Genomic DNA, 72,089 nt, shown 5'->3' with positions numbered 1-72,089 from the left:
CCAAAACCAGGCAAAGATAGAGCAAATAAGAAAATTACAGACCAATCTCCCTCATGAACATAGATGCAAAAATTCTCAACAAAATATTGACAAACAGAATACAAGAGTATATCAAAAAGATCATTCACCCTGAGCAAGTAGGCTTTATCCCAGAGATGCAGGGATGGTTCAATATACACAAGTCTATAAATGTAATACATTATATAAACGGTTTGAAGGACAAAAATCACATGATCAACTCATTGGACACAGAGAAAGCATTTGACAAAATCCAACATCCCTTCATGATAAAAGTCCTACAGAGACTGGGAATTGAAGGAACATATCTCAATATAATAAAAGCTAATTATGACAAGCCTACAGCCAACATATTGCTAAATGGGGAAAAACTGGAAGCTTTTCCACTAAAATCAGGAAGAAGACAAGGGTGTCCACTGTCCCCACTTTCATTTAATATAGTTCTGGAAGTCGTAGCCATAGCAATAAGGCAAGAGGCACATGTAAAAGGGATACAAATTGGAAAGGAAGAGATCAAGTTATCATTATTTGCAGATGACATGATTCTATACATAAAGGACCCTAAAAACTCTACTAGCAAACTGTTAGAGCTGATCAAAACCTACAGCCGTGTAGCAGGATACAAAATAAATAAACAGAAATCAGTAGCCTTCATATATGCTAACAACAAACACACAGAGGATGAAATCAGAGAATCACTCCCATTCACAATTGCATCAAGAAAAAAATAAGGTACCTTGGAATAAACCTAACCAAGAAAGTAAAGAATCTCTACAATGAGAACTTTAAAACACTCAAGCGAGAAATTGCAGAAGACACTAGAAAGTGGAGAAACATCCCTTGTTCCTGGATTGGAAGAATCAATATTGTGAAAATGGCAATCTTACCAGAAGCAATCTACACATTTAATGCCATTTCTGCAAAATTCAAAAAGCATTCTTCATGGAAATAGAAAAAAACAATCCAAACATTCATTTGGAATCACAAAAAACCTCGAATATCTAAAATAATACTGAGCAACAAAAATGAGGCTGGTGGTATCACCATATCTGATTTTAAGCTATACTACAGAGCCATAGTAACAAAAACAGCATGGTACTGGCACAAAAACAGACATGTAGATCAGTGAAACAGAATAGAGGACCCAGATGTAAGCCCAAGTAGCTATAGCCACCTGAAATTTGATAAAAATGCCAAAAATACTCATTGGAGAAAAGACAGCCTCTTCATCAAATGGTGTTGGGAAAACTGGATATATATCTGTAGAAGGAGGAAAACAGATTCTTCTCTCTCTCCATGCACAAGAATTAAGTCCAAATGGATTAAAGACCTTAACATCAGACCTGAAACCCTGAAACTGCTAGAAGAAAAAGTAGGGAAAACCCTTCAACGTGTTGGTCTTGGCAAAGACTTTCTGAATACAACCGCAATCGCTAAGGCAATAAAACCACAGATTAATCACTGGGACCTCATGAAATTACAAAGATTTTTCTCTGCAAAGGACACAGTGAGAAAAGCAAAGAGGCAACCTGTAGGATGGGAAAAAATCTTCGCCAGGTATATATCTGATAGAGGATTAATATCTAGGATATGCAAAGAACTCAAAAAGTTAAATAATAAGGAATCAAACAAGCCAATCATAAAATGGGCTATGGAACTAAATAGAGCATTCTCAAAAGAAGAAATACGAATGGTATATAAGCATCTAAAAACATGTTCCACGTCACTAGCCATCAGGTAAATGCAGGTTAAAACTACATTGAGATTCCATCTCATTCCTGTCAGATTGGCCACCCTCATGAAAATATATGATCATACATGTTTGTGGGGATGTGGAAAAAGAGGAACCCTTCTACACTGCTGGTGGGAATGCAATCTGGTCCAGCCATTGTGGAAAACAGTGTGGAGGTTCCTAAAACAGCTAAACATTGATCTACCATATGACCCAGCTATAGCACTCCTAGGCATATATCCAAAGGACTCATCTCATTTCCTTAGAAATACATGCTCAACCATGTTTATTGCTGTTCAATTTATAATAGCTGTGAAATGGAACCAGCCTAGATGTTCCTCAGCTCATGAGTGGATAATGAAGATGTGGCACATTTATACAATGGAGTTCTACTCAGCGGTAAAGAAAAATGAAGTTATGAAATTTGCAGAAAAATGGATGGACCTGGAAAGGATTATACTAAGTGAGGTAACCCAGGCCCAGAAAGCCAAGCGCCACATGTTCTCTCTCATATGTGGATTCTAGCTACAGATGATTGGGCTTCTGCGTGAGAATGAAAATACTTAGTAGCAGAGGCCAGTAAGTTAAAAAAGAGACCTAAAGTGAAGAGAAAGGAAGGGAAGAGGGTACATAATAGGTTGATATTGTATATACGTAAGTACAATGATTGTGATGGGGAGGTAATATGATGGAGAATGGAATTTCAAAGGGGAAAGTGTGGGTGGTGGGGAGGGAGGGAATTACCATAGGATTTTTTTTTATAATCATGGAAAATGCTAATAAAAATTTAAAAATTTAAAAATAAATAAATAATAAAAAAAGTTCAAAGCCTAAGAATAAGTAAGGGGGTGTTAATTGAATTTTATCAGGAGCTATCTGAAGACCAGCTCTGATAAGGGCCCTAGAAAGCTCTTGAGAGCAAGTAAGGAGTTCTGTGGGATCAGGTCCGGCCAAGAGAATGTCATCCATATAATGAGTGATATACAAGGAAGGCCATCTGTGTCTAAATGGATCTATAACTTGGGCCACAAATTTTTGACACAGCATAGGGCTGTTGGCCATCCCTTGGGGCAAGACTTTGCATTGGAATCTTGGCATATGGCCTCTAAAATTTACCACAGGTTAACTACATGCAAAATGCTGATGATCCTCAGGGTGTAAGGGATTTGTAAAAAAGTAATCCTTTAGGTCAATAATGATATTACAATATCCTGAAGGAATTGCCACTGGAGTGGGGAGGTCTGGTTTTAGGGCTCCCATATGTACCATGGCCTTATTAATTTCTCTAAGGTCCTGGAAACATCTCCATTTTCCAGACTTTTTCTTTATCACAAAGATAGGAGTATTCCAAGGACAGGTGGTAGGTTCAATATGGCCTGCAGCAAGTTGTTCCTGCACTAACATCGTGGCTGCAGCTAATTTTTCAGAATTTAAGGGCCATTGATCAACCCACACAGGTTTTGTTGTGTTTGAAGATATCTTATCTGCATGGGGTACAGGCATGTCAACAGCTATTAGGATAAATTTTCTCAGCCTATTCCAGCATGATCAGTCTTTATAGTAACTGGGATTGGCTCCTTTGCTCCCTGAGAATGTTTGCCCAATCCTTGTTCTGGGAAGAAGCCTTGATTAAGTATTTGGTGAGCTACCAACTCATTAGGGCTGCACATAATGAGTTTCATTTGAGAGAGAATGTCTTGGCCCCAGAGATCAATGGGCAGGCCTGTGACCACATAAGGTTGAACGGTGTCTTGATTACCCTCCTCATCCTCCCATTGAGTAACTTCAGAACTTTGTAAGGGGTTAGAGACCTGTCCAATTCCTTTGAGATGGGTCATGGAAGCAGCAAGAGGCAAGATGCAAGCAATTTTTACTGGAAATAATTGTGGCATCTGCACCAGTGTCTATAAGACCTTCAAAGATTTTTCCATTTAATTTTAATTTAAGAATGGGTCTTGTTTGACTGACCTCTTATGCCCAATAAATATCTAATGATCCAAACCCATGGGTGCCTCTCTTTTGTTTCTAGCAGGGAGCCTTATTATTGAGGGGCAATAGTATTAACTGAGCAATCCGTTAGACAGGAAGAATGGTACTAGGCCCCTGAAGGGCAGTAGCCATTAATTTAATTTCCCCAGTATACTCATTGTCAATGACTCCTGGAGAAATGGTGAGGCCCTGAATGGTTGAACTGGCATATCCCAAGATAAGGCCAACAGTGTGCTGAGGTATGAGGCCAAAGACTCCTGTAGAGAGGATTTGAGTTCCCATCTCTGGGGCTAATATTGATTGGGAGGTGGAAGAGTTCCAGTCCTGCACTACCAGCGGTTGCCCAGGAAAGGGCAGTGATGTCACATTTTGGTCCAATTGAGGGACGAACCTGACAACCCCAGGATTCTGTCCGGTATGGATCTTGGGGCCCTGGGGTGGGCCCTGAAAGAAGTTTCCCTGCCTCTGGGGTAGAGGTTTACCCTGTATATCTGTTTTTGAGTGGCATTCAGAGTCCCAATGCTTGCCTCACTTGCATAGCACATACAGAGAGGATGGGAGCGGCCGCTCAGCCTTAGGGGCCATGCTATCTCTGGAAAAATGACCTGGTTGTTTGCAATTAAAACAAGTTCTGAGCTTGTACCCCTGAGTAAAATATTTCAGTGTTGCTCATATGGCTAACCCAATGCTATCGGACATAGGGTCTACATCAGCACAGAGTTTAATAAAGTCAGAAATATTTTTGCCATGGCGATGGGGGCGTATAGCCGCTTGGCAGGCGGAGTTAGCATTCTCAAAGGCAAGATGTCTGACAAATTCATTGTCTGTTTCCTCCTTTCCCATGAGGCGTTCAGTGGCCTCTGTAAGGCGGCCCATCAACTCTAATGTAAGATTTTTTTTTTCTTTTTGTACTCAGTGAATACAGTCAAGTTGGTACCATTGTTAGCCTCCTCCCTGTCCTCTCCCCTCCACAGGGACCCTCCTTATTGGGGCATGAGGGTTGTGCATTGTGGGTTTAGCCATCAATATTGAGTAGGAGGAAATGTTTCTGCATATCATGACCCAACTTGTGGCTCTGACATTCTTTCTGGTCCCTCTTCTGCAAATTTCCCTGAGCCATTTTGGGTTTCTTTTAGGTCTGCTTCAGTGTTGAGATCTTGGAAGCCTCTGTGTCTCTGGATATTTGGTTTGGTAGCAGTTGGTTGTTCTCTGTGTCTATTTCCTTCACCATTGTGCTGGTACCTGTTTCACCAAGAAAACAGTACTCTGGCATGTTTTCCCAATTATTCTTAGTTTCAGCTGGGGCCCTTTTGAGGTATGACAGCGTGGTTCTCTCCTTAGGATTTGCATCTACCTGAAAAGAGAAGCAGATTCTCTGATGGAGAGTAAAGTTAGCATCAGATAAATGTGATAACCCTTCTTTTCTTTTCTTTTTTTGTTTTAGAGAGTTTAATAGGTGTAGGCCCACTTGTAGCCCACGATTGGTAGGAGCTTGATAATGAAGAGCAGGATCAATTTTATGGTTCTGACTTGTTTCCCAGCCCCAGCTATGGGTTCTATTCCACTGAGCAGATCAGTTAGCCAAATCAAGAGCACTTGATTTCCCACCATGGCTGTGTGCCACTATTGCACTTGTGTGAGCATCACATCAAGTTGTTTGGTGCTAAGCAGATTAGACCATGAGTTGCTTGGACAGGTATTGGTCATTTTCCTCCAGTCACCCATATAGCACCTTCTGGCACTAGACACATGACTGTTTAAGGACTGACTCTCTGCCAGCTTCCAGCCATGTCATTCCATTTTACGTGTCAACTGCATATTGTGTCTTCAGCAGTAGGGTCTTACCACTAACCTTTGGTGGGTCAACAAGCACCATGACAGAAATCTGTCTTCTTTTGGGAGACCTTGTAGATCTCTGTGATCAAAAGCTCTTTGTTGATGACATCTACCTGCTGGTATTGGGTACAGGTCAGTGCCCAAGAAGAACAGAAGAAAGTGAAAGTGTAAAGGTGCAAATAATTCAAAAGAAAGACAAGAATAACAAATTTATAATGTAGTCTAAGCCAGGAGTGGTGGCATAAGCCTTTAATCTTAGCACTCAAGAGTCAGAGGTAAGAGGGCTGCCATGAGTTCAAGGCCACCCATAGACTACATAGTGAATTCCAGGTCAGCCCAGGTTAAAGCTAGGCCCTACCTAGAGACAAAACAAAAAGTAGCCTAATTGGCTCAAGGAAGTAATTTGTACTTGAAGCCAAATTTATTGGGAATGACTTAAAAGGAAAACTCCTTTCAGAAATTAGCCAGCATTATTATTCCCAACCAAACTGTATGTCTTATTTTTTAACGTTTTGACTTCCATTTCATTTTAAAGTATAAAATAATTTGTGACTGATGTAAGTTTTAATTGATAGAAGAACATAAAAAGAATTTAACATTCTTACCTACCCTCATGTGACACACTTTCGTGGTTACCAGTTTATAATAAGATCACACTATAGATAAAAGAGATAGAGAGATGAGAGAGAAGAGGGGAAGAGAGAGAGAGAGAGAAATAAACAGAAACAGGAGGAAATCAAGGTCACAACCACTTTGGAAAGCAATATGGAGACTCCTAAAAAAGCTTACTATAAAGTTAACAACAGACCCAGTTTCTCCCTTACTGGGCAAGTACCCTAAAATCTCCATGCCTCAGTTCAGAGATATTTGCTCAACCATGTTTATAGCTGCTCAATTCATAATAGCTAAGAGCTGGAATCAACCCAGATGTCCATCATTAGATGAATGGATAACTAGGATGTGGTATATCTACATGGTGGAATTCTACACAGCAGTAAGGAAAAATGACACAATGAAATTTGAAAAAAAGGGTCAAACCTGGAACAGATCATTTTCAGTGAACTCACCCAATCACAGAAAGATAATTGCCGCATAGTCTCACTCATCTACAGCTCCGAACCTGAATCTACCCAAATTGCCTACACACCTAGCAAGCATATTGAGAGCAGGACTTTAGGGAGGGTGAGGAGGGAGGGTAGAGTTAGGGAGGCAGTGAAGTACACAAAACTGGACCCAAATAGCAATGGTACCATAAAACTCTACATCCTAAAAGACAGACCAAATGGTTGAACATTCATTATGCCCTTAGAGGAACACCTGTTTCACAATGTCCTGGACAGGGCATGATAATGTAAAATTTTTATCAAGGCTATGATACATGTAAAATCATAGATGTTTATTCTTGTCAAAAATCTGTATGTTAAATTTTCTTCTCACAAGAAACTTTACAGGAGCTACAATCCCAACAAAAAGCAACATCCAAAAACTAGAGGAGCTTATTCTGTTACACAATAAAAATGGCTGTGTTACTAAATTTCAATAATAATAATAATAATAACTCACATGTTAAGGTATATTTTAGCTTGTAGTTATGACATTTTTTGGTGTGCATGTGTCTGTACATGTTCATGTGTGTGAGTACAGGTTCATGTGTGCCAAGGACACATGTGGAAGGCAGAGGGCAATCTTTGAGTGTCAGTCCCCACTACCAAAAATGGGAAGAGCATTAATATATGGATATAAAAATTGAGAGAAGTGCTTACTGGGCAGTTTGATAAGCATAGTATATACATTTAGCAAGACAGCAGCCGATGTTACACCACTAGGGCTCATGGCTACTTTTGTTGTAGGTTTTCAGTGTCATGGATGTATTCCCTCCCATGTAGGAGGCCTTCAGTTCTGTCAGGAGCCATAAAGCAAAAGCTTCTCCATTTTGCCTGGGCCTGTTCTTAAGTTGACTCATTTATCAGAAAGCTGGTCCATCCAGCTTTCTGTTAGGTACTTCTGGAATGTCGGTTAGCAGAATGCTTACAGAATCTTATCTTTTGCAAAAGGCCAGTTTATGGTCAGACTGTGAAGCCTAGCACAGTCAGGATGTTAAGCTGTTGAGGCAAGATTAGATAAACACCTGATTGCATTTCCTCTAGGTTTCCTAACAATTCCAAGACCCTAAATCACGTCAGCCAGCTTATTCCTCTCCTTTTCTTCCCTTATATAACCACTGTGTAAAAAATAAAAATTGGAAGACCTTGATCAGACTCCAGATTTGGTCTCCTTCTTTGTGTCTCTTGTCTCTCACCCAGGTTAATTTCTCCTCGGGTCCTTGTTCAACTCCCCGCTGGCTGGGGCAAGTGGCTCCCGAACATGGAGCTTGAGGTACGAAGTGTGACCTGGACGACGCTTGAGTGGACAGCCATCCCCCCCCCTTTGGATCGCCACCTCACTGGTGAGTGAAGATCCTCATGCAGATCACTGCAGGAGTGCCCACCTGTGATACAGATCTGAAGAGGTAAGAAAAGTAACGCAATTATGGGACAAGCATTCAATAAGCATGAATTCTTGAAGGGCTTAAAACTTCTCTCAAGACACAAGGAACACAGGTTAAGAAAAAAGATTTAGCAAAGAGTAAAAAGGAGCTAATTGCCATAGTAAAAGATATTTTCAAAGCACAAGGAATTGAGATTGCTTCAGATTTAAGCAGAATTTTTTTCATTTTATCAGGAGGATTTGTTCTTTTTATGTGTGTGTAGTGTATGTGTTTATGTGTGCTTATTGTGCTTGCTAGTCGTGTCATGTTTGTAACTAAAGAGATGAGATGGATGCAGGTGACACCCCTTTCTCTTCTAGAGAACATTTCAAGGAAATCAAAGACCTGAGCATAGAAATTTAAAAGGAAAAGTTAAATGTCTTTTGCAGGAGTGAATTTGTCAGATATTTGTTCTGGGTCAACTTCACCTTACATACAGGATTATTAAAACAACAGAACTCCCTCTGAAGAGGTAACTTATAACCTGTCAGATATTTAAAAAAAAAAAATATTGTAATGTCCTGTTACTTAAAAGGAGGAGAGAACTGATCTGACTTCTAAGCCAGCCCGCCTCAAGATAACAACACAATTTGCCTTAGTTACTTCTAATAAAATCATTTCCAAGTGTGTTATTGGTACTAATGACATAAAATTGTCTTTAGACTACTTTTTTTGTAGTAATAGGATTAATCAATTTGGTGTAATTTTTTAATAGCCTTCTAAGAAAGATGATTAATGATGGGGTGAGATAAATTGATTGAAGGAACTGAGAAGGAATTTTTTAATGTTGGGACATAGAGTGCTTATTAAAAATGCCTTTTGAGTGGTACTTAGATCAAAATGTTAAAATATGTAAATAAAGGTGTGCAGATGTAAAAAAGAAAGAAATTTTTAGGCTAAAATATGTTGGGATAGCTTGCTAAAGCTTTATCAAATTTAAGTCATGGGTAAAACACAAAATTGTTTTATGTTAATAAAAATTTCTGTGGTACAGCCCAAAAGAGGGGGAGGGAGAATCTGAAACAGGGGAACCTGCTGGGACAGAAAGCTCTGAGAATGAGGAAGGGGATGAAACTTTACCTACTAAAACCCAGCGATATTGCCATATTAAGTTTAAATATATAAAAGAGTTTAAAAATGCAGTATTTTTGTATGATCCTATTGCTACTTTCACTGTCTTGCTGTTAGAATCTCTAAGTGCAGACTCACTTACTGTTAATGATTGGGTTATGTTAACTAAAGCTACTTTAACTAGGGGCGATTTTCTTCTATGGAAAGCTGATTACACTGAGAGGTGCCAGGATGCTGTCCATTGTAACTTGGCCGCTGGTGGCTCTTTCAAATCCTGGACACTAGATAAAATTTTGGGCAACCGTCCCTATGATAAGAATGAAAAACAAACCAAATTTCCTCCAGGATTATTTACACAAATTCAACATGCGTCTCTCAAAGCCTGGAAGACCCTTCTCTCTAGAGGGTCAGCTGTCACCTCTCTTGCTAAACTCAGACAGGGTCCACAAGAGCCTTATAGTGATTTTTATCAACAGCCTTACAGAGGCTGCTGAACGCCTCATGGGAAAAGAGGAAACAGACAATGAATGAAGAACATAATCTTCATCTCCATAGGATTTGGATCTGGTTCCCAATTCCAGATATGGGTTCCTTTACACTGAGTGAATCTCTTAGACAATCAGAAAGCTATTGCTTACCTACCAATGCTGTGTGCCACTATTGCACTGATGTGGACATCATGTAAGCTATTTGGTTCTGAGTAGCTTAGAACTCTGGTTGCTCAAATCATTGTGGTCCACTTTTTCCCAGTAGCTTATGCTGTGTTTCCCAGCACTAGGCAGGCTAAGTGGGATTGGCTCTCTTCTGGATGCTGCTAGGTCTCTGTGTGCTCTGTGTCAGCAGCATATGATGTCTTCTGCAGTAGGGTCAGGCAGGTAATCAAGTGCTTTGACAAAGGGCTGTCTTGATTTGGGGAACTCATAGGTCTCTCTGATCAATAGCGCAATGTGGGACTTAAAGGCCAGAGACAGAAAAAACATAAAGTCTTTTAAGCTAAGGCTTCATCCCATCCTTTCCAGGGCCCTGCTTTGCAGGTGCATCCCTCTTATACTTTTTGAAGTTTGTACCTACCAGGATAACTCCAAGGAAACCAGTTTTTATGGTACCAGCTCATTTTGGATTTAGTTTTGCATCTGTTTTTACCCCTCCCCCAAACCCTTCCATCCTTTTTGTCTGGGCCTTGAGTTGCCTATCAGGTATGTCAGTAACTCCAGTGGCTCCAGGTAAGGAGCCACAGATATGTGACACCATGCAGCATTTGTCTTTCTGTGATTGTTGACACTGTTTTAATTCTCTGAACAATACTGTGGGGCTAGAAAAAATTAAGCTAATCTTTCTGATGATGGTAAAAGTGTATCAAGTTGAACCACGTTTTTGCCAAGTACCAATGGTACATATTTCTGATTAAGTGGAATATTATCTTTCTAGATCACCTCTGAGTTCACAGTCTGGAGAAGGTTCCCAGGGTTGGAGCTCTTGGTGGGCTGCTCTAACAATCATCACCACAATGGGGAGTAAAAGTCATTAAGACAAGACTCTCTTTACCAAATAAAAATGAATTTATCTCTACAAGGCAAAAAATATGCTCACTATAAGGTCTCACTGAGACTAGTAGGTTTCACAAGACTGATGAGGATCTCATTTTTACATACCAATGTAAGGGAGCATTTCCATGCTAGTTTGGGGAGGACTTTCATAGGTCTTGTACCTGGAGCATGTGTGATGTAGTATCGATCCATCGACATAAACCCCAGAGGGTTGAAGTTAAGAGTATCAGGCTTATGATTTCCAACAAAAGACCCAGTGGCCTTTTCTAGAAAAATCCTTCTGTACTATGGCTTGAGTGTCCAGTTAAGCATATTAGTAAAATGTACAACTCCATTTAACCTGTCTTTTTTCCTATAATTTGTTCAATTTTGAACATTTTCTCCAGAATAAGAGTAATGGGAATTTTAGAACTACATCAAACTTGTCAGGAAACAAATGAAAATCCTCTTTCTGCCCCTAATTCTGATGAAAAAACAATGTATTTTGCAACATTTCCATCTAATATTATTTCACTATATAGGCACAAATTATTTTTAATAAGTACAATCACAGTTGACATATATTTCTTGTTCTGAATTTTGCACTTAGCATATTACTGTAAGATTTTCCCCACTCAAATCACAAGAGCTACGATTGGACTCAAAATTCAGTCACCAGGAAAACTGAAATCTGCTGCCTGGGCATGTTTTCAAAACTTTGGCCATGCATTTCTCAATGGCTCTCATTCTAAAACGTTTGTGTGGAGAACTAATAACTTAGCATAGTTAGGGACTCCTTTCATCCCAAAGAGAAGAAATTTTGCTGCCTAACTTGTCTTTTCCTTCCACTTGTAGTATCTGAACCTCTAAATTCTTCTTGGCCCTGCCTCAAGTCCTCTTCTAGGCCCAGAGGCAATAACACTCTCCCCTCTGGCACTGGCTCTGATCCAAAGCCTTATCATTCCTCACATCTCTTCCATAGACCAAATACTGCAGGACATACTATTCTGTTCTGCTTTCCTCCTGCCCAGAGTTAGCTGCTTCACACATCTCCCACGGCTACCGTGGGAGGGGCAGAAGGTGTATTTGATTTTAGGCTCCATTATGTTTACTTTGTTCCTCTGGGAGAAGGAGAAACTAAACTAGGAACAAAACCTCCAAAATAAACCTGAAGAGTATAACCATCAGGCTCCAATATTCAGAGAGAAGGCTGCATGTCAGGGCTCCATTAGAGCTCCTCACAGTCAGCACAAAGAGTGTCCTATCAGGCTTCTTCTCCAAGACTTCTAACCTGCCTTACTGCAGGGAAAATGGAACCTGGTCAATGAGAACACATATTTCTGCTCAGAATCAAACTTCTGTGGTACCCCGAAATCACCCTAAAATATTGTCAGATTTGCATGGATCCTATCAATGAGTCCTTGTTCCTCCATCTCCTCATGCATACCCATGCAAGCCAGCCTCCTTCCTACCCATGTCCCAGTGGCCCTCCTCCCAATTACTCTCCAAACTTTCCAAATCATCCACTTTTGGGTAATCCCAAAGTTTCCATGAATGGTACTATTTTGCTATATGTATAAAATAAGGGGAGTTAAGCCTAGAAGCCATAGAGCTCAGTGTCCATTTTACACATGAGAAATGTCACTATGATGTGAAGGCAGATGCAGACCCTGAACCATGTCCTCTCAATTATCACAGCAGAGATCACATCAGCAAGATGAGAGAAGTACTGAATACAAATGTGACTTCAGATATAAATTTTTGAGTTGCCTCCGTTCATAGGTCATCTCCTACCATATTTCCAGCACAGTATCTTCTTTTACTGACCTTGCCTAAGAGAAGTTGTGGGTCTCCCAAACATCAAAAGCTGCCTTTCTCAGGTCTCTGAAGGGTTCCTCCATGGCCCCATCCTATGGCATCGCCTTGACTCAGTCACAAAGATCTCACTGTACAAAAGTAAGAGGCTTTGCCCTAAGTGTATTATCTGTCTTGACGCATGGCCTCCTACTTAAAAGGCTCTGCAACTGACTGTAGTCACCACATTTGGAAAATATACATACAAATATGGGCTGCTCCTCCAAGCTGAACCCAAAGAATAGCATTCCAGCTACAGTCACAGCAAATGTTCCTTGCATGCCTTCTCACAGTGGGATGGACAGGACAGGCCAAAGAAGAAAGAGTAAATTTTACAACTCCCTATTATGACTGCTGCCTCCCTTTCCAGGCTGGGAAATCTTTACATAATACTCATAAAAAATGATAATGTGGCAACTGGAGAGAAGACTCAGCATTTAAGGTGCTTGTCTGCAAAGCATAAGGACCATAATTTGATTCCCGAATGCCCATGTAACGCCAGAAGGAAAAAGTGGTGCATGCATCTGGAGTTCTTTTGCAGTGGCTGGAGGCCCTAGAACACTCATTCTTTCTCTGTGCCTCTCTTCTTTCTCTGTCTGTTTGCAAATAAATAAATAAATAATTATAAAAAAATAAAAATGGCAATGTAGACCTGCCATGTACACAGATTTGTTATAGAGTTGACCTGGGGAACAGGAGTGTGTACTGTCATGCATCATCATTTTATAGGACACATTCCCCTTGCAAAAGTGACCCCACGGCTGTGTCATCCACACTCTCCCATGCCAGAGCACAAAGGAATAGGTGAAGTGAGACGAGAGAAGACTTGCCATTTGGGATTCTTGGTTGTCTGTGCAAAGTCCCTAAACATAGGAGGTCTCTGATGCTTCATTCAGCAGTACCCACTTTCAAAGGTCACATGTCCAGGAAAGGCAACAGGCCAGGGCCTACAGGTGATGCTCTGACATACAATGAGAAATACCTTGGGGTGGTCAGCTGCCAGCCAGCCTTATTTGGCTGCAATGCTTGGGAGAACTAGAGTAGTTTCTTCCTGAAGTGAGAGATAACGTTCAGAACAAACTGAATTCTCTAAGATGAATGAGAAGCCATAATTAGCTGAGCCCTGGATCTCTGGGAGAAGCTGGAAGCTGGAACTCCACAACCCAGAGTAACCAAAGTCATACTCAGAGCTTGGTGCATCCATCAAGGAAGGACCTCCACGGATTTCTTGTGATGTTCTTCTTGTCCCTTTCTGGCAGGGTTTTCTTCTCTTGGGAATCTTCTAAGAGTCACTGAGTGTGTTTCCTCATAGATGCAAATCCATGGGAAGTAGCCATTTTTATTCTAAAATACCTGTAGTTTTGGTCCAGGTGGTAAAGAAGAATTGTATCCCAGACCAACCCAAGTCAGGCACAATTTGCACAATGAAGAATTCTAAGTCCTGTCAATCCCTGTGTGCCTGCCTTCCCAGAGGCTTGACCCCTCAGTATGCCCATGTGTCTCTGTCTAGAGAAAGAAACGTTCATCTCAATTCTTTCCACAGCAAGGGTTTGGAAGAAGATATCTAAGTAAGAGAATGAGCAGGGTGTGGTGACATGTACATTTAATCCCAGTACTTGGGAGGTCAAGGTAGGAGGATTGCTGAGTTCGAGGCCAGCCTGAGACTACATAGTGAATCCCAGTTGAGCCTGGGTTATAGACCATACCACCTCCCAAAGAAAAAGAGCTTTGGTGGAGCTAAGAATACTATGGACCTCAGCAATAGTGTTCAACTGATTTCCTCCAGCCATCCCAATCACATGTATAAAAATAACACACTATTGTATTTACATTCTTGTCACTAGGATATAACATCAGGCCAGGAGCAGCTGATGGCAGGAGAGGATTCATTTCAGTTTATAGTTTTGAGGGGAAGTTTCATCTTGGCAGGAAATGCATGACAAACTTGAGCAAGAAGCCAGGGTCACATCTCCACATCCACATGAAGGAAGTAGTCTGAGTAAGCTGAACTGAACAAATAAATGTCAACACTTGCCCTCAGTGTCACACCTTCTCCAACAAGGCCCCTCCTTCCAAAGGCTCCCCCATGTTCCCAAACTTTCAGTGGCTGTGGACCACATATTCAAAACATAGGAGGTTATGAGGGACACTTAATTCAAATTACTATACATACCCTTTCGTAAATCAATGGTATGTGTTCCATTCACCAAGGAGAAGGAAAAGGCTGCCCTTTACCACATGAGCTCATAACCTCCAGATGATTAAACCAGAGTGATGCTTGAACCAACTGTTCAACAAATCCATGGAACAAACAGAAATTGCAAGGTAGGGGAGGTGTCACCCATAATCTGAGAACCTGTAGCTGGGAAGATTAAGTTAGCTCTAAGTAGACATAAATGTCTCAGACAGAATAAAACAAATCAAAGCCAGAAGCAAGTGAAAGTGTAAAGGTACAAATAATTCAAAAGAAAGACAAGAACAACAAATTCAAAATGTAGTCTAAGCCAGGAGTGGCAGTGCACGCCTTTAATCCCAGCACTCAGTAGGGAGAGGTAAGAGGACTGCCATGAGTTCAAAGCTACCCATAGACTACATAGTAAATTCCAGTCAGCCCAAGTTAAAGCTAGGCCCTACCTAGAGACAAAACAAAACAAAACAAAACATAGCCTAATTGGCTCAAGGAAGTAATTTGTACTTGAAGCCAAATTTATTGGGAATGACTTAAAAGGAAAACTACTTTCAGAAATTATCCAGCATTATTATTCCCAACCAAATTGTATGTCTTATTCATTTTAAACATTTTGACTTCCATTTTATTTTAAATTATAAAATAATGTGTGACTGATGTAAATTTTAACTGATACAAGAACATAAGAAGAAGTTAACATTCTTACCCATCCACCCTCATATAACACACTTTCATGGTTACCAGTTTATAATAAGATCACACTACAGAACAATGGCTGGAGTTCAGGTCTTAAGCAAACAACTATCCCAAGAACCCTTCTCCAGCAGAGTGGAGGAAGTCTGCAGCAAGCCTACCTCTGAAATGCTTTCTCTTGCACCCTCTGCTGGACCAGACTTGGATTACCATAGGGTGGGCCTGCTGTTCTTGTGGTTCATTTTAGCAGACTGGGAAAAGAATGAAAAGAACAGAATACCCAAGAACTATGGTTCCTAATTACTAAATTTGTGTACTGGTTTATGTGTACTAATTACTAAAATTATGCGTAATGGGCTTGCCATAAAGAAGGAAAGGAGACAGAGGGATACAAGACCTAAAATTTTCCACAATTATTCATAGATACCAACCTACATATCATATTGTTCATTTTAGCACAAATTATATCCTACATATATTGTTCAAAACAATATCAACTCAGTATACTCAATTATTAATACATATGCAACTATCATATCTCAAACATACATATGTATAAGAGAAAATGAACAACAGCCGTAATACAAAGGGAGAAGAGGGAGAAATAGGTTTATTTTATTGTTACAGGGTACATCATCGCTACCAGTGTCTCAATCTGGAAGGAGTTGTGACACCACTGTCCTGAGGTCCACTATCTACAAACTGTTTGCACAATTCCTTGCACTTTTCCATCTGCCTTACATAGTATATCTTCCACATCAATTCTCATGGAAAATTTACTAATATACTTAAGTACTCCACTAAAGCTATGATGTTCTTTTTATTATCTGTTGCTTTTCTCGTTCTAGAATAGCATAACAGAGAAAAAGTTGGGAATTTTTGCAAGGCATTTCGGTCTACATTACTTCCCATAATCAAAAATATATTAAAATGTTTAGTTTTGTAAAATTGGATTTAAAGCCATCTAAAGAAAAAATATAAGTATCTAGAGTCCTGAGATTCTAAGTAACTATAAAATCCATTGTCCAATAATTCAAGTAAGGTGCTCAGCTGAATTAATTGGGTTTTCATTCCTTGCATGTGTTCTTCAAAACTCTGATGAAATTGGTCCATGTAAGAGAGTGAGCACCAAAAGGCAACCACTGAACTTTCCGTCTTATAAAAGAGAGGAAAGTAAGTCACTCTCCCATTCTTTACACAGATCCTTAATCAAAATCACACCTACAGTTTGTCAACAGAATGTCATGAAACAAAATTAGTTCTGGATTATCTTGCCCTTCATAAAATGTGTTTGTTGGATCTGTTATGTCTTTTCTTTTCTCTTTTTTGATTTTTCAAAGTAGGGTTTCACTCTAATCTACCCTGATCTGGAATTCACTATGTAGTATCAGGGTGGTCATTGTGATCCTCCTACCTTTGTCTCCTGAGTGCTGGGTCTAGCTGTTATATCTTTTGATAAGGCTTCTATAATCTATTTACCTTGAATTTCTTTTTCTTTTTCTTCCTCACTGACATATTTCCAATGTAGTTTCATCCTGGAGGATTCATCAGTCTTTTGTTTTTGTTATTGAGTTCTTTCCTATTTGCTACTATCCCAAGGAAGAAATTTTCATGCTTGTTTTCTTAATGAATGTCTAAGGCCCTCTCTAATCATCTGCTTCATATTATCTACATTTAAAATTCTTCCTTCATATGCTAAAGGGATGGCTAAGCAGATAAGGCACTTATCTTCAGAACATAAGGACCCAGGTTCAGTTACCCACTACCCACGTAAGCCAGATGTACAAGGTGGTTCATGCATCTGGAGTTCAGTTAAAGTGGCTAGAAGCCCTAGCACACCCATTCTCTCTGTCTCCCTTGTGTGTGTGTTGTTGTTGTTGTTTCCTTTGTTTGATCTATTTTGTTTTCGTGGTAGTGTTTTACTTTTGCCCAGGCTGACCTGGAATTCACTATGTGACCTCAAATTCATGATTGTTCTTTTACCTCTGCCTCCCAAGTGCTAGGATTAAAGCTGGGCACCACAACGTCTGGCTCCATCTCTCTTTCTGTATCTCTCTCTCTCTCTCTCTCTCTCTCTCATTCTCTCTCTCTCTCATTCTCTCTCTTTATCTCTCCCCCTCTCTGTCTGTCTCAAATAAATAAATAAATTGTTAAAATATTCAATCAAATTTGGGTGTGGTGGCACATGCCTTTAATTCCAACACTTGGGGGCTGGAGAGATGGCATAGCAGTTATGGTGTTTGCCTACTGTGGTGGTTTGAATCAGGTGTCCCCCATAAACTTAGGTGTTCTGAATGCTAGCTCCCCAGCTGATGGGTATTTGGGAATTAATGCCTCCTGGAGAGAGTGTATTGTTGGGGGTGGGCTTATGGGTATTAAAGCCAGTTTCCCCTTGCCAGTGTTTGGCACACCCTCCTGTTGCTGTGGTCCACCTTCTGTTGGCCAGGGGGTGATGTCCACCCTCTGCTCATGCCATTGTTTTCCCCTGCCATCGTGGAGCTTCCCCTCAAGCCTGTAAGCCAAATAAACCTCTTTTTCCCAGAAGCTGCTCTTGGTTGGGTGATTTCTACCAGCAATGCGAACCGGACTGCAACACCTGCAAAGCCAAAGGACCCAGGTTCGATTCCAAAGGACTCACATTAGCCAGATGCACAAGATGACGCATGTGTCTGGAGTTCATTTGCAGTGTCTAGAGGCCCTGGTGTGCCCATTTTCTCTCTCTCTCTCTCTCTCTCTCTCTCTCTCTCTCTCTCTCTCTCCTCTCTTTCTCTATGTGAAATAAATAAATAAAAATAAAAAAGAAATAAAATTCTAGGCCTTGGGAGGCAGAAGTAGGAGGATCACTGTGAGTTTGAGGCCACTCTAAGACTACATAGTGACTTTCAGGTCATCTTGAGCTAGAGTGAGACCCTACCTCAAAAACCTAATCATCATCATCATCATCATCCTGAAACAAAAAAATGTTGTAACTTCTTAAATAAAAAGATAAGATTTATTTATAAATCTATTTGTACTGGTAACTATATATTTTTCTCTTCCCCCTCTTTCTATTCCTCTTCCTTCTCATGTTCCTCCTCTTCCTCTTTTTCCTCCTCCTTCTATCTTCCTCCTCCTTCTTTTTCTTCTTCTTTGGCATAGTGTCATTTTATCCCAGGCTGACCTGGAACTCACCCTGTGACCCAGCTAGTCTTGAACCTTAGCCTTGCCAGTGCTGGGATTAAAGATGTGAGCTACCATGCCCAGATCATTATTTTTTCTTCTTTTGGCACTATTGGTTCTCAATGATTACAACCTCATACTGTCTTCCTTTTAACTTATTTTACCATTCAATTTCCTACCAAAAATCTTTTGTATTTGGCTACATTCTCAATACATAGCCATCAGTAGGTTTTGCTAACATTCCATGAGACCATACCTCCATGAGCAAGTTACACAATGATGACCCTACTGGGAGAAACGTGGCCATGGCTCTCCTGACTCTAGCCCTTTCTGGGGCCATTGGTCACTCTTGCTTAGACCTTGTTTTTTTTTTTTTTTGTTTTTTTTTTTTTGTTTTTTTTAAGTATCTAACTCACATTTATTAAAAATTGAATACAGACAGAATGAGTAAGACCGCCTTCATTAAACAAGCTTAATTACTCTACCTTTGAGTAATAAGTGAAAATATTCACTACCACAAAAGAAATTTGAGAATAACTCTACGTCAACCAGTGAAATTAAAAACAAAAGGCTCTATTGCCATGGCCCTTGGTTTCCCACAAGGAATTGATGGTAAAACCCTATTCCTGAAGACTTCACATACTTGGGCTGCAAGGCCACTGAGAAATCCTGCTGGAACTGAGCTGATAACCTCCTCCATGTAGACCAGCTGACAGAAAGCTGGCAGAAGAATTCTACATGTAGTTCAATGGGAGAAAGAGATACCACCAGTGAAAATACTCAACAATGGACACTGCAAGCCTTATAGTTGGCCAGCCAGGCCAAATGAGCCAACGGGTGAAATAGTGGCATGTCTGTCATGGTGGAAACCAACTGCCCTCCAATTGGACTGGAGGCCCTCTCCAGGGGAGGGAATACATCTCTGACACTGAAAACTTAAAACAAGGGTAGTCATGAGCCCTAGGGGTGTAACATCTGCTGATGGGTGGATAAGTGTATATACCATGCTTATCAAACTGCCCAGTAAGCACTTCTCTTAATATTCATACCCTTATATTAATGCTACTCTCACTTTGTGTAGAGAATCTTCTCTTTTCAGATGGCAGTGACCTTGGGACGACGCAGAAGGTATCATGGTGCTGGAAAGAAGTGAATAGAGTACCGAGTAACATCTCGATCACACCTTCCAACGCTCAGGGTCTAAGGCAGAAGAAGTGGCTGAAAAAATGTAAGAGCCAAAGGAAGGGTAGGACTCCTTGCAACATGCTCCCTCCAGACACAAAATGGCCTGGATATCCATGACCTCATAGTGCCTGACACTACCTATGCAAGACTATCATAAGAGGAGAGAAAGATCACAACATCAAAATAAAAGAGATGGGGCGGGGATATGGTGGAGAATGGAATTTCAAAGGGAAAAGGCGGGGAGGGAGGATGTTACCATGGGATATTTTTTATAATCATGGAAAATGTTTTAAAAATTGAGAAAAAACAAAATTAGATTAAAAAATTTTTTTGTAATTTTTTTTAAAGTATCTAAGACATTTTCCAAAGGAGAAAGCAACCATAGACCTCCCTCTAGTGGCAAGAGATAATGTGGCCAAAAACTGAACTACTCCTGCCTCTATACAAGACTGCAGCAATGTAATAGGGAAATATTCATTTTTACCAACAAAAATTCAACCTAAAAATAAAATTTGGCCTAATTTTCACTTACTGTGAACAATTAATCTCCTTAGAAATTTGATCTCTTAGAAATGCTTTACCAGTGAATTTTGGGAGATGGGTTCTCACAAAACATGAACCACACTGTGAGGAGAAAAAAAAAGTTTGTTAATAAATGGTCCAGGCTAGAACCTGAAAGGCACTGGTTCAGAAGGTAGTAAGCAGCAGAAGGATTTATAAAAAAGAAATGAAAACAATGATTACAACAGTTCTTAGTAACCAAAATGACTCTTTTCATTCGGATATTCAGTTCAAAACCTAGGTATGCCACACAGTCAGTTTCCCATACTCATTGAGACATAACTACTAAAATTCATTCAAGTACCAGAAGGAACTCAAAATGGAGATGACTTGTGTTACAACTATTGTTAGTTATTCCCTCACACAGATTCAGGAGAAACAAGCAGCTTTATATACATGGTAGTAAGTACCGAATGTACAGAAGACAGTCATATATACAAAAGTGCATTGATAAAGTAATACATTTAGCAGGAATTCAGGAAAAAATCCTGGTTAACAATCTGATACATTACAGTATTTAAGACTACTTGAAGATTCTCCTAACCAGTCAACTTCCTACTTGCTTTGGTTATGATATTGATACTACACAACTAATTTTCAAAGTTAAAAAAAAGACAAAAAAAAACCCACAGTTTAAAAGTTTTAACCATCTGCAAAATGTTTTACATGTATTTGTGTTTATTGTTAATATCTTTTTTTAATAAAATAGTTTTGTACTCAGTAAATACTGTCAAGTTGGTACCATTGTTAGGCTTGTCCGTGTTCTACCCCTTCCCCCTGGCCCGTCAGACCTTGTATTTCTAATCTTGTCTTCTAATCTGTCTTCCAGGGTATGATAGTTTCAAAAGAAACTCCTTATAATGCCGAGATTCCATCCAGCTCTATCACAGGGAGTCCAAAGCCTCCTCTCCCACCAATGAACAAAGCAGGGAGAGTCTGGTGATCCCCTTAGGCAGGGACTGTGTCCTTCACCAGCACACAAGATGTTACAGAGGAGAGAACGACCATCATCCTTCATCTTCAAAAAGACTTCTGAAGCCACAGCTCTCAAGAAGGAGTTGTCACAGGGGAGTAGAATCATGGAAAAAAAGACATTAACATCAAGATTAACATATGACAGAATCTAGTTTTCAGGAAAAGACTAGAAACACTTTCTCCTTTTCCACCTGTGATATATGCCACAATCAGAATTCAGGACAAAAACAGCCTGAGATATACAAATGAAAGAGAAGGCAGGCACTTTATAAATGACCTATCAACTCATGCAATTCATGGTCCAGTGCTTTTGCATGTATACTTTTCTTACTAGCTCACTTCCATTGTCAGGGCCTTTCTTTCTTTCTTTCTTTTTTTTTTTTTTTTTTTTTTTTTTTTTGGTTTTTTGAGGTAGGGTCTCACTCTGTCTAAGGCTGATGTGGACTTAACTGTGTAGTCTTAGGGTGGCCTCGAACTCACGGCAATACTCCTACCTCTGCCTCCCGAGTGCTGGGAATAAAGGCGTGCGCCGCCACGCCCATGCCTTTCTCCTTTCTTAACAAACTTTAAATTTCTATTACACACAAAAAAAACCCTGAAATGCTACCCTATATTTTAAACATCTATTCACACACAGTGGGTAATAAGTAACTACCTAATCTCTTTCAGAGCTGAAGTATAACCCAGATTCTTATTTTGGACTAACTGTGCCTTCAGAACTCTTCCAGAAGCATTCATCATAAAAAAAAAAAAAAGAGCCTTGCAACTTTAAGTAAGGGTTGCCACTATAGGGGAAAGAGGTGCCTTAAGATATTTTTTGGCATGGGTCTGAAATTTATGACCTAAGAATTATGTTAAAGTTATTAAGAATTCTTTCTTATCCCTAAAGTTGATAAGAAAAAGAGAAGTAGAGAAAAGGAACAGAGTAGAAGACAGTAAGAAAATCAAGTATCAAGGCTACCAAGACAGAGTATGATATAGAGATTTTAGGAGGAAATCAAGTAAACAAAATGGAATTCAGAAATAAGCAAGGGAGAAAAGTACCAGTGCAGATGGGAGAACAAAGTTTCTGCTCTGTGGGAAGTTATGTAACAGTAGAACAGGTGAGTAATTAGACAAGGGCAGCATTTATGGAAGGAGAGGGCAAGAGAAGGTTCTCTGCTTTCTCAAGGACTGCCATCAGACATGAAATTCCTAGAAGGAGAAGAGAGAACAACAAGTAGAAGAAAATAATGTAAATATGTAAGAGAAGGCTATATTTTAAAGCAGTAAGGGAAGAAAAGGGAGATCTCTTTCAATGAATATGAGAAGTCCAGAAATGCTGTACTTTATGTGAATATGCATGTGCATGTGTGTGTTCTCATGTTCAGAGTTTGAGGGTGGTAGTCACACCTCGGTAAACATTTACCTAGTATAAATCTCTCTTTCTCTTGTTTGGAGATATCAACTAGCTCTTTTGCATGAAATTGGATCCAAAATGTCCTTCTGTACATCTGGTTTAGACCATACTCACTTTGCTGTAGAGCACATTGTGCCCTATTGCCACTGGTTTCCTTCCAGGGACTCCTTCTCTCCCTTATGCTGCTCTGCCCTAAGCCTGGGAGCAAGACCCTCCCTAAGTACTCTGCAATGACACAGATGAGACTGCGCTTTCACTACCATTTGCTGAGGAAAACTAGAATGAGCTTCTATGTAATATTCTTCTTTAAGTCTACATGCTCTGTGTCTTTAAACAGGAGACTAAATTCAGCTACCCTCCTGCCTAATCCTACATGACATCAAGTGAGAGGGGCAAGCTTATTCCCTTCTAGAAGGTTTAAACCTCTCTCCTAACTAAAGTCTAAATTTCAATCACCAGGACTGGAAAGTTTTTCTCTTCTCATCTTTCCTTTTCTACCTCACATTCTGATTCCTCCCAAGATGATTGGCAGTGGGAAACTTCACTGGCCTCCTACAAGTTCTCTGACAGAACCTCAGAGCATAACCTCTCCACTTCACTCTTCTCATTCCCTAGAAGCATGTATTTAATAAGACTCTGAGTTCATCATTCCTTTTGCCTTGCTTAATTCTAATCATGTGTGCTTATAGTTTCTCAGCTTTAGTGGGCCCCTTGGCATAGATCATTCCAAAGCCTTCTCATCCTGAGTTATCCCATGTCCTTCCACAGTGGCATACTGGAAAGGCCACAGAACTTGGCATAAAAAAAGCCCTCATGGCAAGACTATAATAAATCAGGTCCAGGACTTACCTAGCCAGTCTACCCCCACCCCCAAAGTTTCCAAGTAGAAGAATTAGAGTTACTGATTTCCCTAGGAACACACTATGCCTTTCGATGACTTCCACAGTGTCCCCACCCCTAACTCTTCCCAAGGAAGCCCAGCCTTACAAGAGTATAAAAAGGACTTTAAAGCTTCCTGCCCTAATCTGAAACCCTCTGCTTCCACCATGGGAAAGTCCCTCCTGATGTCTCTCATCATCCTGTCCTGCTACTTGACAGGTGAGTCTTGAAAGTTGGCAGTTGATGGGCTGAGTCTGGGATCCACAGATGGGCCAGAATTCCTGTGATGGAGACCCTCGGTGGCAACCCCCCTACATCCTGCCTTCTACCTACGGTGTTTCAGGTGTCTGGGACCTTAACCAAATCCCTGTAGCTTTCCCTTAGGAACAAGTAAGTGAGTTGCTATGAAATTGACAGGATTTTTCCCTAGAATCTGTGAGATGGGGGCTGGAAAATGAGGTGTATAGAAAGCATGACTTTTTTTTTTTCAACAGTACTATCTGGCTCATTTTCACACAGAACTCAAGAAGGTGAGTAGAAATGTGTGACAGAAATCCAAATAAAAGGGAGAATGGGGAATGAGTGGGACAGGATGGGCATTGGGAGCTAAAAGGAAACCAGAAATCAAGGCTGTATGTTAACTCTAAACACCTTCTTGTAGCAGGATGCAGCTTAGGTGGAAGCTGACTTTAAGACTAATAAAATAATGTGAGCAGTAACTGATAGGGCTAAGAGTGTCATGAAGGTCAAGTAAAGGGGACAAGAGGAGTGGGATGTAGACATCACACATAGCAGCTGGCCAGATCTAGCGTGGCAACTTCATGAATTCCAGATGTGAGACTTCACCATCATACTCCAGGTGAGACCACCACACAGGTTCAATTGAAAAGAAGAAAATGAGGCAAAAAAAAAAAAAAAAAAAAACAACCATGAACATTTATTCTCTTCCTTCTGGTCTTGGCTTCACCCACTAAGAATGGAGAAGGGTTTTTGAGAGACCTTAAGAGGTAAAGAATACTAGGAGAAAAGAAGTGCAAGATCTAAGTAAGTAGGTAAGCTTTAGAGATACAGAAAGAGCCTGGCAGGTTGCAGGTAAGAAGCAGAATGATTCCTGAGGAGGGTTGGGGACAATCTCAAACAAAACTAGAGGTTTGCTCTCTGTTTCTGCCAGCACAGGCCTCCAGGTAGCTATCGATGGACATGACTCTGGTGAGTATGAAGAGCTCCAATCTCAGTTTCTTTCTCTCACTCTCTCTCCCCCACTCCCTCTCTGGGCTTAGCCCATTTGACACCATTTTCCCCTCTTATTATGAAGGTCTTGCATAGGTAATGTCAGGCACTGTGAGGTCATGAATATCAAGGCCATTTTTTGTCTGGAAAACAGTATTGTAAGTAGCCCCCTCCCCAATCCATTGAATTCCTTCTTTCCAATTGTCTCCCTTCTATTTTGATGTCATTTTTCCATACTATTATGAAGAGCGGCTTAGCCCATATGAATAGGCAAAAGTCTAAGCTTCAGGGGACTTTTACAAAGCTGTCCTACTCTGAGCAGACTTAAGATTTGAAAGGGGAGATGGATGTTTACATGATAGTCTTATCTTCCTCTCACTTTTCTGTTCAAGTTATGGACATTGTCCAATGTAGGACATGTCACCTCCAGTTCCCTGGAGAAAAGTGCCATCTAGGAAGAGGTGTATGCACTGCATCACAAGATGAGGCCTGCGTGGTTGGAAGGATTTTCAAAAGTAAGTTGTGTTTAAGTGGAAAAATTGGGAAAGAGAGGAAACAGGACATACAAGCTGATGACGGGCAAGGAGACCTCAGTTTATGACAGGTAGCTCGCTCCTGCATTGGCTGATACCCATCACCCCAATACAGCATAATGAAAGAGATGGGCACTAGCTCACAGGTGTAGGCTGAGGCAGCAGAGGTCTTCAGAAGCCTGAAGAAAATAGAGGAGATCAAATGGAGACTAATGGTCAGGTACAATACACCCTTTGAAGAACAAGGGGTTGGTTGAGTAAGGCCAGTAGCTCTCTGCCTGCCTCACTGGACTTCCTCATGATCAACCCCAAGCTGGAAACAGAGGGGCCATTATCACTAATAAAGCACTGGAGTAAAACTAGACGTGGTGATTTCTCCAAGTTCCAACCCTGTGTGCTACACAATCCTTGGGATTTTCAGTGGAAACTTTTAGCTATTGCAATCTCCAAATTGCTGCTCTCATGAGTGCCTCACCTCCAGTACATATTTAAAACTGCTCCACCATTGCTGTTCTTAAAGGAAGTCTCCAATTTTCAACATGTTTCAGCCCTTCACATTTGAATAACAGAGCCCAAACTTTACAAAGTTATGTTTAGATACTGGTGTGAGTTGGAGAGAAATTTCTTTGCAAAATTCTGATGGTCAGGTGTGCTGGTTTGTTCCATCTTTTTTTTTTTTTTCTTGCAGGGGACGGCACCCCATGGTTAATGTTCATGGACTGCCTGAGGAATTGTGCTAATGTGATGAAAGTGAGGTGGGGTGTCTACTTAGTGAACTTCATCTGCTGTCGGGGTTCTGACCTGTGCAATGAAAAAATGATGTAGTCCTTCTGTGGCTCTAACATCTGAGTGGTGGTTTTGCCTCAACCTCTCCATGGTGACTTTCTAAAGACCACACTGCAGCACAGGATGGCAAACATAAGGCTGTACATGTGGAGGATAAAGCTCTCTTCTACAATTTTTATTTCACTACAAAAAAATAAAAAACCAAAACACCTTATAAGCAAGATAAATATATCCTTTACGTTGTTACTGTACCTCAGGCTTTCATTGTGAAACTAAGTGCTTTTCCATAATTATGAACAATGAACCATGGTAATTCCCCATCCACTTTCCCTTTAAAACTCCACTCTCCATCATACCTCTTACCCCTCTCAATCAGTCTCTCTTATTTTGATGTCATCATCTTTTAGTTTTATTATGATGTTCTTGTATAGATAGTGTCAGGCACTGAAAGGTCATGGATATCCAGGCCATTTGTGTCTGGAAGAATACATTGTAAGGAGTCCTACCCTTCCTTTGGCTCTTACATTCTTTCCACCAAGTCTTCTGCAATGGACCCTGAGCCTTGGAAGGTGTGATAGAGAGGTTTCAATGTTGAGCACTCCTCTGTTACTTCTTCTCAGCACTATGGTGCCTACAGAAGCCTCCCAAGGTCACCACCATCTGAAAAGGGAAATTTCTCTAACCCAAAGTGAGAGTAGCATTAATATATGGGTATGAATATTAAGAGAAGTGCTTACTGGGAAGTTTGGTGAGCCTAGTATATACATTTAGCCAGACAGCAGCAAGCATTATACCCCTAGTGCTCATGACTTCCCCTGTCATAGGTTTTCAGTAACAGACATGTATTTCATCCCATGGAGTGGGCCTGCAGTCCAATTAGAGAATAGTTGGTTTTCACCATAACAGACATGCCACTATGGAACACATTGGCTCATTTAGCCTGGCTGGTCAAATTTAAGGCTTGCAGTGTCCACTATTGAGTATTTCCACTGGTGATTTCTCTCTCTCCTATTGAACTGCTTCAGCATAGCTTTTTCCAACTTTTGTCAGCTGGCATACACAGAGGTGGTTTTCAGCTCAGCTCCAGCAGGTTTTCTCAGTGAGCTTGCGGCCCAACTATGTAGAGTCTTCAGCAATAGGGTCTTACCATCTATTCTTGGTGGGAAGCCAAGGGCTTCAGGAATGGCCTGTAATGTTTTGGAGGCATCAGGGACCTCCCTGGCCAACAACTCACTGGGAGGTATATAACCTCTGGCACTGAAAATTTTCCAGTAACAATCTAGGGTTTCTGAGTGTGCCATTGTCCAAAATGTAGGTTTCCATATGAGTTGGTCATACCTCTAAGATTTTGATTAACCCTCACCCTACCTTTCCTTTACTCAATCTCTTCCCCTGATCTCACTTAGGCCTTTAAACCCTCCAGTATCTGTTCTTCTGCTTACATATATACAATACCATTCTCTTAAGTCCCCACCCCTCCTCATCCCTTTCTATTCCCTTTATATCCCCATTCTAGCTTATTGGCCTTGGCTACTGAGTTTTATTCCAACTCACACAGAAGTCCAATCATTTGCAGTTAGAATCCACATATGAGAAAGAACATGCAATGTTTGGCTTTCCAGACCAGGTTACCTCACTAAGTATAATCCTTTCCAGATCCATCCATTTCCCTGCAAATTTCATTTCATTTTTCCTTACTGCTGAGTATAACTCCGTTGTATAAATGTACCACATTTTCATTATTCACACAACAGTTGATGGACATTTAGAGTGGTTCTATTTCCTACCTATTGTGAACAGAGCAGCAATAAACATGGTTGAGCAAGTATCTGTTAGGTAGTTTGAAGAGTCCTTAGGATATATGCCTAGGAATGATATAGCTGGGCCATATGGTAAATATATTTTTAGCTGTCTCAAGAACATGACATTGATTTCCACAATAGCTGGACCAGACTGCATTCCCACCAACAGTGTAGAAGGAGTCCTCATTTTCTGCATCCTCACCAGATTTATTGTCATTTGTTTTCTATTCTGACAGGCATGAGATGGAATCTCATAGTTTTAAATTGTATTTCTCTGATGGGTAATGATGTAGAACATTTTTTAGATGGTTCTATGCCACTTGCACTTCTTTTGAGAATTCTCTATTGAGTTCCAGCACCCATTTTTAATTGGGTTGTTAGATTTCTTATTATTCTGTTCTTGATTTCTTTGTATATTCTGGATATTAATCCTCTGTCAGATGTATAGCTGGCAAAGATTTTCTCCCTTTCTATATGTTGTCTCTTTGTTCTATTCACAGTGTCCTTTGCTGTTCAAAAAATTTGTAATTTCATGAGATCCCAGTGGTTTATTAGTGGTTTTAGTTCATGAGCAACTGGGGTTATAATCAGTAAGTCTTTGCCAAGACCAATATGTTAAAGGATTTCACCTACTTTTTCTTCTAGCAGTTTCAGAGTTTCAGGTCTGATATTAAGGTTCCTGATCCAAATGGACTTGATTCTTGTGCATGGAGAGAGACAAGGATCTAATTTCATCCTGTGACATATAGATATCCAGTTTTCCCAGCACCACTTGTTGAAGAGGATGTATTTTGTCCAATGGGTATTTGGGGCATTTTTGTTGAAGATCAGGTGGCTGTAGCTACCTGGACTTACACATGGGCTCTCTGTTCTATAGATCTACGTGTCTGTTTTTGTGCCAGTAACATGCTGTTTTTGTTACTATGGCTCTGTAATATAGGCTAAAATCAGCTGTGATGATACTACCAGCCTTTTGTTGTTGTTGTTACTAAAAAATTGTTTTAGATATTCAAAGAGTTTGTGCTTCCAAATAAATTTTAGGATTTTTTTTCTATTTCCATGAAGAATGCCATTGGAATTTTGATGAGATTGCTTTTGTAATATTTCCATTTTCACAATATTGATTCTTCCTATCCCAGACATGGGATGTCTTGCCATTTCCTAGTATCTTCTGCAATTTATATCATGAGTGTTTTAAAGTTTTCATTGTAGAGATCCTTCACATTGTTGGCTAGGTTTATGCCTATGTACTTTTTTTATTTTTTGACACAATTGTGAATGGGAGTGAATCTCTGATTTTATTCTCAGAGAGTTTGTTGTTAATATGTAGGAAAGCTACTGATTTCTTTGTATTTATTTTGCATCCTGCTCTGTTGCTAAAAGTGTTTTTATCAGCTCTAACAGTTTGTTGGTAGAGTCTTTATGGTCCTTTATGTATATCATCTGCAAATAAGAATAATTTTATCTCATCTTTTTCCATTTGTATCCCCCTTTTATGTGTGTCTCTTTCCTTATTGCTATGGCTAAGACTTCCAGCACTATCTTAAATTAATGTGGGGATAGTGGGCACCCTTTTCTTGTTCCTGAATTTAGTGGAAAAGCTTCAAGTTTTTCCAACTTAGTATTATGTTGGCTATAGGTCTGTCATATATAGCCTTTATTATGTTGACATATGTTCATTCTATTTCCAGTTTCTGTATGACTTTTACCATGAAGGGATGTTGGATTTTTGTCAGATGACTTTTCTGCATTTATTGAGATGATCATGTGATTTTTATCCTTCAGTCCATTTATATAATATATCACATTTATTGAATTGAATTTTCATATGTTGTACCATCCCTGCATCTTGGGATAAAGCCTACTTGGTCAAAGTGAATGATCTTTCTGATTCATTCCTGTAATCTGTTTGCCAATATTTTTTGAGAACTTTTGCATCTCTGTTCATGAGGGAGATTGGTCTATCATTTTCTTCTTTTTGTTCTATCTTTGTCTGGTTTTTGTGTCAGGGTGATGTTGACTTCTTAGAAGGAGTTCCATAGGATTCCTTCCTTTTCTATTTATGGAAAAGTTTGAGAAGCATTGGTGTTAGTTCTTCCGTGAAAAAATTAACCAGTGAATCTATCTGGGCCTGGACTTTTTTAGATGGGAGATTTCTTATAATTTCTTGGATCTCCATCCTCATTATAGGTCTATATAAGTGATTAATGTAACATTTCTTTAATTTTAGTAGGTCATATGTATCAAAGAAATAATCCATTTCTTTCAGATTTTTGAACTTAGTGGAGTATATGTTCTTAAAGTATGTTCCTATGATTTTCTGAATTTCTCTTGTATCTAGTTGCTGTACTCGTGCCTTTTTCATCTTTAATTTTATTAATTTGTGTCTCTTCTCTCTGTATTTTGGTCAGATTTGCTAAGGGTCCTGTTTATCCTTTCAAAGAACTAACTCTGCTCCACTGGTTCTTTGTTTTTTGTTTTTTCTTTTCTTTCTTTTTTTTTTTTTTTTTTTTGTTTCCATTGCATTAATTTCTGCCCAAAACTTTATTATTTCTTCTCATCTACTGATCTGTAATTTTCCTTGTTCTACTTTTTCTAAGGCCTTAAGGTGAAGCACTACATTGTTTACTTGCAACATTTCCACTTTCATAATAAATCCACTTAAAGCTATAAATTTCCCTCTTAAGACTGCCTTCAGTGTGTTCCAAAGGTTTTGGTATGTTGTCTTCTCATTTGATTCTATACATTTATTTTTATTTCCTTCTTGATTTCTTCATTGACCCAGTCATCGTTTAGTAGTGTATTGTTTAGTTTCCATGATTTTGTGTATGCTCTATAGCTTTTCTTGTTGTTGATTTGTAGTTTAATCCCATTGTGATCAGATAGCTTAAAAGGAATTATTTCAAGTTCCCTGTATTTGTGAAGATTTGCTTTGTGTCTTAATATATGGTCTATTTTATAGAATGTTCCATGTGTTGCTGAAAAGAATGTGTATTCAGCATTTGGATGAAATGTTCTATAGATGTCTGTTAGGTCTATTTGCTCTGACATTGTTTAATCCAGATGTAACTTTGTCTGTATTTTTTGCTGGGATGACCTGTCAATTGATGAGAGTGGGGTATTGAAGTCACCCACTGTGTTTGGTGCTATCTGTGACCTTAGTTCTAATACTGTTTGTTTGATGAAATTTGGAACCCCCATATTAAGTACATATATGTTTGGGATTGTAATGGCCTCCTGTTGGAGTGTTCCTTTAGTCAATATGAAGTGACTGTCCTTATGTTTAATAACTAATGTTGGTCTGAAGTCTACCCTGTTGGATATTAAGATAGCAACGCCTTCTGGTTTTCTAGGCCTATTTGCTTGAAACACCATTTTCCAAACTCTCACCCTAAGATAGTGCCCATCTTTTGTGGAAAGGTGAGCTTCTTGGAGGTAACAAATTGAAGGATCCCGCTTTTTAACCCATTCTAAAAACCTCTGTCTTTTGAGTGAGGCATTAAGGCTATTGGTGTTAAGAGTTATTATTGAAAGGTGTGTATTTTTGCCATTTTTCTTATTTTGTAGTTCTTCTAGTTTTACCTTTGCTCTCTTGTATTAACTAGTATTTGAGTATGGTTTATTTTTTCTAGGGTACTTACGTGTGGATTTTTCTTTCTCTTCCACATGGAGGATCCTTACAAGTATTTTCTGTTGAGCTGGTTTAGTGTTCACATATTCCTTTAGCCTATTTTTGTTGTGGAATGTCCTTATTTCTCTATCTATTTGGATGGAAAGCTTTGCAGGATAAAGTAATCTTGGTTGACAGTTGTTACCTTTTAGAACTTGGAATACATCATTCCAAGCCCTTCTGGGCTTTAAAGATTGTATTGACTAATCTCCTGTGATCCTGATGGACTTGCCTTTGCATGTGACTTGATTGTTCCCTCTGACAGCTTTCAATGTATTTTCTTTGTTTTGTGAATTTTGTAGTTTAATTATAATATGACAGTAATAGATTTTTTCCTGATTTTGTCTGTTTGGCATGCTATAGACTTTCTGTATTGGCATCACTTTCCCTACTTGGGGGGAGTTTTCTTCTCTGATTTTTAAAAAAATACCTGTTATACATTTGGAGTGAAATTCTTCTCCTTCTACTATGCCCTGAATTTTTAGTTTGATCTCTTTATAGTGTCCCAAATGTCTTGAAATTCCCATTCACGCCTTCCTATTACTTTGTTTTTCTATTTGTTGGACTGTATTAGATCTGCCACCTGGTATTCTATTTTAGATATTCTGTCCTCTTCTGGTGAGACTTTCTACAGAGTTTTCTATTTGTTGTATTACTTCATTTCTCATATTGCTGATTGGTATTTTTTCAATATTTCTATATCCTTACTCACATGTTGTATTGACCTCCTTAGTTCATTAATTTGGTTTCCTCTGTCCTCCTTCAGAAGTTTGTTTTCTTCTTTGATTCCTTTGTGTGTATATATATATATATATATATATATATATATATATATATATATATATATGATTTTTTAAATTTCTTCAGGCATTTCATCTAAACCAGTCTCACTGGAGGTAATTTCTGATGGATTTATATTATTGGAGTGATTGTATTGTCTTGATTTTTGTGTTTCTTATCTTATAATGTAGAGAGTTTTGCATCTTGAATTAAGTTAATGCTTGGGTTTTCTAATTATCTGGAGTGTTCTTAGCCATGTAAATACAAATTTATATATCTTCAGTGTATGAGTTTATAGTGCCAGGTATAGCTCTTATCCTCCAAGAGAAAGAGCATAAGTACCATATGTGTTGAGTTTGCCTGCTATTCAAGTATTATAGTAGAATGGATGAAGCACATTCCTGGAAAATTCTAAAATTCAACTGAACAATATACACATTCAATTAAAACTAGTACATCATACTTATACAAGCATGAGAGTTTAATCTGAGCAGATAATCTAGTAATGCCAAAGTCCCTAAGGGTGTGTGTTTCCCCACATCCTTAATCTTGTCAACTAGGAGGTTGCGATTTTGGGTCTGAAATGGGTTCCAAGTCAACATGGGGCCAGTCAGTACAGAAGAAAATGACAAAGGCCCTGAAAATCAGGAAACATAAAAGGCAACAATAGTCAACACAAAAATACAGCTTAATTGAGTAGGGTAAAGTCAACAAGGAATACATCATAAAATGTAATACATAACCTTTCCTGACATGGAAAGGGAGATTAGCACTTCCAGTGCAGACTTATGTATCTGATTTATATATAAGTATAAGTAGGCCCTGTTACCTTTTGGAATGGCTTCCAGTCCCACCAATGCTAAGTGCCCATCTTGATCCCTCTTGATGCTATGTGGCTGGTAATGAATGAGTTTCTGTATGTTCATGGCTCTGATAGTTGGGGTATGGGAGACTATGCAGAGTGACTTTAGTTGTACCAGAGATCCTCAGCTGGACCCTGCTGTCTTCTCCTTCAGGTTTCTTGCCTTTGCAAGGAGGCTGATATAAGTGGAAAATTCCTTAACCCTGTTCCTGTTTGTGCAGCTTTGTGCTGCCAGGGCAAGTGAGTGTGCACGTGGATGGGGGTGACTTGTGCCTCAGCAGGATTCTGGTCAGTTTCTTCCTTTATGGAAGATCTTGGTCTCTTCTGTTTCTATGTCATGGTTGATAATGAGTTCTATACCTTCACTTCATGGTAGAAGAATGTATTATGCTGTGTTTCTGTTGATTTCCCTCCCCAGGCTGCTTTGGTATGGCTAAAATGGTGCCATCTTACTCAGAAGTCTCCTTCTTGGCTGTTTTAAAACAGTTGTCTTCATGAATATGTTCAACCTACATGTAGACTCAAAATTTGGAATTTCTTAAAAAGAATTACTTTCTCAGACACAAGATAAAGATAGAATGTACACTCAACTCCTTTGATAAAGGAGCAGTTTGTTCATCTAAGAATGTCACTTGGCATAGTAGAAGAGAAAAAGCTCATGAACTATGAGATCAGAAATGGTAGTGGGCTTCCTAACAAGGCCAACTTGTTTTTAACTTGTGTCCATCTTGGCTGCAGGTGTGCTGCTCTCACATCACTGCTACACAATTTCTCTTTGGCATTTCTTTTTTTATTCAGTGTCTGCTTCTGTTCTCACCACTATTACATTCTGATACCTTACAGCCCCTTCTTACAACTTCGTTGTACATAGGACATACTATTATCCAAGTGCTACTCCCTGCTACCCTATGTACTCTGCTACCTTCAACTACCAGTGAAGACCATTTTTATTTTTCCTTATTCCCATGAGAAGAAAGTGAAAAGTCAACGTTGGACAAGGCCTCCACATTGCCACCCCACCCACCACAATACAATCACCTAGATCAAACCAGAGCATTAATAATTCAAACCAATTCCACATACACCAAACTCATTCATTATAATTTCCACAAACAGAAGGCACTTAAATTTTTTTCTTTGTGTTTCATTCTTGTATTTGTTCAGACTTTGCTGACATAAGATCACCTCAAAGAAAAACTTAAGTCAGATTGCTTGTCTTTGCTCTATTCTTACTCCAGAGTCCATGGCAAAAGTACTGTATCAAGAAGTCTCTGGAGTGATTCAAAGAGAATCCCAACCCAGAAGACTGATGGATAGCAGAATAGAGTATGGGCACAGAATTAATTCTAAGCACAAAATTTGAATTATTTTGGTCCAAGAATTTGTGTTTTAATGTAGAAGATAATAAGTAACCAAATATGGGCATATTAGTGACAACAGCATGGTTAAAACTCCAAAATTCTCTGTCAGATATGAGAAGAGGGATTTCCAGTGATTTCTCAGCAATGAGATGAGGCTTCCTACTCTGTTCTCCTATGACTGCATCTTTCTTTTCATTTTATACTGACTTTCTCACTTACTATCATTAGTTATACAAAGAAAGAAAATGCAAACTTCGGGGAAAATATAAAGGGGTAGTGAATTGTCAAATGACCTCAAATCCAGAAGAGGTGTGGAACTAGAGTCCCACCGGGAGGTTGCAATAGTTTCTATGATTGCAACAGAGAAGCTCTGTCCTCTTTTCAAAACCCAAGAAGTTGATGGCCTCACAGTTGGTCATACATGACAGTCTTGAATAATGATACATGCTCTGTCCTAAGAAGGGAAGAGGGAGAGGAAAGAGAGAGAGAAAGAGAGAGAGAGCAAGAACAGCATTAATGATTTCATTTCCTCCTTCCATATTCCAAAGAACAACCTAGCGTCATAACCTCACTGACCTTTCTCTAGGACCAAATCAGTTACAGGGCTGAGTCTATTAACTGCTGACCCAAACTGAGTCTATTAATTGCTGCCCCAAGGAAGGAAAGTTTTATTCCATAACTAACCAGGGATTTCAGAACTTCTGTCACCCAGTATTACCTGGTGGGGGGAGCCCATCTTGCCATCCTTGTACAAGATCATTTAGATCATTTATACTTACCCAGCCCACTAATTCATTCAGCCTGATAGCAAAAGAACACCACTGCTTCCGAGAGACATGGTTACCTTCCTATCACTCTGTCCCTCACATTACCTTTCTTTGTGAGTATATAAAAGTTCTCAACAGCACAGAGTTGTTTATACTTCAGTGTGCAGGATGTCATGACTTCATAGCATGATCCAAGATGATAAATATTACATTTATAGCACAATGTTCCAATAGCTGCCAGATAAAGAAAGAGATGCACAGAGAACACAGTTTGGTGAACGTTCTCTTGGCACTGAGAAATACGCAGCAAGATTACTGAGCAGTTCCCAGCCTACCTGGATTAGGACTTCTTGATAATCCTCTGGGAGAGAAATTTACAAATATAACCCAAATAGTGTATATCATTTGAAGATAACAGAGTTCCTTAAAATTTTATCTATAGGCCTCAAGTAATAAATCCCTTGACTAGACTGTTTTTACCAGTAATGGTTAAAAAAAAAAAAGAGAGAGATTTTAGCCACCTTACTCCCAGAAATGGAGTAATTTTCTTTAAGACTGAGCTCTGAGGATACTTTGAGAATGGATGATAGCCTTCACTGAGGTTGGAAGGAGTTCATTCCTAAACATGTCACAAATGACCTATTTTCCAAGGACTGTAAATTATCCATAGTCATACCTTCTTTGGGGATATGAAGCTCACCTGTTAAGAAAAGAAAAAAAAAAATCTTTTCGTAACCTCACAGACCTTGACTACAGCACCAAGAGTCAGGTTTGGAAGCTTCTCCTTCCCTAGCATTTGATCCCCTCCTAACTAACCATTGATCACCTCATAACTAACCATTTCCTCGTTATCTCTAGGACTTACCCGGATATGGGCAGAACAGAGAGACTGTCACCAGCCAAAAAAGAACAAACATCCTGGAAGCTTTGTTTGTGTAGCTTCTCCTGAAAGGTTGTGGATGTTTTTCTCCCACAGAGGAGAGGTTGATTTGTCTTCAGGCTATTCATCTAAATTACATAATCACAAACTTTCCAGGACAGACAGTACCTCTATGTTCCCAGGACCAAGTCACCATATCTGATTTCCTCACAATAGTCTAAATAGAATTCTGACTCTGATTTTGCACAAATCCTCAAATGAAAGTAAAATTTTCATCTTTCTAATTTACCAAAAACCTGAGAGGTGTTCTCATTGCCCCTTTGTTACAGAGGAATCCGACAAGAAATCTGACCCACTCTATACTAACTTCTCACTTGGGTTCATTTTCATCTCCACTTCCATTACCATAATCTAAACCATAATTACGGCTTACCTGAACCAAACAATATCTTTTTTTTTCTACTCTTGCCCCTTCACAACAATGTCTTCACGAAGAATCCAAAAACCCCTTTGGGTGTCACAGACACTACAGTGCTATTCAAAATCCTCTGGTGACTCCTCATGACATTTTAAGAGAAAATTCAAACCTCTTAGAACCTACAAACCTTTTCCTATCTGAGCAATGGCCACCATTGCAATCTCCTTTCCTGTCACAGTCACCTGGCTCCTTTAAGTCTGCACAGGATGCTACTCTCAGAGACTACAGCATTACTTCATCAGTCTCTAGAGAATTACCTCTGGTCCCTACCATTTCCCTGTTTGTGGGGTTAGTTTGTAAAAGTAAATTTAATGACAACTTTCTCTCTCTCTCTCTCTCTCTCTCTCTCTCTCTCTATATATATATATATATATATATATATATATATATATATATATATACACATGTACACACACAATGTACTTTGATCATATTACCCTCCCACCACCTTACTTTGGTGTTACATATATTTAGAATTCCATACTTACTTAAACTGAACTTACTTCATATGTTTCTTTTCTTGTTTATGTGGCAGAATAATTGACAAAAGCAACTTTAAGGGTTTATTTTGGCTTATACTCTACAGGGGGAAGGGTGGCAGAAAGAGGACCCTGGTGGCAGGCATGTGCAGCTGGGATTTCTACTGTTTTATATTTTTATGACAACCTCACTACCTGACATTGCATAACTATTTGCTCTGTTCTTGACTCCTCCACTGGGAGCTTATGCTTTATTTCCCAGAGCTCACCCAGCAGTTTGAGGCTCTGAACAAAGAAGACATGCAGGAGGCATTTGTGAGATGAATCTGTGATCATCTTCCCACATCACTCCTATGTTCACCCAGCCCATTCTCCACTGAGCAGCCAGGCTTATCAGATTGTTGTTTTTTTTTTTAATTGTAATAAGAATGTGAAAATATAGTTCTTTCTACATTTTAGCTAGGATCCAAACAATGGTAAATAGCAAATATTTTTACATTTCAAAATGAAATGTGCTACTTATACAGATGTACAAAGAACATAGATGAAAACCACCTCAATATACTAGGACCACCTGAATTGTTTAAGCAGTTAATTGTAAGAAATAAAATAGATGCTCATGCAAAAAGTGATGAACTGCCTTTCAATATATGGCTTAAAATATAGAACCATGAAAAAAAAGTTTATGTGTCTGGTTGCCTTTAAAACTTTTCCATATGGCAGAAGGCGAGGTCCCCAGCAATCCATAAGCAAAGTCCAAAAAAATCAAGTGAAAAAAATATTTTCAACTTTTATATAGATATTTAGCTAATCTCTCTATTACAGAAAGAAATTCCCAAGTATGGGTGTACACACCTGAATCTCCACACTCAGAGCAAATATGTGTTTTGTTTGCCTGTTGCTATCATGTTTCTCCACCATAAGAGAGGAACTAAATGAACTTGGGTACATTATCCATTTCTCTTCTCCTATACATGGAACAGTGTCTGGCATGTAGAAGCTCTCAATAAATATTTGTTGAATATATGAATAAAATCACAAAATGGGTGCTCAAGACATGGCTTAATGGTTAAGGTGCTTGCCTGCAAACCCTAAAGACCCAAGTTTGACTCTCCAGATCCCACTTAAGCCAGACATACAAATGTGAGGCAAGCACAAGATTGCACATGCCCAATAGGTGGCACAAGCATCTGAAGTTCAATTGCAGTGGCTGAGGCCCTGGCATGCCAATTATTTCTCTCTCTCAAATAATTTTTTTTTGTTTTTGTTTTTGTTTTTGTTTTTCGAGGTAGGGTCTCACTCCAGCCCAGGCTGACCTGGAATTCACTATGGTGTCTCAGGGTGGCCTCGAACTCATGCGATCCTCCTACCTCTGCCTCCCAAGTGCTGGGATTAAAAGTGTGCACCACCACGCCCGGCTTCAAATTTTTTTTTTTTAAATCACAAAGCAGCATTGAATCATCGTGGTGAAAAATGTGGGTTCTAGAATTAGGTATTCTCACTACAAGTACTGGCACTGCCATGCACCAGATATGTCATTGTATGTAGGTACAATGCTAGCCTTCACTAAGCCTGATTTCCCTCTGGGAAATTAGGGTAAGAATGATAATATCTTAACAGAAATAATAATACCATCTGCCCTTCATAGCCATAGGTTCCATATCCAAACTCAGATCAAAACTATTAAGAAAAAAAAAATTAATTGTGTCTGTACTGAACATGTATATATATATATATATATATATATATATATATATATATGGCATTTAAACTATATTACTCAACTGTAATATAGGCACTATATTACTAGTTACTATAATTAACTGAGAGAAGATTTAAGCTAGGAAGGACAATGTATAGTAAGTTATATGAAAATGCTACACCATTTTATATATCCACCATCATGAATTTTTGCATTCATTAAGAATCCTAAAGCCAATTTTCTTTCAATACTAAAGGACAATTGTAATTCATATGATGGCAAAGATTATATTTTAAACAGGAGTTAACTCAGTCAAACCTCAACATGTATTAGTTATCATTGATATCTGCTCTAAGGAAGACAGCCAATGAACTTGAGCTCCCAGAAGAAACAGTGTGGCTTCCCCCACCCCCAGGCATGAATAATCAATCACTACACTTGTAGCCCTTGCTTTCTTTTCCTCTGCACAAGACATTTCCAGGTCAGAATGAGCAAATTCTTGACAATCTTCTCCATCTGTTGCATCATCATAGGTAAGTTTCAGACCTGAGGACTAACTCCTGGTGGTGGGATCAAGGGAGCCCCAGTGATTCTTCACACACATGACTGTGTCCATATGGTCTAGGTTGAGTTTTCACCACATTTATGAGGGAGGAGAGGCAGCCTTCAGAATGCTCTGCATTCCCTGCCATCTTTTCTGTCCTTTGCAGCATCATGACATCCCCTCTGGGTATGTGGAACTTTATATCGCTACCCTTTTGCTGCTGCCACTCCCCACAACCCAAATCCCCTGGCCAGATTTCTTTTTAGAACAGCCTTTCTATTCATAAATTTTGTCCATTTGCCAAGTGAGCTGGTTAGTCAATATAACCTTGTAGTTTCCTTAGCCCTAGACATCCCCTTCTGATACCCATTTCAGGAACTTTTATTACATGTATATTGAGGAGACAAAATTCTGAATTTCCTTAGACAAATTTTCAAAAGTGGTTCAGTCACTGTCCTAAATTCTCTACCATGTAGAGACAAACCTGCTTTGTGACTATTAAATAACATATACTTTGAGATAACATTACCTGCAGAGTAAATCTTTCCTCAAAGCTATGCACATTGAAAAGACTGCAATTCTCATTTGAACATTTTCTTTTCATCAATATGGGATGAAACATTGATAAAAAGGTTCAATGGTTCACTGCCTAAACACTCTACATTGACTCTTTGCCCACGCACCCTCCCCTACTCTCCCAGGTCTGACATTGCCAGCTGCTTGGCAGTGTCTTCCCTCACACAGGCTCTGTACTCTCTCCAGGGGCAGCATCACTGATGTGTGTAACATGCCACCTCCGCATGCTGTCTGACCACTGCAGAAGAGGCTTTGGTGTCTGTGTTGCTCAGAAGCATGAGACCTGCATGACTCTAAAGATCTACCAAAGTAAGTTGGAGAGTCAGGTGAGGTACTGTGAGAACCTCAGAAATCTTAGGACAAGCCATTAGCATTTTTACATCTGAGACAGAAAGCTTCTGACCACAGCCCTTATGCATGCAGAGAGATCTGGGCAAATAAAACAGGATAAAAATGAATGACAAGGTTTTTTAGTTTAAAAACAGAAGAGCTGTTTTCTCATCTCCTGGCAGGAAAAGAATGAAGTAGGTGTACTGAGCTAAGATGTCATAGGCCACAGGCAAATAAACCAACCTTGTAGCTAACTAGGGATTTTTACATACAACTTATACTTGGGAAGTCTAAGTTGGGAAGTCATTCCTTTGCCTGACTGATTGGAGCCAGATGTGGCCCACCTTAGAGAACAGAGATCACTGCTTTTTTCTACGGCTCTTTCCTACTGCAGGTAATACTCTCCAGCTATCATACATGGGATGCCAGAGGTTCTGCAACAACTTGTCGTTCAACTTCAACAATCGGACTTACGTACATAAGTGCTGCAGCTACGACCACTGTAACTTTATAGCTTAAGATATTCTTCATGAATGCTAGAAAGTCGCAGATGTGTCTCACCTGTCACACTCTGTTCTGGCTTTCCTAATCTCTTCTGAACTCTGTCATTCTTCTTGGTTCCTTCCACTTGGCTCCCCACTTGGCCATGGAACAATGATTGTGAACAATAGAGACCTTAAGAAGCCCTGTACAGTAAAAATTAAAAGAGGACTGTTTTAGAACTTCTTTATTGGCTTAGTTGATGTCTGCCAGAAAGTTTTCATCTAAAAATTCACAATTTTTAACCAAACAACTCATGTATCACTACAATGATTAAGCAGAAATAGCAATAAGTGGGTAGTGGGCACTGACAATTTTCCTGTGTAGACACCAACTTATTTCCTCCAGCAGGTAGTGCCTATTTAAGACTCAGTCATTTGTATTTTCTTGACATTTAAAGTCCACCCTCACATTTGTTAGTTACAGTTAACGAGGAACTTTCCTGGCCTCTGTGAAATTTCTAGCTTAGACACAACCATTACTATTTCTTTTGAGATGTACATTGATGGCACATCACAGTTTGTTTCTTTCCCTTCCTTTTCTAAACTATCCCTTTCCTTTGCCCTGGTCACATCTCCATCTCCACATTGCTACATGAAGTCTTGTACTAAAACTAGAATGTCCTTCAAATCCATGTGCGACATTTCCCATAGCCGCTAGAGTTCTTCAGTGGTGATATAAAACAATCACGCTCCAGGCTGTCTCCATCATTCCTGGGCAGCTTTTTTGAATATAGCTCAAGACATAAAACTCACAGTAGATCAAAGACTTCTGTCCCATCCTACCTATCTGTAAAGAATAAATGCACTTTACATAACTTTAGTGTATGAATGTATTCTGTCTTGATATGCCCCACAGGTAACAAATACATGGTAGATCTAAACAGCAGCCTGGGATGCAGTGGGTGGCAGAAGTACACGGACTCCTGTTTCTTGTGCTTGGGATAATGAAGATCTTTGCTATTCTTCATAAGTAAAAGTCTTTGACAAACCTCTGTATGTTAAGTCCTACATCTAGCATCTAGTATGAATTTGCTAAGAACCTTACAAGTACAGATATTTCTTTAGCTTTCCAGACTAAATGCCAGTTGCCATGCGCTTAGTGAATATTCATAGGGTACACTTGTAAGCAGGAAAACAATAACTAAATTTTGAGATGATTACATCCCAAACTATCATATCTTACCAACACACTGACAAACACCACACTGGAGCTGGGCCTGGTGGCGCACACCTTTAATCCCAGCACTTGGAAGGTAGAGGCAGGAGGATTGCTATGAGTTAGAGGCCACCCTGAGACTCCACAGTGAATTCCAGCTCAGCCTGGGCTAGAGTGAGACACTACCTTGAAAAAAAAAAAAAAAAAACTACACTGGTTCTCCCATTTAGCCTGTCCATAGCAAGCCTATGCTTCAATCCTCTGTGAAAAGCCCTTGCAGTTGTTTCAAGTAAAAAGGTTGCTATTGGTCTCTTGACCCAGAATGGGTTTAAACTTTTCTGGAGTGAATTTCTTTTGCTTTGAATTGATAAATATCTGATATCACTTAAAATATTTGAGTTCTTATTGTTTTATCAGTTTTCCCAGTTATTGAATCATGATGCATCTTTTTACTATAATTCTACCTCATAATCAAAATCCAGTAGAACAGAATTCATATGGTGAATGATTTTTACAAGCCTTTTTGAAATTTCTTATGAATTTTTCTAGCCATTTCAACTCTGAGTTTGTCTATATTTTGTTTTAAAATTTTTATTTAATAGAATCAAACTTTAGTATAAGTTATATAAACTGATCTTAGTTCTTTGAAGCCATATTGCTTTAAATACTACAAAGAACATTTTTTTATGAACCACTTGAGAGTAAATTGATAACCAATGCCTCAGAAGCTCTAAACTCTCCAGTGTATTTCCTGTTTTTAAATATTTTATTTGTTTAGTTAGTTAGTTAGTAAGTTAGTTGGTTTGTTCGTTCGTTTGCTAGTTAGTTAACACAGAGAAAAAGGCAGAGAGAGAAGAGAAAGAGAGAGAGGAGGGAACAGAATGGGCATGCCAGGCCTCCAGCCACCGCAAATAAACTCCAGACACATATGCCACCTGGTGCATCTGGCTTATGTGGGTCTTGGGGAATGGAACCTTTGTCCTTTGGCTTAGCTGGCAAGCACCTTAACTACTAAGCCATCCTCTAACCTTACTGTGTTTCTTAAAAGCAAAAATGTATTTCTCCATAGTCATAATATGCTCATCACAATCACAAAATTAGTATTGAAATATTGTTGTCACATAATGCACAGACCCCATCAAAATTTGAAGTTTCCCAATAACATTTTATAGCAAAATTCAATTCAATCCATCATAATACAGCATTTATTTCAAACTCTTCTTATCTCCTCTAATCTTGATATTTTAAGAATTTTGTGATTCTTAAAGATTGGCCTGTCCAGTGTCTTCATGATTACATTCAGGTTGTAGATCTAGGCCAGGACCATCACAGAAATGATATTTCATGGTCCCAATATCTCCTTCAAGGGCATGCCTCTAATGCCATAACTCCTCTCCACTAGTCCTACTTCCTGTAAGTTCTACTGCTTCCCAATTGCATCGTAGTTTATTCTTCTTTTATTTTTTTCTCCTAGGGCTCATGGCTTTCCCCATGATAGGTTTTCAGTATCAAGTATATATTCCCTCCTGTGGAGCAGGCCTCCAGGCCAAATACAAAGTGGTAGGTTTCCCCCATAATAGAGATGCCACTATTGCACGCATTGGCTCGTTTGGTCTGGCTGGCCCAATTTAAGACTTGCAGTGTCCACTGTTGTTTATCTCCACTTTCTCTGCCATAGAGCTGCATACAGCATAGCTTTTCCAGCTTTCTGACAATTGGTCTATACAGAGGAGGTTTTCAGCTCAGATCCAGTTCTCAGTGACCTTGTAGCCCAACCACAACATCATGTGTTGATGATCAATTCTTTCACATATTGGTTTGAGAGGATGTGTGTCATGGGAAACTTTTTCCCTAGGACAACTTGAACACATGTCTAGCCACCCCAGCTAGGGCTCAGATGACATGCCAAAGTATGGTTGCACCAAACTATTTTGGTTTTCAGACTAAATTCTCAAGAAGATATGAAGGAAATGGCCACTTCTTATTTTGATTGATTTTTGACTTCTAATAGTTCCTATAATTCCATGGGTCTCTTTTTATTCATTTTGAAATATCATATTCAGTTTCCATGTCTCTGGAAGTACATTTTTATATTCTTTTATTTTCTGAAAGTCATATTCAGTTAACTTTCCTCACAACATTTTTATTTCACATGTGGCTAAATGAAATGAGGTTTTCCACTACTTCAAGACAGATCTGTGCTGGGAACAGGGATGAGGCAGGAAAGCTTCCTAGCTTAATCTCTGTGAGATGAAATGGAAGTATAATTATTTGTCAACTCTGTATAGAAGCCTGTCTAGTGATTTCCAATATTTGCTACACTTTGTTTTCTCCCTTTCCAATTTCTGTATTGTCAAAGCTTGTAACCTGATCAGCTTTGTTTTCTGTTATAATTCTTTTCTTCCATTGGATGGCATTCTATTTTTCTGATAGAATCCTAATATTCTCTATATTTCTGTGTTTGGTGTATGGAACTTTGCTTTTGGCATCCCAATTGACCTGTGTTTTCACTAAAGGATTTCTAGAGTTCTGCAAACTGTACTGCTGCCTTCAAAGTGTCCAAGCCAAAAGTTCACAGTATTGCCTGAACAGTCCCAAGCAAAGCTTTAAAGACAGCCCCTAAACTCTAATGCAGACAGATACCTGCAACATCATCCCAGCTGTCACTCACTTGTCCATCCTTCTCCAGGAGACTGTTTTTTCCCAATGAACAGATTACCTTGGTCCAGCAAATCTGCACTAAACTCTCAGCTAAACATATACCCCTGTGGCTAAAGTGTACAAGTAATTTTTGCTTTTCAAGTTTTTCTTCATATACATGACAGCACCTAACCAGACTCCCAGAATACATTCTGAAGTTTCCAGCAGGTATTTTAGTATCAAGACTGGAGAATACATAAGGTGAGATTTTATGATCCTTGAATTACTCAATGTCACTATATGACAATTATATAATTGGCTTCCTGAAATTTCGATCTAACCATGAGTTGTGCAAAATTTAAAATCAAAAGTTCTGAGATATAGTTTTCAGATAGTTTGTCAATAAATGAACATACCTGTAGTTTATACATGTTTACACAAATGAATTTGTGTTCTTCCTAATGTTTCTATTATATTTTTGTGGTATTCAGCTTAACATGAATACAGTCACATTGAGTTGTTACTACCATGATGCCTCCAGTAATTGGTTTGCCCCAGATAATCAGTTCCTAGCATATTACATCAATAAATCCATTGGTGTGGTAACATGAAGCTTGATGATCCTAGTGTCATCAGTGCCAGAAGTGTGCCTACAATATTTATAAACCATGTGCATTCTGATTAGATGAAGTCACTTTTTTATTAACTAGTTTTGTGCTCAGCAAATACAGTTAATTTGGTACCATTGTTAAGCTCATCCATGTCCTATCCCTTTCCCCTGACCCCTCCTTGTTGAGGCATATGTGTCATGCATTCTGTAGTTAGCCCACACTTATGGGTAGGATAAATGTCTCTGCATATCATGACCAAACGTGTGGCTCTGACATTCTTTCCAACCCCTCTTCCACAAAATTTCCCTGAGCCATGTTGATTTCATTTTTGGTCTGCTTCAATGATAAGGTGTTGGGGGCCTCTGGGTCTCTGGAAATCTGATTTGGTAGGAGTTGATTTTTCTCTGTGTTGATCTCCTTCACCCTTGTGTTTGTACCCGGTTCACAAAGAAAACAGCACCCTTGCTTGTTTTGCCAATTGTTCTTAGTTTCATCCAGGGCCCTTTTGAGGTATGATGTGGTGGCTCTCTCCTTAGGATCTATGTCTATCTGAAAAAGAGAAGCAGATTCTCCAACAGAGATTAAAGTTAGTGCCTGACAAATGAGATAGCCCTTACTTTTTTATAGAGAATTTAATAGGTATAGGCCCTCTTATAACCCACAATTGGTTGTAGCTTGATAATGGAGAGCAGCTTATGTTTGGATATGGTCCTGACTTGTTTTCCAGTTCCAGGTATGGGTCCCATACCACTAGGAGGATCAGTTAGCCAAATCAAGAGCAATTGGTTTCCCACCATGGCTGTGTGCCACTATTGCACTTGTGTGAGCATCATGACAGATGAATTCACTTTTGTCCTGTTAACTATTGCATGCCCCTTCTTTCTTGCTCAAATCTTAGAGCTCTACTGGCCTCCTAGTATTTATAATCTTGATTCTGTCAGTAAGTCTCCAATAAATTGCATTCTGTGTAATCCTGGGTCTGCCTTTCCTCTAATCGTTCTGTCTAATGCTTTCTTGAAGGAAATTCCTATAAACTGATATCCAGTTGCTATGGAACAATTACAAAGCTGTAAGTCTGTCTTATCTTCATCAGCTTTACCATTGCAGATCCACAACCAAGCAAGAGATATTTGGCAAGATACCCACAAAAGGCATTTTAAAACTTAATCCAGAACTAGAACATTCACTCAGGGTCTGACCTTCTTGACCATTAACTCAACTTCCTATGCTTTTTAAAAATTTGTTTACTTATCTGTCAGCTGTTAAAGACAGATTTATTGCTGCTGGACCAAAAACATTTGTGGTGGGAGAGGAAGCCACATGGAAGTCAAGATCTCATATAAATCCAAGACAGGGCCACAGTTCAGGAAAGCAAGATCTGGAGGCCCACTGTGGGTGTGATTCATCATGGGGACTTTGCCATAGGCCTAGTAAAAAGCTTTAGTTTGAGTTTAGCTACTGCATGGCCATCCATTCTTATGGCTGTATCACTTACCGTGGTAACTTGAATGTCTGTCCCCCATAGAGTCAGGGACTTTATTAAACTTGTAACTTGGATCTCCAACCAAACAGACCTGTCTGGAGGAGGTGTCACTGGAGGGTGGATCCTGGCTCGAAGGTGTTCCCGGGGACAGATCTGAATTCCAGCCCAAAGGTGTAAGACAGTAGTGTGAGTTGGGGGTGGGGCTGATGCTTGCTCCTGGGTTTGTTTGCTGTTTTGGCATTTGCTGGCTGGTGATGTTTTCTCTCTTGTTGGATGTATGGAAGCATCAATTTCTACCACTGATGCAACTTCTCCCTGACTCGGTAAGCTTGAAATAAACCTCTTCTTCCTCTAAATTGTGTGGTTTGGATGTTCATCCCAGCAAATGCAAATGGCTACAATACTCAAGATTTACCTATTATTCTCTTTTAACTTTATTTATTTTTGACAATTATATTCTTTTTTTTTTTTTTTTTTTTTTTTTTTTTTTTTTTTTTTTTGGTTTTTCGAGGTAGGATCTCACTCTGGTCCAGGCTGACCTGGAATTAACTCTGTAGTCTCAGGGTGGCCTTGAACTCATGGCAATCCTCCTACCTCTGCCTCCCGAGCACTGGGATTAAAGGTGTGCGCCACCACGCCCGGCTTTATATTCTTTTATACAATGAATTTTGATCATATTTATCTCCAATTTTCCTCTCTTATACCCTCTCACTCTTCCTGATACCCTCTTCTTCCCAACTTGTCCCCTTCTTACTTCCACATTTTTTCCTAATCTGTTCAGGTTAATTAGGGTTGCTTACATGGGCATGAGTGGGGTTTACTTACTGGACATTGACAACTTACCAGTGGTGATAGTACTGAAGAAAATGACACCCCTCCCCTAGTAACCATTAACGTCCAATAAATCCTCAGGAAATGAATAGGGTCTCATGAGCCCTTCTTCCACCCATGATAGAATGTTGATACCCCCAATATTGGGCAGGTTTTGCACAAGTGACAACAGCAGCCATGAATTCATGACAATAATGCCATGTTATGCCCATGTCCACTGATGTCATCTCTTGTGCCCTCTACTTTGTATTTGTCTTCTTCAACTTGCATTTAGTTTGTGTTTTAACAGATTTTCTACTTGCTTAGGGTTACTCTCAGTATTCTGGGTATAAACAACAATTTCCCCAGGAATAATTTCATCTTGAGAATGGACTGTCAGTAACTCCATTCTGTCCATGTAAACTAACAAACAAGCTGGTGTTGAATGAAAAAATCTTATATAGTTTTCACTTTGGAAGAGATTAAATTATCATTTTCATCTTACCACTACACAATAATATAAAATATGAGTAAATTCCAATATATTTATGTTGCAAGTATTTAAAAAAAAATCTTAGACCTAAATATTTACTCTAAATACAAAATGGTAGAAACAAATAGACTGTAATCCTGAATGTAAAGAGGTAATATATTATAAATGAATAAGTGATAATATAGTTAAAATAAATGCCTAGGGCTTCTGAAACATAGGAAGGCCAACATGGTTAAAAAATGGACACCAAGGACTTCTGGCCAGGATATAAATGCCTAGGGCTTCTGCAACATAGGAAGGCCAACATGGTTAAAATATGGACACCAAGGACTTCTGGCCAGGATGGCGACCACCTAACTGTGCCACACATCCCTGGGAAAGAAAGGCAAGGCATTAAGGATTCACTGGGACTTTTAGGGGATTGCAATCTCCAATAGATTGCCAGTGGGAGGGCACAGAAGGGAAAAAACAGGGAATTGCTGATTCTCTCGTGTGCAAATAGCCCACCCTTTTCCCCAAGCAGCCATCATACCCACCATCCCAGATCCAGGAAACTCCCACACTTACAATAGGAAAAGGGTCCCAGGCCAACATAGTTCCACTTGTCTCACTGCACAGAGGCAATCGCCCTGCTACCCCTGTGCACAAGTGACCTTGGACAGGCTATGCCTGCTGGCCCATTGGAGCTCAGGCTCCTTTAATCAATATGCCTGCCAAACGGTGCATCTGTGCCCATCCCTGTTTGTGGAAGTTTAGTCTGCTCCGCCCATCTGTTCACTTACTGCTCTGGCCTCCACACATCCACACGTGAGCCCAGGCCCATTTCAACTACACATGTGAGCTCCGGCTGTGTCTGTCACTTGTGCAAGCTCAGGTGCCGTCCCCTCTCTGTCTGCCATGCTGGCAGACAGTGATTGTCCTGTTGGGGAGGAGCTCAGATTGCTTGTGGTTTCCAGTGTTCTGCCACACCAGAGTTTGAGCTGCTTTAGTGCTTGATGCCTCAGTGTCCCTCCTACTGTAATCACAGGCAGCTTTGGCGCATTACTGCATGAGATCTCAGGCAGGAGCTCAAGCAGCTTTGTCAAGTAAGAGCCAAAGCCCAGGCTGCTTGGCAACTGCCTCAGGCTGCTTCAGATTCCCATTGTGCTTGAGCCCAGGCTGATCCACCCACCTATGTGCCTATACACTGTGATGGGCAGACCACAAAACAAAAGAAAGAACATGAAAAATCAAATGCAAGAAAATCCAGTTAGATCACCCAGTCCTACAATGAACATCTGTAATCAAAACATAGAAGTGTCATTAGGATCAGAACACCAAAATGAAGCTATGAGCAATGCAACCCTGACCAAGCAACAGGTAGAACTTGCAGAAAAGCAACCAAGGACTGATAATCGTGTGGGTGCTGCCATCAATAGACTATACCTAATAGATAAGAAAATGGAAGTTCAAAGACAGTTTGAGATATGAGAGAGAGTGAAAAAAAAGAGGACCTCAAAAATCAGCTGGCTATGCTAAATGAAGACATAAAGAAATGCAAGGATGAATTCTAAGAATCATCAATAAAATCAGAAAAAGATGTGAAAAGGGAGCTTGATAGAGGAATGGAAATTATACATAAAAAAGTAGTAGAAAATGAAAACTTAATTGAACAAGTCCAAAACTCTCTAGAGGCTCTCAAGAATAGAGTCAGTGAAGTGGAGGAAAGAAACTCTGACCTGGAAGACAAAATGGAAGAAACAGCTCAAGAGTTCAAAAATTTCAGTATGTTCAAAAGTTTCTGTAAACAGAACATGAGGGAATTGTGGGATGCAATTCCTAATATCAGGATCATTGGAATACTAGAAGGAGAAGAAATTCAGTCCAAAGGTATAAAGAACTTATTTAACAAAATAATTGAAGAAAACTTCCCCAGTCTCTTAAAAGAAAGGCCTATCAGGATACAAAAAGCCAACAGAACTCCAAACAGACTGGACCAAAGGAGAAATTCACCAAGACATGTTGTCATTAAGACTCTAAATATTGACATCAAAGAGAAAATTCTAAAAGCAGCTAGGGAAAAAGAGCACACCGCTTTGAAAGGTAACCCCATCAGAATTACTCCAGACTTCTCAATGGAAGCCCTGAAAGCTAGGAGGTCCAGGAATGAAATACTGAAAAGTCTAAGAAATTACAGCTTCCAACCCAAACTACTCTACCCAGCAAAAGTATCCCTCATAATACATGGTGAAAGAAAAACTTTCCATGACAAAACTCAGCTTTACAATTATTTGAACACAAAACCAAACCTACAGAGAGAATTTCAGATAATTCTCCACAGAGAAGAAATAAATAGTCAACCTCAAATGCCTACAAGAAGCAGATCACAATAACCAAACTCAGAGTAGGCACAAAAAACTTCAAACTCCATGAAAACACCAAACCACATACACCATCACAATATGGCAGGGATCAAATCAAATCTCACAGTCATTACCCTAAATATCAATGGCCTTAATTCACCCATCAAGAGATACAAGCTAACAGAATGGATCAAAAAACTAGACCCCTCAATCTGTTGTCTTCAAGAAACCTTCCTCACCACTAAAGACAGACAATTCCTCAGGGTGAAATGGTAGAAAACAATATTCCAAGCAAATGTGAATAAGAAACAAACAGATGTAGCTATATAAATATCAGATAAAATAGACCTCAACCCTAAAATAATCAAAAAAGGCAAAGAAAGCCACTTCTTACTTATCAAGGGAATGATCCATCAAGAGTATATTATAATCATAATTCAGTGTGCACCAAACAAAGGGGCACCACAGTTCATAAACCAAAACCTACTTGACAATAAAACATAAATAAGGACCAACACCATCATAGTTGGGGACTTCAATACACCATTATAAGTAATAGACAGATCATTGAAACAGAAACTCAACAGGGAAGTAAGAGAGCTCAACAAAACCATAGATCACTTAGACCTAACTGACATCTACAGAACTTTCCATCCCAAGTCCACAGACTACACATTCTTCTCAGCAGCCCAAGGAAACTTCTCTAAAATAGACCACATACTGTGTTACAAAGCCTGCCTCCACAGATTGAGGAAGATTGACATAATTCCTTGCATTATATCAGATCACAATGCTATATTGCTAGAAATTAACAACAAAAGACCCACCAAGAATCCCAACAGCACCTGGAAACTCAACAGGACACTTTTAAACAATAAATGGATAGTGGATGAAATAAAAAATGAAATTGCAAAACTTCTAGCATTGAATGTAAATGAGAATACATCGTACCAAAACTTATGGGACACAATGAAGGTGGTCCGCAGAGGAAAATTCATAGCACTCAATGCCTTCATAAAAAAGACAGAGGTCCCAAATCAATAACCTAACATTCCACCTAAAGGCATTGGAATAGCAAGAAAAATCCAACCCAATGATCTCCAGAAGGAAATACATAAATAAAATCAGAGCAGAAATTAATGAATTGGAAACTAAGAAAATAGTTAAGACAATTGACAAAGCAAAGAGCTGGTTCTTTGAAAATATAAACAAGATTGACAAACACCTGGCCAACTTGATCAAGCAAAAAAAAAAGAGATGCTTCAAATTAGCAAAATTGAAAAAGAAAAAGGAGATATCACAACAGACATAAGTGAAATTAGGAGAATCATCAGGACTTATTTCAAAAACCTCTACTCCACAACACTGGGTAATGTGGAGGAGATGGATAAATTCCTGGATGCATGCCATCTATCAAAGCTAAACTCAGAGAAGATTAATCTCCTAAATGAACCTATCATAATCACTGAGATTGAAAAAGTAATAAAAACACCTCCCCAAAAAGAAGAGTCCAGGACCAGATGGCTTCTCAGCTGAATTCTATCAAACCTTCATGGAAGAACTTAAACCAATCCTCCTCAAAACTGTGCCAAACAATTGGAGAACAGGGAAAGCCACCCAACTCCTTTTATGAAGCTACCAGAGAGAGATGCTCAAGAAAAGAAAACTACCCAATGGAACACTCAGGAGCCATAGATTGTTGTTAGAAAATTTTCAGTGTCAGGGATGGAATACCTCCAGTGAGTTGTTGGCCAGGGAGTCCCTGATGCCCCCAAAACATTATAGGCCATTTCCAAGGCCCTTGGTTTCCCACCAGGAATGATGGTAAGACCCTATTGCTGAAGATTCCACATACTTGGGCTGCAAGGCCACTGAGAAATGTTGTTGGAACTGAGCTGATAACCTCCTTCATGTAGACCAGCTGACAGAAAGCTGGAAGAAGCCATTCTACATGTAGTTCAATGGGAGAAAGAGAAACCACCAGTGAAGATACTCAACTGTGCCACACAACTGGAGAACAGGGATAGTTACCCAACTCCTTGTATGAAGCTAGTATCAGCCTAATTCCAAAACCAGGCAGAGATGCCCCAAGAAAAGAAAACTACCAGCCTATTTCCCTGGTGATCTTAGATCCAAAGATCCTGAACAAAATCCTTGCAAACTGAATCCAACAACACATCAGTAGCATTATCCACCTTGACCAAGTGGGATTGATCCCAGTAACACAGGGGTGGTTCAACATACAGAAATCTGTCAATGTAATACACCACATAAACAAGGTTAAACACAAAAACCACATGATCATTTTGATAGATGCAGAAAAGGCCTTTGACAAGATACAACATCACTTCATGATCAAAATACTGGAGAGAATTAGCATGGTTGGTTCATATCTTAACATAATAAAGGCAATATACAAAGCTCCTAAGGCCCAAATAATACTTAATGGCAAGAGACTGGAGGAATTCCCATTGAGAGCAGAAACAAGACAGGGTTGTCCACTCTCACCTCGGCTCTTCAATACAGTACTGGAAGTCCTAGCTGAAGCAATAAGACAGGAGAAGGAAATAAAAGGGATACAATTTGGAAAGAAAGAAGTCAAGTTATCTCTATTTGCTGGTGACATGATTGTATATGTAAGAGACCAGAGAGACTCCATCCCAAAACTCCTGAAGGTGATTAATTGCTATAGCAAAGTAGCAGGATACAAAGTCAATGAAAAAAAAATCAGTAGCCTTTCTATATGCAAACGACAAAGATACAAGGAAAGAAATAAGGGACATGGTCCCATTTTGAATAGCAACAAAAATAAAATAAAATACCTTGGAATAACATTAACCAAGGAAGTGAAAGGTCTATACAACAAAAACATAAAAACACTCAAAAAAGAAATTGAGGAGGACCTGAGAAAATGGAAAGACCTCCCATGCTCCTGGATAGGCAGAATTAACATTGTGAAGATGGCAATCCTACCAAAGGCAATATATAAATTTAATGCAATTCCAATTAAAATCCCAACAGTGTTATTCACAGAGATAGAAAAAGTGGTCTCAAATTTCATATGGAAAGGCAGAAGGCCTCGCATATCCAAACATATCCTCAGCAAAAGAAATACCTCTGGAGGCATTACCATACCTGATCTAAAGCTATATTACAAATCCATAGTAATAAAAACAGCATGGTACTGGCATAAAAACAGGAGTATAGGCCAACGAAATAGACTTGAGGACCCGGACTTTGGGTCAAGCAACTATAGCTACTTGATATTTGACAAAGGCCCTAACAATATAGGCTGGAAAAAAGACAGCATCTTCAACAAATGGTGCTATACAACTGGATAACAATATACAGGAAATTGAAACTTGATCCACACATGGGTGACTGGGCGAAAATGATCAATATATGTCCAAGCAACTTATGGTCTAACCTACCTAACAGCAAATAACCTCTTGTGATGCTCACACAAGTGCAATAGTGGCGCACAGCCATGGTGGGAAACCAGCTGCTCTTGATTTGGCTAACTGATCCCCTCAGTGGTATGGGACCCATAGCTGGAACTGGGCAACAAGTAAGAACCATATCCAAACATGAGCCTGCTCTCCATTATCAAGCTACCACCAATCATGGGCTACAAAAGGGCCTACACCTATTAAATTCTCTGTAAAAGTATAAGTTTATCCCATTTGTCTTGTACTAACTTTGCTCTCCATTGCAGAATCTGCTTCTCTTTTTCAGGTAGACACTGATCCTAGGAGAAAACCACCCCATCATACCTCAGAATTTCCCCACCTGAAACTAGGAACAATTGGCAAAATAAGCAAGGGTGCTGTTTTCTTGGTGAACCAGGTACCAGCACAAGGGTGAAGGAGATCAACACAGAGAACAATCAACTCCTACACAATCAGATATCCAGAGACACAGAGGCCCCCAACACCTCATGACTGAAGCAGGCCAAAAATGAACCCACATGGCTCAGGGAAATTTTGCAGAAGAGGGGGCAGAAAGGATGCCAGACCACACGTTGTTTCATGATATGCAGAGACGTTTATCCTAACCATAACTGAGCTAACTCCAGAATGCATGACCCATATACCTCAATAATGAGGGGCCAGGGGAAGGGGTAGGACATGGAAAAGCCTAACAAGGGTACCAACTTGATTGTATTCACTGAGCACAATGCTAATTAATAAAAAATAAAATAAAATAAATAACATCAGTTTGAGATTCAAAAAATAAAAAAAAAGAAAGAATGAATGATAAGGAGCCAGGCATGGTGGTGCATGCCTTTAATCCCAGCACTCAGGAGGCTGAGGTAGGAGGATCACCATGAGTTCCAGACCAGCCTGAGTCTACATAGTGAATTCCAGGTCAGCCTGAGCTAGAGTTAGTCTCTACTGCAAAAAAAGAAAAAAGAAATGAAAAAGAAAGATAAGGAAGTTCATTTTATATTGATTAAATGCACACTCCAACAGGAGGACATTGCAATCCTAAACATATATGCAACTAACTTGGAGGCTCCAAATTTCATCAAATATAGACTATGAGAACTAAGGTCACAGATAACATCAAACACATTTTTAATCCGTTACTTCAACACCCCACTCTCATTAATTGACAGGTCATCCTGGCAAAAAAATAAACAAAGAGGCATCTGGATCCAACGAGGTCATAAAACAAATGGACCTAATAGGTATATACAGGGCATTTCATCAACATGCTGCTGAATACACATTCTTTTCAGAAGCACATGGAACATTCTCTAAAATAGATCATATATTAAGACACAAAGCAAATCTGAACAAATACAGGAAAATTGAAATAATTCCTTGCATTCTATCTGACCACAGTGGAACAAACTACAAATCAATAGCAAGAAAAGCTATAAAGCATACACAAAATCATAGAAACTAAACAATACACTACTAAATGATGACTGGGTCAATGAAGAAATCAAGAAGGAAATCAAATCAAAAAAATTCATAGAGTCAAATGATGAGAACACAACATACCAAAACCTTTGAGTCACAATGAAGGCAGGCCTATGAGGTAAATTTATAGCTTTAAGTGCCTATATTAAGAAATTAGAAAGGTTGCAATTAAATGACCTAATGCTTCACTTTAAAGCCTTGGAATAAGAATAAGGCAAACTGAAAATCAGTAGACAGGAAGAAATAATAAAGACTAGGGCAGAAATTAATGAAATGCAAACCAAAAACTAAAAAAATCCAAAGCATCAATGAAACAAAGAGTTGGTTATTTGAAAGGATAAACAAGATTGATAAACCCTTAGCAAATCTGACCAAAGGAAAGAGAGAAGAGATACAAATTAATAAAATTTGAGGGCTAGAGAGATGGCTTAGCAGTTAAGCACTTGCCTGTGAAGCCTAAGGACACCAGTTTGAGGCTCAACTCCCCAGGACCCACATTAGCCAGATGCACAAGGGGGCACGCACATCTGGAGTTTGTTTGCAGTAGCTGAAGGCCTTGGCATGCCCATTCTCTCTCTCTCTATCTATATGCCTTTTTCTCTGTCTGTCACTCTCTCTATCTGCCTCTATCTCTCTCTGTCTGTCACTCTCAAATAAATAAATAAAAATGAAGAAAAAAAATTTGAGATGTAAAAGGCAACATCACAACAGATACCAGAGAAATTTAAAAAATCATAGGGACATACTATAAAAACATATACTCCACTAAGTATGAAAATCTGAAAGAAATGGATGATTTCCTTGATTTATATGACCTACCTAAATTAAATCAAGATGAGATTAATCACTTAAGCAGATATATAACAAGTATAGAGATCCAAGGAGTTATCAAAAATCTCCCAACTAAAAATAGTCCAGGTCCAGATGGATTCATTGCTGAATTTTACCAGACCTTTGGGGAAGAACTAACACCATTGCCTCTTAAGCTTTTCCATAAAATAGAAAAAGAAGGAATTCTATCCACCTCCTTCTATGAAGCCAGCATCAACCTGATACCAAAACCAGGCAAAGATAGAACAAAAAAAGAAAATTACAGACCAATCTCCCTCATGAACATAGATGCAAAAATTCTCAGCAAAATATTGGCAAATAGAATACAAGACTATATCAGAAAGATCATTCACCCTGACCAAGTAGGCTTTATCCCAGAGATGCAGGGGTGGTTCAATATATGCAAATCTACAAATGCAATACATTATATAAATGGATTGAAGGACAAAAATCACATGAAAATCTCATTAGATGCAGTAAAAGCATCTAACAAAATACAACATTTCTTCATGATAAAAGCCCTACAGAGACTGAGAAAAGAAAAAACATGTCTCAATATAATGAAGGCTATTTATGACAAGCCTACAGCCAACAAATGGGGAAAAACTGGAAGCTTTTCAACTAAAATCAGGAACAAGACAAGGGTATCCACTGTACCCACATTTATTTAATATATTACTAGAAGTCTTAGCCATAGCAATACAGCAAGAGACGCACATAAAAGGGAGACAAATTGGAAAGGAAGAGATCAAGTTATCATTATTTGCAGATGACATGATGCTATAGATAAAGGACCCTAAAGACTCTACTAGCAAATTGTTATAGTTGACAAACACCTACAGCCATGTAGCAAGATACAAAATAAATACACAAAAACCAGAAGCCTTCCCATATGCTAACAATAAACACACAGAGGATGAAATCAGAGAATCACTCCATTCACAATTGCATCAAAGAAAATAAAGTAACTTGGAATAAACCTAACCAAGGAAGTAAAGGATCTCTACAATGAAAACTTTAAAACATTCAAGTGAGAAATTGCAGAAGACACTAGGAAATGGAAAAACATCCCTTGTTCCTATTGGAAGAATCAATATTGTGAAAATTACAATCTTACCAAAAGCAATCTACACATTTAATGCAATACCCATCAAAATTCAAAGGACATTCTTCATGAAAATACAAAAACCAATCCAAAAGTTCATTTGGAATCACAAAAATCCTCCAATATCTAAAATAATACCAAGCAACCAAAATAAGTGTGGTGGTATCACGATACCTGATTTTAACCTATACTACAGAGCCATAGTAACAAAAATAGCTTGGTCATGGCACAAAAGCAGCCATGTAGATCAATGGAACAGATTAGAGGTCCCAGATGTAAGTCCCAATAGCTATAGCCACATGCGGTTCAATAATAATGCCAAAAATACTCATTGGAGAAAAGACAGCCTTTTCAGCAAATGGTGCTGGGAAAACTGGATATGTATTTGTAGAAGGATGAAAATAGATTCTTCTCCCTCTCTCCATGCAAAGGAATTAAGTCCGTATGGATTAAAGACTTTAACATCAAACCTGAAACACTGAAACTTCTAGAGAAAAATGTAGGGGAAATCCTTCAACATATTGGTCTTGACAAAGACTTTTGAATATAACCCCAATTGCTCAGGCAATAAAACCACAGATTAACCACTGGTACTTCATGAAATTACAAAGATTTTGTGCAGCACAGGACACTGTGAATAACACAAAGAAGCAACCTACAGAATGGGAAAAAAAATCTTTGCCAGCTATAGATCTGATAGAGGATTAATATCTAGGATATACAAATCACTCAAAAAATTACATAATAAGAAATCAAAAGAGACAATTAAAAAATGGACCATGGAAGTAAATAGAGAGCTCTCAAAAGAAGAAACACAGATGGTAGATACTCATCTAAAAAGAAATGTTCTATATTCCTAGTCATCAGGGAAATGCAGATTAAAACTACATTGAGATTCCATCTCACTCCTGTCACATTGGCTACCATCATGCAAACAAATGACCATAAATACTGGTGAGGATGTGGAAAAAGAGGAACCATTCTACACTGTTGGTGGGAATGCAATCTGGTCCAGCCATTGTGGAAATCAGTGTGGAGGTTCCTAAGACAACTAAAAATAGATCTACCCTATGACCCAGCTATAGCACTCCTAGGCATATATCCTAAGGACTCATCTCATTACCTTAGAAATACTTGCTCAACCATGTTTATTGCCACTCAATTCACAATAGTTGGGAAATGTCCCTCAACTGAAGAGTGGATAATGAAGATATGGCACATTTATACAACAGAGTTCTACTCAGCAGTAAAGAAAAATGAAGTTATGAAATTTACAGAAAAATGAATGGATCTGCAAAGGATTATACTAATTGAGGTAACCCATGCCCCGAAAGCCAAGCATTGCATCTTCTTTCTCATATGTGGATACTAGCTACAGATGATTGGACTTCTGTGTGAGTAGGAAGAAAACTCAGTAGCAGAGGACAGTAAGGTAGAAAGGAGATATAAATGAAAGAGAAAGGAAGGGAGGGGGTACTTAATGGGATGGTATTGTATATATGTAAATAGAATAATATATTAATTGGGGCAAAAAGGCCCAAAGTGAGGTCAGGGGAAGAAATTAAGTACAGGAAAGGTGGGGGGGATAATCAATATCTAAGAGGATATAAATAAATCATATGGAATCCTACTTTTTTGGACAATTGACACTCAGGAGCTGTATATTGTTGCTAGGAAATTTTCAGTGCCAGGGATGGGATACCTTCCAGTGAGTTGTTGGCCACGGAGATTCCTAATGCCCCCAAAACATTATAGGCCATTTCTGAGGCCCTTGGTTTCCCACCAGGAATAGATGGTAAGACCCTATTGCTGAAGACTCCACATGCTTTGGCTGCAAGACCACTGAGAAATCCTCCTGGAACTGAGCTGGTAAACGTCTCCATGTAGACCAGCTGACATAAAGCTAGAAGAAGCCATTCTGCATGCAGTTCAATGGGAGAAAGCAAAATCACCACTGAAGATACTCAAACAGTGGGCACTGCAAGCCTTATATTTGGCCAGCCAGGCCAAATGAGCCAACAGATGCAATAGTGGCACATCTGCCATAGTGGAAACCAACTGCCCCTAATTGGACTGGAGGCCCACTTTATTGAAGACAATACATCCCTGATACTAAAAATTAAAACAGGGGTAGTCATGAGCCCTAGGAGTATAACGTCTGCTGCTGTCTGGCTAAATATATATACTCTGCTTATCAAACTGCCCAGTAAGCACTTCTGTTAATGTTCATACCCTTATATTAATGATACTCTCACCCTTGTAGAGAATCTTCTCTTTTAAGATGGCAGTGATCTTGGGATGACTCAGAAGATATCGTGCTGCTTGAAGGGAGTGCAGGGAGTGCTCAGTACAGTAATATCTATCACACCTTCAAAGAATTATGGTCTAATGCAGAAGAGGTAGCAGAGAGAATGTAAGAGCCAAAGTAAGAGTAGAACTCCTTACAACATGCTCCCCCCAGATGCAAAATGGCCTGGATATCCATTGGCTTACAGTGCTCGACACCAGCAACATAAGACCATCATAAGAGGAGGAAAAGATTATGACATCAAAATAAAAAAGAGACTGATTGAGATGGGGAGGTGATATGATGGAGAATGGAGTTTCAAAGAGGAAAGTGGGGGGAGGGGAGGGTATTACCATGGTATATTTTTTTATAATCATGGAAGTTGTTAATAAAAAATTGAAAAAAAAGAAAGACACTCAATGTTGATGTCTAGCTGACACATGCATGTATGCACACATGCCTGTGTACACATGCACACAGACACACATGCACACACACACAGAAACACAGTGGCCTAGAGCTTGACCTGGGTGGTCAGAGGCAGTTATTGCCAATGTAGATTCTCAAAACTTATGGCAATCGCTATGACTTCCATTTCAAGAACCTTGACTATTGTTTGCTTGTTAGTTAGAGAATATCTCTCAATTTCTAATTTCATATTGACTTTCCCAGTCCTACTCAATCCACCTTATGCTTCTCCCACTCTCCACCTGAAATCCCCTGTACCTTCCTGTCCTTATTTCTATCCAGTCCTCTATCTCCTCTGCTTCTCTGAGAAGCTCTAGCAGAAAGTATTCCTTTTGCAGGAGATTTTAGAATGTTCCCTTTAGCTCAAATTCAACATTAGAATTTAAGGACAACTGGAGACTCCAAGGAAGCATCAGGTAGCAAAACCCAAGAAGTTCAACCAGAGGCAGAGTTGAGGTTTTCATGACCTGTGACGTCTCCCTTTTCTGTCAATTGATGCATAGGCACTAAAAAGACTAAATTTTCATGAATAGAGCTACTAGAATAGGGAAGACAGTGGGGTCTATGTTTTAGAGAAAATGTAAGGTATATTGCTATGTAGTACCAAAAATGTCAAGACTACAGGGACACATGGCTTTTAAATCTAAACTATTTTATTATTTTTCATTCACCTCTTTATTTTTCTTTATGATCCTCTAAAAGTAGTAGTGAAGTATCTAAATTGTGCTTGCCATCATTACATCTCTTTGCATCAGTACAGCAAAATGTTTCTCTCAGGAGGTCATGGAACATCTGAACCATTCCCTTAGAACAAAACTTACAAGACAGTTCTGCATAGTGACAGAGGTATCTCCCTAAAGAAAAGCAAAAGTGGTCACCTTGCTTCCATCCAGAGTTCCATCCATTTTGTGAAGATGAGAATGAATCCCAAGGCTATGGCTCCATCTCATTTATATTAGTCACAACTAGGAAAAGACATGTCTCCTATAGGTCCATGCCCAAGTCTGGACAGCCCATTGTCCATGCTCTTCCAAGATCCAAGGTTCCCCTTTCTGCATCCTAACTCCATGATGTGTGAGCATAAATAGTGATGTGTGTGTGTGTGTGTGTGTGTGTGTGTGTGTGTGTGTGTGTTTCAAACCCCAGTTACCTGTTTAGCAATCATTAAAGTAGTAGTTTTCTGTGGTACAACTTCTGTTTTCTTGAAACAAATTAAGCTCCCAGATGTTTTTAAAACTACCACAGCATCTGGATCCATCAAAGTGCTTACAATGATTGCAGAATCAAACCCCTAAATAATGAGAGGGAAGCTTTCAGGAAGAGCTCTAGGGAAAATGACTGCTTCTGAAAGCTGAGATGGTGCAAACTGGGAGGAAGGAGTTGATACAGATTACAAGTTCTTTTGAAGTCCCTTACTCTCTCCTTTACTGACAACTATGATTTCCACCCACTGCAAATCTGGAAACAGAAATAAGACAATACAACAGTGAATGAGAAGTGTGGAAATGACTCAAGGACATAATATGTACTTCAAGCCAAATTTATTGAGAATGACTTAAAGAGAAAACTACATTCATAAATAAGCCAGCATTATTTTTCCCAACCAAATTGTATGCCTTACTTTTTAACGATTTGACTTCCATTTCATTTTTAATTATAAAATAATGTGTGACTGATATAAATTTTAATTGGTATGAGAACATAAAAAGAATTTAACATTCTTGCCCACCTTCATATGACACACTTTTATGGTTACCAGTTTGTAGTGAGATCACACTACAAAACAATGGTTGGAGTTCAGGTCTTAAGCAAACAACTAACCCAAAAACCCTTCTCCAGCAGAGCGGAGGGAGTCTGCAGCAAGCCTACCTCTGAAATGCTTTCTCTTGCACCCTCTGCTGGACCAGACTTGGATTACCATAGGGTGGGCCTGCCGGTCTGCAGATTCATTTCAGCAGACCTGAAAAAGAATGAAAAGAACAGAATACCCAAGAACTATGGTTCCTAATTACTAAATTTATATGCTAATTTATGTGTACTAATTACTAAAATTATGTATAATGGGCTTTCCATAAAGAAGGAAAGGAGACAAAGGGATACAAGACTCAAAAATTTCCGCAATTAATCATAGACACCAACCTACATATCATATTGTTCATTTTAGCACAAATTATATCCTACATAAATTCTTCAAAACAATATCAACACAATATATTCAATTATGTATTCATATGCAACTATCATATCTCTAACATACACATGTATAGTATATGAGAAAATGAACAACAGCAATAATACAAAGGAAGAAGAGGGAGAAATAGGTTTATTTTATTGTTACAAGCTACATCTTCATTGCCTCCTGTGTCTCAATCTGGAGTTGTGACACCACTGTCCTAAGGTCCACTGTCCACAAACTGTCCAATTCCTTGTACTTTACATAGTATATCTTCCACGTCAATTTTCATGGAAAATTTGTTGATATACTTAAGTTATCATGCCATATTCTTAAATGTCAACAAATATAAACAGAAAGTCCTGAAAATCCATACTTGGAAGGAATGCAGTATGTGTTGAACAATGAACGGACAGTTCTTATTCTGGTGAAGCTTAGTTAACTTCAGGAAGTCACTCTCCCATTCTTTACACATGTCCTAGATCAAAATCATACCTGCAGTTGGTCAACAAAATGTCATGAAACAAAATTGTTTCTGGATTATCTTGACCTTCACAAAATGTGTTTGTTTGATCTTTTGTGCCATTTTTTGTTTGTTGTTAAAGGTAGGGTTTCTCTCTAGTCCAGGCTGACCTGGAATTCACTATGTAGTATCAGGGAGGCCTAAAACTCATGGTGATCCTCCTACTTCTGCCTGCTAAGTGCTGGTATTAAACACATGTGCCACCATGCTAAGCTGTTATACCTTTTTGATAAGTCTTCTAGAATCTCTTAACCTTGAATTTCTTTTTTCTTTTTCCTCACTGACAGATTTCCAATGTAGTATCATCCGGGAGTATTCATCAGCCTTTTTGTTTTTGTAATTGACCTCTTTCCTGCTTTCTACTATCCTAAGGAAGAAGTTTCCAAGCTTGTTTACTTAATGAATGACTGAGGCCCCCTCTAAACATCACCTACTTCATATTATCTACATTTAAAGTTCTTCCTTCATATACTGAAGCGTTGGCTTAATGGTTAAGGCATTTGTCTGCAAAGCCTAAGGACCCAGGTGCAATTCCCAGTACCCATATAAGCCACATGCACAAGGTGGTTCATGCTTCCTGAGTTCATTTGCAGTGCCTGGAGGCCTGGTGTTCCCATTCTCACTCTCTCTCATAAATAAATTAAACAAATAGAATTATTCATTCAGAATCAGGGTTCTTAATCCATGCTTCTGGCAATGGAGCTTTTTCCTTTGAAAAATATGTGATTCTCCCAAATCAACACTTATGTTGACTTCAAATATGTGTTCTTCCTGCTGATTTATCTTTAGATCTGAAATAGCATAAGGCTGGGACTGAGCTTGAAGTGCCCTCTCTGCTGGCTGGCTTTCACAAGGCTGGAAAGTGCTGTGTAGGCTGCTGGACAGAATGGTCATCCACAGTATTACTCAGCCATGGGCCTCTGTACTATAACACCAACATGCTAGGAAAGATGTGCCTGCCTATACAACAGTAGTATGACTATTGTGAATACAGCCAACAATTTTTTGATTAGATTTAAGGTCTGTACTTCAGGAGATGTTTTATGTCTGCTACTGTAAACTTGTTCATAGGCACCAGTGAAGAAGTGACTATTGTTTTGTCATGTAGGTGTGATTTGCTTGTCAAATTGCCTACTATATGTTTGTGCTTGGACCCACAGAGTTTTACTGCTATTACTGCTGCTGACTGCCCTGGCTATAGAGCAAATTTTCTTGTAGTGGGTAGTGGTTGCTAATATAATGACTCATAAATACAGACACTAAGTTACTGTTACTATGGCATAGTGCCCAAGGCTTACCAATAGATGAATGTCCAACTCACTACCTCAAATGCTCAGGGAACAATGTGGAAGCAGGAAGAGTGTAAGAGCCAGGAGAAGGGGTGGAGCATCATATAACAAGTTCCTTTGAATTTAAATCTTCTCTCCTTTTGTGGAAGAGGGGATGGAAAGAGTGTAAGAGCCCCAGACTGGGAGGTAATATCTATGAAGAGTGAATGGCTGTCCCTAAGACTAAACAGCCTTGAAGGAACATCAGAGGCACTCAATCCTAAATGAGCCTGACAACTCCCCTGATTGATAAACTTCCCTTAACTCAGAAGGCCTTAAAGGACAGAAACCGTCTTGGGTACCCTCCCTAGACAATTTTGCTGAAAAAGCTTATTCTGAGCAAGGACATAAATAACTACAGTTCCTTATCTACTTTCCTTGGACCTACATTTGGTCCTGTTTGTTTTTCTGAAGACTCTGCTTATAAGCTTGAAACTCAACCTGACTCAATGCTTCAGCCTCCATCCCACCAGAAGGTTGTTGCCCCTCACTGTGCTTCAATCAACAGTTTCTGTTGTTGAGATCCGGTCCAATGTTATCCTTTGCTTTGCTCTTCACTTTCCTTACATTTGGTGCCGTGACTCAGATCAGAGCCCTCCAGGGCTTTCAGGCTGGGTGCCCTCTACCTCTCTTTTCCTCTCCTCTATGTCCCTACAAATGTTTCACTCCCTTAGGAGCACAAAAACTTGCCATGCTCACTACTCTGAACTAAACAGCTGCCAATTGTGACCTGAAATCTCCAGTCTTTCCAGCTTGAAACATGGGGGCCTCTTCCTCTTCTTCTTCTTTTCACACTTTCCTCTCATACTTTTGAATTCCAGATGAGAAGCCAATGTCATGTGATGACCTCCATCCACATCCTCATTAAATTACAGCCTTCAGAACAAAGTACGAACTCTTGATCTATGGAAGAGGCACCTTGTCTCAGACCTTAGGAACCCCCAGAGGTTCTTGCTTTTTGGTCCATGGAGGACCAGAGACTCTGGGAGCTCCCTATGTATCGCTCCACTAGACACCACAAGCATTATGAGTGCAAAGATGCCCCCCTCCTAATCCTTGGGTTTTGGTCGTCCTAAGCCTGAAAGATGTCCATGCTGGTGGGATCAGCCATTCCAATTAGTCCTTGTCTGCCAAAATGGGCTCTAAGTTATCTATTCCAAAAGACACTCCATTGTCATGACTCAAAACTAATTTAAAGTAACTCAGAAGACCTGAGCTCCTGCCTACCAAATTACTCCAACTCTCTATTCAAATTTTGCCACAGTAGTCTCTAGACAAGGGCCACTGCTGAACTAAATTTGGCACCTTGGATTTCAACATTCTCATTGGTCTTGATAACTTTCTCCAATGACACAGAAAATAGTGTAAGGTTCCCTCACCTGCTCCTGCCCCTCCTAAAACTCCATTTGTCCCACACAGTTCTGTCAGCTGGCTAGAACATACCAGGGTCTCCCTCTCACACCAAATTCAAGCCATCTCATTAAATCTAACACAATCCCTGCCTTCTTAAAGAGACTCCAGTCTTCACTGGGCTTCTTTTACTTCTTCTACATATAGATATCTAATTTTTCTCTCCTTGCTAAAAGTTAAAATCAATATAGCCTCCCTTTCTTTTTCTTTTTCACCTTCTTTTTATTATAAGCCAACAAAGAAAAACTGACGACAGAGGTGGGGCAAACAGTACACAAAAACTAAACCCTTAAATGTTTTTTTTAAAAAAAAAAACTAGTTCATGCCACACAGCTAGATAAAATAAACAAAGACAAACACCAAGGAAAATTCTTTAACCCTACCTCCTTACATATGCCTAATGGCCACAACAGAAAAAAAAATTTAAATTCAAACCACTGGCTATTGCTCTATTAAGCTTAAGTCCTCACCAATTTAAAACATAACTAAAATCGGACAAAGAGATGTCCCTCCATGTTTCATGTTGTCATGTTTAATGTTGGCCAACCGTGTCATGTCATGTTCTTTATTTAGTGCAAGTTGTCTTTATGTATGTCTAAATTCATGGTCATTAATTCTTGCAATGCTTATGATCATTAAGTGTTCTGATTCTCATATATTTTAGAAGATGTTAAATTATTCAAACCAGGTTTACAATATATTTAAGTCTTATGCTGTACCGACAGAGCTAGCTCGGTGGTCACTATAATATGTTTAAAATAATTAACCTCTGCTTTTGACAACATGTTTGTTCATGCTTACTACAACAGACATGTTTATATAACAAATTTTAATCTGTTTCTACAGAAACAGACATGTTTTATATCATAAAAGTCTTTATATGGTAAAAGCTTGTTATAATGTATGTTATTAAAAGGATATGAAAGTGATATTTAAAGGTTGTGGGATTTAAACTGAAAAAGGTTTGAGTTGTCTATGGTAAAACAGATTAACTTAAAAGTTTTCATTCTCACCTTAATTGTTCATATATTTCAGACTTTACTGTTTGTAATAAGTTGATAAGTTTATATATATTGCCATGTCTCAAATCAAAGTTAAAATTGAGCTATCCCTATATTGTTAAGCTCTGACTATGGAAAAATCTAAATGCTTAAGAAAATCAAGATTCTTTTTTTTTTTTTTTTTTTTTTTTGAGGTAGGGTCTCTCTCTAGCCCAGGCTGACCTGGAATTCACTATGTAGTCTCAGGGTGGCCTTGAACTCATGGTGATCCTCCCACCTCTGCCTCCTGAATGCAAGTGCTGGGATTAAAGGTGTGTACCACCACACCCAGCTAAGATTTATTTTTGATGAGTTTTTGTTTGTTTATTTAAACTCTATCTAAATGTAACATAAAAATAAAAGAGAAAAAATTCATATAACTGTCCTTCTGGATATTCAATAAAAAGAAATTTTAAATGGGTCTAAGAGACTGCTAACCCAGGGAAATGGGAAGACAGACAATCAAAATCCATACAGGTTGAGGGTGGTGGCACACGCCTTAATCCCAGCCCTCAGGAAACAGAGTTAGAAGTATCACCATGAGTTTGAGGCCACCCTGAGACTACATAGTGAATTCCAGGTCAGCCTGGACTAGAGTGAGACCCTACTTCGAAAAAAAAAAAAAAATCAAGACAGTCCATTTATAATTACTACAGTGAAAAATGTAAAAGCAGAAGTTAAGGAAAAAATTCATAAGTTTCAATTAAATTGTATTTAAAGATCAAACAAAAAGGGTGCCATAATTATATTATTAATCATTTTATTTAATTTCACTGGTAAAATTCAACTTTTCTTAAATACAATTCTGCTCTTAATGTTTACAAAATGTCTGATTATCTATTTATAACAATAGATCTCCTACTTATTACTCTATTTTTATACCAATGTTTAAAAAATAGTTTACAGGCTGGGCGTGGTGGCACACGCCTTTAATCCCAGCCCTCGGGAGGCAGAGGTAGGAGGATCACCATGAGTTCGAGGCCACCCTGAGACTCCATAATGAATCCCAGCTCAGCCTGGGCTAGAGTGAGACCCTACCTCGAAAAAACAAAAAACAAAAAAAAAAAAAAAAAAAGTTTACAGGACTGGAGAGATGGCTTAGCGGTTAAGCGCTGGCCTGTGAAGCCTAAGGACCCTGGTTCGAGGCTCCATTCCCCAGGACCCACATTAGCCAGTTGCACAAGGGGGCACACATGTCTGTAGTTCATTTGCAGTGGCTGGAAGCCCTGGAGCACTCATTGTTTCTCTCTCTCTTTCTCTCTCTCTCTCCCTCCTTCTCTCTGTCTGTTGCTCTCAAATAACTAAATAAAAAATAAACAAAAACAAAATAATAATAATAATAGTTTACAAATAAGAATTTTATATTAAATAAGATACTTAAAGCTTATAATTGAGTTATATCCAATTGATAAGTTTACATGATTTTCACTGGATAAATCTGAATTTTGTTTGATAGAACATTTGCTTCTCTGCTTACAATACATTTCTTACAGATTCTGCTCTTATGTTTTCCAATTAGATAAAAAATAGTTTAATAAAATTTTATTCTAATAGGTACACAAAACATTATTAAGAAATATATTTAAATGGTCAATAAAAGTGCAAAAGATGTGACAATGTAAATAGTAAGATTAAAAAACAAAAGATGGAACCAGGAATGATGGTGTACACCTTAGATCCCAGAACTCAGGAGGCAGAGGTGGAAGGATCACCGTGACTTCAAGACCACCCTGAGACTACATAGTAAATTCCAGGTCAGCCTGGGCTAGAGTGAAATCATACCTTGAGAGAAAAAAAAAAAAAAAAAAGATAGTTTTAAGGTAGAACTAAAAATATGACAAGACATCAGACAACCTAGATAGTCCTAATAACAGCTTCTCCCCATAGTCTCTGATGGTTTCCAGGAACTGTTAGCTGACAAAAACAAAAAAGTTCTAAGTATTATGAAAGATGGATCTTAAGGTAAAGGTATATTTATTAATGTTTAATTTCCCAAGATAAAGATCTCATACTAAAAACATTAAAGGTTTAAAAATAACTCTATTTTACTTAAACTAAAAACTATTGTTCAACAGTATTTTCTCTTTAAAACAAACACATTTATAAAAACTTGTATTACAGTTCATGTTTTAGTTCAACGATGACCAAATTCTGCTCTTTTATGTATCATCAAATAATTAAAGAACTGTCTTATTTCTGGTATCTCAGGTTCATTGCTCATAAGTAAATTAACTCTTAAGACATATGCTCCACCTCAGGGTACAGCCCCATGCTCAAACAATAGACTTCATCTAAAAGAAATGATTTCAAACTCTATGGCCATGCTTCCAACCTTCCCTGGTAACTGGTACCCACACAAGTATCTAAACTAATCAAAGATGTTATCAAATACAAATGTCAAAACTTTGTGCTGTCTTGCTTTTTCCTGACAATTTCTAAATTAAATTAATTGGTTTAGATTTATTGATAAAAATATTATTCTAAAAACTAATAACATGTTCTGCCTGTACTTACAGCTATTAGATATTAAAAGAATAAGACGATCTACCTTCTAAAAAGCTGTTTCTCTGCTCTCACCTTAATTGTTTATATAGTTCAAACTTAATTCTGTATAACAAAGTGGTAAATTTGCTTATAGTGTCATACCTCATACTATGATCAAATAAAATTTAAATGCCCCTGGTACAAAGTTATGTCTTGCACTATAATAAACTTTTATCTTAGTTATGTCCCATATTGCATAGTCTTTCATACTAACACACTGACACTATGGTTTTTGTATGGTTTCAAGCTATAGTTTGTATTACAGCTTCTAACCAGTACTAAAATTATCTTGTATTTCCTCTTAACTCTATAACACAGCTACAGATATCTTTCTAATAATTAACAAGTTTTTCAGGCTTTATTGTTGGATAGATTTTGTTTATTAATGGTGGTACCCCTGTGTTTGGGGCATAGATATTTATGATTGTGATGTGCTCATGTTGGATCATTCCCTTTATGAGTAAGAAGTGGCCTTCTTTGTCCTTTTTGATTACTTTTCATTTGAAGTCTATTTTATCAGTATTAGTATTGGAACACTCACTTGTGTTTTATTTCCATTTGCTTGGAATATCATTTTCCAACCCTTCACCCTGAGGTGGTGTCTATCTTTAGGGGTGAGGTAGGTTTCTTAAAGACAGCAGGGTCCAGTTTTTTGATCCGTCCTGATTGCCTGTCTTTTGATGAGTGAGTTAAGACCATTAATTTTTAAGGTTATTACTGTGAGGTTTTAATTGATCCCTGACATGATGAGGTGTTTTATAGGGTTGAGTGCTTACTTGGGTTATGTAATGTTTGGAGCCTGGTTCATTTTGGTTATTGTGATCTTTTTGTTGGCTCCTGAGATTGGTTGTTTGACTGTTCTGTGTGGAGTATGCCCTCAAGTAACCTCTGTAGGTTTTGTTTTGTGCTCATATAATTATAGAGTTCACTTTTTTCATGGAAAGTTTTTCTTTAACCATCTATTTATTTAAGCTCTAAGTGTGAATAAAATCAAAACTACAAAATTTATACAAACAGCTCTCTAATGGCTCTGGCATAGTTATAGACCCCTTTCATCCCAGAGAGAAGAGATTTGGCTGCCTAACTTGTCTTTTCCTTCCACCTCTAAATTGTTCCTGGCCCTGCCTTGAGTCTTTGTGTATACCCAGAGGCCATAACCTTATCCCCTCTGGCACTGGCTCTGGTCCAAAGTCTTATCATTCCTCATTGGGAATCAGTATGGAGGTTTCAAAAAACGCTGAAAATAGAACCATCAGATGACCCAACTAGTATACCACCCCTGAGCTAGGGCTCTATATTTGTGGCAATTTAAATGTAAAATGGTCTCCACAGACCTATGTGTTTAAATTATTAGTCCCCAGCTAATGGTGGTTTTCTGGGAGTCATAGAAACCTCTAGGAGGTGAAGCTTGCTGCAGAAAGTGTCTTGAGGTGCTACAGCCCAGCTCTTCTTGCTGCCTTCACTCTCTGCTTCTTTCCACTCATATGATAGTTTAAGGTTGGGTTTCTGTTCCTGCCATCCCTTCTCCACATTTCCACTGGAAATGTATTCCAAAATAAATTATATTATTCGCTAGGCTACTTCTAGTTAGGTATTTTTCCCAGGAATGAGAAGCTAGGGGGATGCATAAAATTGGTACTAGGAGTGGGGTCACTGTGGTGATAAAGCCTGGTGCTATAGTTCTTATTCTTTTGAACTGGTTTGCAGGAGGAACTCGGAAAGATTTAGAACTTGTGACTAGACAAGCCTCACAATGCTATAACAGAGCTTAATGGTTATTCTGGTGGAAGTTAGAATATTAGCAACATAAATGTGTACTATGGAGGCTCTGCTTATGAGGTTTCAGAAGGGTAAGAAAACCTGCATTAAGAACTAAGATAGAGGCTGTTCATGTGCTATTCTGGCAAAGTAATTGGCTGCATTTTGCCTGTGTACTGAAAATTTGAGCCAAAGTTGAATTTAAAAGTAATGCATGTATTTGGTATGAGAAATTTCAAGGCAAAGGAACATTGAATCTGTGGTACAGAAGACTTTGTTCTCCTGATGCAGATCTGTGATGAAGGAGAAGTAAATACAGAGTAGGGAGATTTAAAAAATTATCAGATTTGGCAAAGAAAAAAGTAAGAAAACAGAAAGTTCCAGGCCCAGAGATAGAAGCCACTTTGACTGTAATTGTTAAAGACATTAGCACTATTAAAGATAAGAAAACTTCTCCTCACTGGGTTTAAGGAAAAGATGCTCTAAGAATAAGAGCCAATCTATTGAAGGCTCAAGATAGAAATGATGGAAATTCATTTGAAAGAAAAAGGCCTGAAGGAAGAGTCTTGAAGTAACTCTCTGCTTCCTAAGGTCAGAATACAGAGGCTCCTACAGCTGTAGTACAAGGCCAGGCTTCTTCCCAACATAGTAGTAAAGCATGACAGCATAGTCCATGTGGATTTTGGAAGAAGGAAAGATGTAATGTGTAGGTGTTGGGTTACACCAGGGTTCCAGAGAGCTTCTGAGGCTTTGCAATGCAAAGCGGAGTTGAAATTCCTGCAAGGAGACCCTGTAAAAGTATTGCATAAACTTCTAACAGTGAATTATGAATTGCAGTAAAGATACCAGAATTTTAAGATATGCCAGTCCTATGGGAAGACTGCTAAGGAAAGATACAAGCTTGGATTATATCCTGACCTGGAGAAAGTCTATAAGCAGCATACCTGGAGGGTAGAACTACCCAAGCCTTTTGGAGCTCAGAGTATTTCATCAGGATTCCTGGATACAACCGCAGGATTTGCTGTTTGCCATATTGAGTTTTGGTCTTGCTTTGTTCCAATCTTACTATGCCCCATTTGTCCCTTTTAGAAAGGAAATTTTTGTTTTGTTTTGTTTTTGTTTTTGTTTTTCTAAGGTAGGGTCTCACTCTAGCTCAGGCTGACCTGGAAATCACTATGTATTCTCAGGGTGGCCTCAAACTCTCAGCAATCCTCCTACCTCTGCCTCCCGAGTGCTGGGATTAAA

The 72,089-nt window shown here is 38.9% G+C and overlaps 3 protein-coding genes and 1 pseudogene across 3 annotated transcripts; 2 read left to right on the top strand and 2 right to left on the bottom strand.

Annotated features, from left to right (window-relative positions):
• Positions 1–23,636: 23,636 nt before the first annotated feature.
• Pate1 (prostate and testis expressed 1) lies at positions 23,637–26,180 on the top strand. The gene is made up of 3 exons (XM_004665450.1): positions 23,637–23,811; positions 25,215–25,337; positions 26,044–26,180. Exons 1-3 carry the CDS (start codon positions 23,637–23,639, stop codon positions 26,178–26,180), a joined length of 435 nt encoding a protein of 144 aa, XP_004665507.1.
• An 8,753-nt stretch (positions 26,181–34,933) lies between these two features.
• On the bottom strand, positions 34,934–36,224 carry Pate2 (prostate and testis expressed 2). Its single transcript, XM_004665451.1, has 4 exons — positions 36,200–36,224; positions 36,060–36,083; positions 35,489–35,617; positions 34,934–35,070 (listed from the first exon to the last, which is right to left on the bottom strand). Exons 1-4 carry the CDS (start codon positions 36,222–36,224, stop codon positions 34,934–34,936), a joined length of 315 nt encoding a protein of 104 aa, XP_004665508.1.
• A 3,185-nt stretch (positions 36,225–39,409) lies between these two features.
• On the top strand, positions 39,410–40,891 carry Pate3 (prostate and testis expressed 3). The gene is made up of 3 exons (XM_045146055.1): positions 39,410–39,455; positions 40,229–40,351; positions 40,767–40,891. Exons 1-3 carry the CDS (start codon positions 39,410–39,412, stop codon positions 40,889–40,891), a joined length of 294 nt encoding a protein of 97 aa, XP_045001990.1.
• A 19,833-nt stretch (positions 40,892–60,724) lies between these two features.
• On the bottom strand, positions 60,725–61,342 carry LOC123459435 (annotated as a pseudogene).
• Positions 61,343–72,089: the final 10,747 nt, after the last annotated feature.

This window comes from Jaculus jaculus, chromosome 3, assembly GCF_020740685.1.
Source record: "Jaculus jaculus isolate mJacJac1 chromosome 3, mJacJac1.mat.Y.cur, whole genome shotgun sequence".
Taxonomy (NCBI): domain Eukaryota; kingdom Metazoa; phylum Chordata; class Mammalia; order Rodentia; family Dipodidae; genus Jaculus; species Jaculus jaculus.
This window is presented reverse-complemented; position numbering and strand designations above follow the sequence as displayed.

Bases quoted from the DNA above. Each gene is read 5' to 3' on its own strand.
- Pate1 (XM_004665450.1), top strand. From the start codon at position 23,637: ATGCCTTTCGATGACTTCCACAGTGTCCCCACCCCTAACTCTTCCCAA. The intron at 23,812-25,214 runs GTGAGTCTTGAA...TTTCTGTTCAAG, and splicing joins CCTGTCCTGCTACTTGACAG to TTATGGACATTGTCCAATGT. The intron at 25,338-26,043 runs GTAAGTTGTGTT...TTTTTCTTGCAG, and splicing joins GGTTGGAAGGATTTTCAAAA to GGGACGGCACCCCATGGTTA.
- Pate2 (XM_004665451.1), bottom strand. From the start codon at position 36,224: ATGGTTAGTTATGAGGTGATCAATG. The intron at 35,618-36,059 runs GTATGACTATGG...TTTATCTGGCAG, and splicing joins GCTTCATATCCCCAAAGAAG to CTATTGGAACATTGTGCTAT. The intron at 35,071-35,488 runs GTAATGTGAGGG...TTCCCTTCTTAG, and splicing joins TTATATACTCACAAAGAAAG to GACAGAGCATGTATCATTAT.
- Pate3 (XM_045146055.1), top strand. From the start codon at position 39,410: ATGAGCAAATTCTTGACAATCTTCTCCATCTGTTGCATCATCATAG. The intron at 39,456-40,228 runs GTAAGTTTCAGA...TACTCTCTCCAG, and splicing joins CATCTGTTGCATCATCATAG to GGGCAGCATCACTGATGTGT. The intron at 40,352-40,766 runs GTAAGTTGGAGA...TTCCTACTGCAG, and splicing joins GACTCTAAAGATCTACCAAA to GTAATACTCTCCAGCTATCA.